The 71220-nt window shown below is 37.4% G+C and overlaps 1 protein-coding gene and 1 long non-coding RNA gene across 2 annotated transcripts; one reads left to right on the top strand and one right to left on the bottom strand.

Moving 5' to 3' along the window:
* Positions 1-23762: 23762 nt before the first annotated feature.
* LOC134653534 (uncharacterized) lies at positions 23763-61992 on the top strand. Its single transcript, XR_010097263.1, has 2 exons — positions 23763-23931; positions 60898-61992. It is a non-coding gene; the product is annotated as an uncharacterized LOC134653534 (long non-coding RNA).
* Positions 61993-65748: 3756 nt separating this feature from the next.
* Positions 65749-67959, bottom strand: LOC134653733 (uncharacterized). Its single transcript, XM_063509128.1, has one exon. The coding sequence runs from the start codon at positions 67957-67959 to the stop codon at positions 65749-65751; it is 2211 nt and encodes a 736-aa protein (XP_063365198.1).
* Positions 67960-71220: the final 3261 nt, after the last annotated feature.

Genomic DNA, 71220 nt, shown 5'->3' with positions numbered 1-71220 from the left:
GAAGCCCTAAATGTTACTATATTTGTGTATGACCCATCTGACAGGCCTTAGACCTGGCTAGGAATCAAAGGTACCTAGCTGAAAACATTAAGTACTCACTAATTCAGTGACAAGTGGTTAAATTTTAACATTGAAACAGCAAGGCAAAGAGAATTAACAAACCTCCATAGGTATTTTACACTATTCTCTTTCTCAAATCTTTTCCAGCGTGTTTTTTACGGAATACTAAATCTTATTCACTGAGAACACGGGTGCTTATTCTATGAAAGGCGTGTGATAGATAAGACATTGACAAAATAATGTGTACCTACCTGTGTATTATACAGTGGCCATCAGATTATAGCGGAGCGACCGAGATGTTCAAAAATATCTGAACACGCACTCTGACGCCTTGACAATACAGGCGTGTTCAGATATTTGTGAGCACCTTGGCCGCTCCGATAGATCTGATGGCGACTGTACTTTCGGGATTTAACATACTATATGTTTCGCTCTTACCGTTTACCGCAGGTCGTTAAAATTCAGAATTCCTCTCTGAATTGCTTCGTTACATGTTTATTTGAGGACGAGGAGAGGGAATATTTAATTAGATTTGTTTAGGTAGAGGTACTACTAAAATATGTTGTTATTGCTTTATCAACTCTGTTATCGTTAAATCCCTCCCAGTTAATCTTTGTAATAAAAATATAGTATTACTTCATCTTATGGGGATGTGACGCTAGAACGCAAATTATTAAACAGTGATTTTATGTAACAATAATTGATTCTATATTAATTCGCAGGGCAGCTTGTGGCGAGCTGTTGGGGAGTAACGACCCCACGGACCCGAGTGCTCCAGAGAGTCCGTCAGGGTCTCCGTCTCTGGCGTGTCTTCGTCGGTTGGAGTGGAACCCCAAGGGGACCCGCAGGACTCTCGGCTCTGGCTTGCCTTAATTGGCCGTCCAGAGAGGAGTCGTTAGAGCTATATGCTCCAGGGGTGGAAGTGAAATTTGCGTAAGCGCGAGTTGGCACAGTGGCTGTTTACAGTCACTGGGTAGAAAGCGGTGTACACCTCTCGACACCCCTGAGCCGCTCACACCGATGTTGCTCCTGGTCGTCTTCGCGACGGCAGTTTCAGGGGCCCATCTAGTGCGCGGCAAGTCACCACCTGCCTCGATAACTTGTGTAAACCTTATTATGGCAGGTGTCCGTACGTCTTTGCAATAGCCCAGTCTCATAGTCCACCCAAACTTCAATCCATAGACCGGTATTCTGTTCACTTTTTTTCTACAATAGTCCCAATGCCTGCTGAGACCGGTTCATGGGTGTCTATTGTTGCACCTGTAAACGGGTCCCAGCAGGCGTTCTACATGACATTAAAGCTCTCCAAAGGGCCTCTACGTGTTGGATCTATATCCCCACGCAAGCCTATCAAAAGACCGGGATTTATAGGCCCGTGATCCCAAAAAAGGAGATACAAATAATAATTGATTCTATTAAATTACTATTCTGATTAATAGGTATAGTAAAAACATACTTTAGAAAGCCGATCTTGTCCACGTTGGGACATATACGGGATCTATTTTTTTTTTAATATAAAAAATTGACGTGTTTTACCTACACAAATAATCGAAGTGTAGAATTTACCTCTGCGTCTTTTAAATAAGTATTCGAAAACGAACACATATTTATATTTTACCGATATGTACGTAGGTACAGTTCTAGAATTGAAGTTCAGTTAATCTCATGTGCTAGTTAGGGCACTCCCTCCCTATAGGCAATTGCGTAAATGTTAAGCAAAGGCCATCTTTTCTGCATCACTTTGAAATCAGGTTAGTTCTGATGAAGCAGTCTGTACTCGTGTGATTTATAAATGCGTTGAAACATTGTAAATAACTCGTCTATTATTTAAGAGGATATAGTAGATGACCTCGTCCAAACAAACAAGTCCATATTTTCCTCCCTGGATAATATTAATGGACATTATGGACATTATAGAATATAGTATATTTACAAAATGTATAATCATTAACCCTTCGTTTGACTTTTGCAATTTCGTGATTGTAATAATCGTTAGAAGCGAAAGACGAATACCTTAGACAATTTTAAAAGCTTATCCACAGAGGGAAATTGGAACTACGTTTGTAGTCACAACAAAAACAGCAACATATTCCAACATATTGTTAAAATCCAAAGTTAATTTCGTTACATCATTCGATACACTTATTTTTCTACTCCCGTACTTTTATTTGTCATTTAAAGGGTCGTGCACACACCTTTAAAACCCTACCTTATAGTTGTCAAGACAAGTCTTTAGTCTAGTAACTTAGGTAGATGTACTATATTAAATACAACCTACATTATGTAGTGAAAATTAATACTTAAATATAATCTTTATACACTGTATAAAATGTGACATGTAATTTATATTATCAATAAATATTATGATGATTATGATTATGGTCTATTCCCCAAAAAATAATTTGTGCATACACGCAGTATCTTTTTGGCGATTATACGATACTTCGTGTAATGACCACTTAAAAAATATTGAATGAAATACAGTGTTGCCAACCTTATTTTAAATGTCATCTCTGACAAATAAGTGAACCATAGACATGGTTTTTTTTTAATTTCATTCATTCATTCATTCTTTTCCCGCCCGTACCCTCCATTTTTGCTACTTCTTGAATTAAAAATATTTGTTAAATTTTCAATTTTATTTCAAAGTAAGTGCTTGGTCGGAGAAAAAGTATTATATGCAACGTTGTTTAACTGAGTCAAAAAATACTGGTGGCGTCTTTATTAACAATTTTCGGCTTCGCCTCAAATTGTTACTCACGCCACTCGCCTTTTTTGACCTCTCTTAAACAACGGTTGCATAAAATACTATTATACAGCAACTGTTATAACTTATAACAGTAGCCATCTCAAACGCACCAGTATAAATAAACTGTGTTCTAATGAGCTGTACATTTCTCAATGCGATTTCTCTGCTGTATCGGTCTATATTCCTAGAGCTATCAGAACACGAGCGAATTGAAAGCAGAGGGCCTACCGCGAACCACATTCGATGTGTTACCTCCCTGTCACACTTACGTACCTACGAATTTACAAGTGCAATAAAGAGGCAACACGTCGAACGTAGTTCGGCCCTCAGATTCAACCAATCGATAATTGATGAGAGATTGACGATGTGGAAATTGAGTAGCGATATCTGTTTAGTTGGCGAGTGTTTTTAATTGGAAAAGTTCACGCCGGCAGTAAAGTGCAGCCGGTGATTAACTGTATGTCTTTTAAATAGAAAAACTAAGATCAAATCGCATAGCGTGGTACGTGCATGTGATGCGTAAGGGATGAAAGAAATGTGACGCATGAACCAAATCGGCCAATCCTGGGTTATACAGATATGTTTATGAGGAAGTTAATTACGGATGATATTTCAGGAAAGAAGCACAAAATGGCCTTGGACACATGGAAGGACGCAGTGCTAAAAGATATGATTGAGTGCAAAGTATCCGAAAGCGACGAAGAGGATAGGGCGAAGTGGAAGCGAAAGACACGGAAAACTGACCCCATAACCATGTGGGATATACTATAGCTTGGAAGAGAAAGAGAGAGAGAGAGATTTTAGGGAAGCAAAATAAACAAAGACAAAGATATCTTTTTTGTAATAAGTACATAGACCTAATAATGGCCTTTTCAGATGCGGGACTCTAAAAATATCCAAAAATAGTGGCACGATTGTGTCAGGTGGTGCATGGGGGTCTTAGTTAAACTAGTCAAGTCAGTATACAACTATACATGGTAGCTTTGGACCGTTCGGTGAATTGTAACTAGTCACGAATGTGCCATATAAGGGCAGTATAACCGCTTGATCGGTTACGTTACTGTAACTATGAGAGCATACAGTTGAAGTTATGCTTGTGATGTGATGCCTGATGGGCGCTGCGATCTTTTCTGTGGCCGTTATTCTAGCCTTTGGCGCCAATTAAAGCAAAATAAGTTTGTCATTTGTCAAAAATTTCATATAGCAGCTAGAGCTTTCATAGAGCTTTTATCTCTGACCGTAATTTTCTTTCAACAGTAAACTAATACGATGGTATTTGGCGATGGCCCACACTATTAACTGTACATCGGTGGACCTAATGCCTTTTGTAATAAGGTCCACCAATGTACAGTTAGTGTTGCTGTTTGTAGATACTCTCTGAAACATGTCTAACAACAACAATGAGGTTTCTTTGTTTTATTATAGAGTTCCTATGGCCACCTGCGGTGTCCATCATCAGATCAGCTCGATGGTACTATAATATTGCATTGTCATCCAACTTACGCAAGTATGTGAAGTTTCAGCTCAATCTAATGGGAAGTGGCTCTAATTTAGCCTGCAAGATTTGATCCGAACAAACAGACATACTTTAGGTACAAACAGTTATCACTAAGTACATAGTAGTATAAAACGAATTCGCTTCCCGCTGTCTGTCTGTCCCTATGTATGCTTAGATCTTTAAAACTACGCAACGGACTTTGATGCGTTTTTTTTAATAGATAGAGTGATTCAAGAGGAAGGTTTATGTATAGTTTGTAAACCCGTGCTAAGCCGGGGCGGGTCGCTAGTTACTTATATAAAAGCTTGTAAGATACGAATTGCATTCGCATTCGACGCTCAGTCAGGTCAACATATGGTCATCTGAAGCGACTACGTCACGACTCCGACATGATCACGACATTCCGTCACGTGTAAACATCACTGCCATCCGTTCCCATACTTTCCTAGTCGTTCGACAACTTTGTTGGCAACTAGTTAGTTGTCGGAAGTCGCTGATTGAGACGAATAATTCACTAATTAATCTCCTTAGTAGTTAGTGAGATCGTAGTCGATTATGATATATATTATTTAGAAATATGGTTTAAATCACCCTGACAAGGTCGCTAGTCGCTACAAGTTCTTTTCAGTGCCATCGCTTATCGGTTCTACTATAGTCTGTTTTTTTTTAATCTATGAAAATTGCATATAAAATGTATGGCATAGTATTTTATAGTTTAAAACCCCTCCTACAGCCACCCTGAAATTAAATGCATTTATTTAAAAAAAACATTCCAAATTCCAAATTCCAAATTATTTATTTGTTAAACATAGGTATGTACAACAGTAGGTCTTACATTATCTACTCTTCTACATTATCTACTCTTTCTCCGATAATCGATCCAAAGGATCTTCAACCTAAAAAACTACAAGGTCATCTCAAAAAGTACAATGAACCTAAACAAGACGAATCATAATCGCCGAACCAGAACGGAGTTAGATTTAAACCCCATCTGAAACACCACTATAATTCATCCAAACGAGGGAACTATTAAGGTAATATTCGTCTTACACTTGATTGTGTTAGTGGGTTAGTCGACGTCGTGACAGAACCAGGTACTGAACCCCGTGATAATAAAATAAAGTAAGAACTAAAGGCGGCCTACCCATGACAATCTTTCGCAGAAAACGAAACGAAACGCTGAGATAATCGTATATTAACCGTAAATGGTATATTACGAGTATACATCATATATTTTATTTATTTATCTACAGTTGGGAAGAACTTAAGTTTTTTGAGTCTAAGTTGGAAGAACTCAACTGCAACAACACCCATAGGTAATACTGAAAACCCGAAATACTGAAAAGCAAAGTTAAGTAAGCCAGGAATAGCTTGTGGTATCCATTAGAGAGCAAATCATAATTCGTAACTTCCGCTGTCTCTCAAATATCAGCTGCCATAGTATTTCATTGTAAAATGTTAAAATAACTCGAGTTTCCACGAAAAAAAAAATCAAATCTCTAGTAACTTTAAAAACTGAAACGAAATCCCAAGAGTTCTTACTAGTTAGTCATGTCACTAATTTTGCTAATCATTGTATTCCGGTTGTTCTGAAGGTTTGACTCAACCAGGTTCGGAAAGAGAACGGCAACTAAGGGCTAGTGTATAATAGGTCAATTACGGGCAGTTTTGTGAATGAACCTGCATCGTGTGGATTATCTGGTTCGTTATTGCCATCGCTTATTAAAGGAAGAGCCAATCTCAGTCCGGCCATAACTCCTAAAAAAAGTCTACGTCCTAAGCGATGCCGTGCAAATTCCGCTATGTGATCTTTCAAAGTTTTCAGGATTTCATTTCGGTTTCCAAAAATCGAGCTCATGTCGGAATTTACGCTACGCTAAGTCTTGCTATATATTAGGGACAGATCGACGGTTTTTGAAATTTGATAATCATCTCCCGTGAGAGAAGAGGTCAGAAGGTCGGAACAATCACCACCAAACAAAGTTACCACTTGGTTTGGAGTGCCTGTGATTTGTGTGATGAGTTTTCGAATATCACTTACAGTTTATACATGAGACAGTTATACATGGGACATTTTCATAGTCATAATACTCATAATTTTATAATGGAGAGAACATTTTAAAAATACTATAAACAAGCCCTAAACCTAACTTCCCTGGCGCCAAAGACCTGTCTCTCTTAATTACTCATTTCAATCTGACTCTTATTAATATAAGGTGAGAGTACAATTTCATTAAATCTCGACTTAATAGCTGCATCCACAATTTAAAGGCGAGCAGTAATTGTGATGTTCACATTAAAAAGTCGTAAGTGCCGTAATATTGTTAAATAAAAGTGCCCTTTTCGCGTGCTGTAATTGTAGGTTAGATTAGTTTTACAACCGCTTCGTTTTAACTACGAGCTTGAACGCGATTTAATTGGTCATTCATTGAATTTGTAGAAATAAACCGGTTGTATGAAGTTAATTGTTTGAGTCGGTTTCTTCCGGTGGGTCGGATTCTAGGTGCTTTTATCGAGATTAGATCGAAAAGCTAAGAATTTAATTAATTTCAGACCCTTTGGGAATAATTTCCTAGAAAATAAGTGCTCGTTGTTACGAAAGCTTACTCCCGGTCGAACCCATCTTAGGCAAGCTATAAATGGCGTATAATGTAAACAAACATATTGTCAGATTCGAGATTATGTTAGCATTTGACTTAGGTATACATAGTAATGTTAATCTAACATTTTTACGAAGGTTGTTGAATGAGACACTGACAATTATACCCAATGTCTATTAACAAAGTTATCCAAAAGCTCATTTGTAAAATTATGAACCTCAAATATATAAGAAAAACCTCCTAAGTAGCCGAAGAGCAAATACCTCATTTCCATTTTAAACGAGGGAAAGGAACACTCAAAAACTCATTTTGCCCTTTGGTAAGGATCTATATAATCTCTAAGGACAGACTTTGAAGGTTACTGCCATTTCAGTTTGTATCACTTTGTAATAAAAACTTTTATAATAGCTTTTATTTAACATACTGTTTGTATAGGAAACTAAAACACTTAGAAAGTATTTTACTACCCATATTGTGCCAACAGAAATTTACATTGCCTACGTTGGGGGTACTTTTTATGTTAGTTATTATACCTACTTATTTTGTTTTAAATGGTTTCCTGATATAACTTCCCGATTAAGATGAATTTTGCATCAATTCGGTGGCAAACAAAAACAGAAAAAAACAATGGGTTGCACTCCGGGAGTGCCGACAGAAGTGAAAACTCAATGACATCTTACGTCTTACGTCTTACGCTCTCGCGAGTTTAACATTTTTTCCCCATCACAAAAAGTGCACAGCGCCGCTAAAGAAGTCTTCACTTCAAAAATTACGAATAGAAATTAAAAACGAATGTCCCAGCAAAATGTCAAAACAGAGATTTGTGCAACTACCCGACGAAAAGTGCATGAAACCCCCAAACTACCCCAAACTTTTTCATTCTGTTTTGACTTTTTGCTGGGACCAGTGAAACCTGTGTCGAAACGTCAGTAAATATAGGTAATAAAACTGGGCCATCCTGTAGACACACTGTGCGATGACAATATCGGATCAACGAACAGCAACGGCCATCGTCATGTTGACACACGTGTCATACGCATTGTTTTAATTTGTATAGGCACCCAGTGGTGCCGATGGCAAAAAGTTTAATGACAATTTCTTTTTCATAAAAATAATGACAAGGGTTTATACTTAAGTCAACAAGCTGTCGAGTCAGCATTAAACAAAATAAACGTTATAATATACAATATCCGTGAATAATGCGTGTAATAAAGATTAATATTATGTAATAATACTTTAAAAAGACTTCTCAATATCTATAATAAATTTAAATAATCATAAACATTTTATTTTCTAATTCACACTATTAAATTATCTAAAAAACTTCAAAAACATTCCTCAAAAAACAGTAAATCATTTTAGAAGCCATAAAGTCAAGTTGATTGCCCTTGAATTAAACAGTATGTCACTATTTATATTCAAGGGTGATTTAAGCATTAGATAAGTTTGGTGTAACGACCGTAGGCTCTTGCCAGCCTAAACACGTACTCGCGCGACTTGACGATCACTTGGGCATAGTTTTATGTGTTATTGGAAGTGTTCAGAAGTAGTCAGATTTGAATTTTTCGGTAGTTTGTGCGATAAAAACCGTTTGTGAACTCGTTTGCATACATTTATTACCCTACCCTACCGACTGAACAAGTATGTTTTACTAATTTATACATTTTTTCTAGGTATACCTATTTTATAATTATGTGGTTTGCGAAGTCATCTGTTTTTGAAGCTCTGTAAGTCCAATGAATTAAAAATTATGTTAAAAGGTGATTGATTCGATGAAACAAAAAAAAAACCCACTAAATTAGACGTATTATAAATGCCATTTGTTAGTATACAACATTTTAAAGTACCTAATAGTTATATATTACATAGTTATAATTATAAACTTTTTCAAACTACCCAATTCCTTCTTCTTCTCAGTCGGATACTCTTGTCAGAGCAGTCGTGGTCATTGGGGTCGTTGTACGGCTTTTTTCGTTATTTCCCGCCATGCTTCTCTATTTTCTGCATTCCGCACGCACAGATTTAAATTCCCAATTCCTTATTACTTCGTTTACGTTCAATTATGAATTAAAGTTCCGTTTTGCTTAGGTTAATGAATGAATGTTATGCGTTCACATATTTAATTTTCATCGACATGGTAATGATGCAATTAAATAGGTATTTAAATTAAAAAAAATTGCGCTTAGGTACATTATAATTAAGCCAATTAGCGGTATCTCAAAAACAAAAATAGTTGAAAATGGAATTATAAGATAAAGAATTTAAAGTACTTGTTTGCATTAAATTTTGATTTGAGATACCGCTAATTGGCTTAAGGCAGCAAAATTTTCCTATAAACTAGTTTAATAAAAATCTAAGTTTAATACGTGGGATTAAAAATAAGTAGATTCTTAGGGCAGATAACGATAAACTTCATTGATATTAGGGATTGCAGAACCGGTACTGTTTAAAAGAACCGGGATTTTCGGTACCGGGCAAAAATGGAACCGGGATTTCCCGGTATTTTCGGTACTTTCGGGACTGCCTTCAAAAATCAGTTTTCACATCAATTTTCAGTAAAAAAAAAAGGGTAAAACGACCACGAATCTTTCTTAAAACAATAAAAAAGTAGCACAGTGAAGGTACACACTTCTTTTGTACCATAATATGTGTCTTTAAGTTACACAATCATTAATATAATTTGTTTTTTTTTTCCTAAACTACATGATATTTTTACTATCTTTGTTGATTGGCAAAAACTGAATTGTGGCTCAGTAATATCATCACTTTTTTAAAATATGTAAGACGTTTTGTGAAAAAGGATAAAAAAAAAGATAATTTTCGCATGCGTTCAAAATGGGATGTGGACCTTCGAACATATAATAACAGAACTACTACTACTACAATACGACAAATCAAGAAATTATTCAGCCAGAATTATTAATTCATTTAAAATATCATTATCATATGTGAGTTTCTTATAAGTACCGTGTTTGAATTTGAATTAAAAGTAGTATTTTATTAATTACAAAATTGTCTCTATTTTTGCTTCTAGTTAGCATACAAATATGAAATAACTAATTGTTCGTATAAAATTATTTATCGTACAAACATTTATGCCCTTAAAGCAGCGGTCGGCAACCCGCGGCCCGTGAACCTGCCACTTGCGGCCCGCGAGCCTCCCTGGCTATTTTGTATGTAATATTGACAAACGACAATGTCAGATAACGTCATAAATATTAACAAGGTGCGGCCCGCGTCAACTTCGTTAACTACTATGTGGCCCTTGGCTGGTAAAAGGTTGCCGACCGCTGCCTTAAAGTATCAAATTATGCAATTTTATATTGTCGGCATTGTCAAACCCATTGACTTTTTTTTAATTTATTTTAATGACCACTACGGTCAGCCGTAAAAGTATTACCATCAGCCTTAGATTGATAAAATATATTTATTTTCTTTATAAAACATGATATTTCACGCTAAGTAACAGAAAGCAGTCAAATATTGTACCGGAAATTTTAGTCCCGAAAATCCCGGGAGTACCGGGATTTTAATTTTGAAATCCCGGTTCTCTGCTTGGCTCTAAATCCCGGGAATTCCCGGTACTTTCGGTACCGGTATTTCCCGGGAGCAAAACCTAATTGATATGTTACCAACAACCAGTCCCAGGAATGCGCAAAGCTACAGATTCCCAGTACCCGCTTATTACATACAAAATAGATTGTAATTCTTAATTCCCTTGAACAATATCTTCGCAATTAGGGCGGAGACCAGACGATTATTTCAGCCACTTGATTTTAAAATTGGTACTACGTCAACTGGGAATCTTGCTGGAGAACTAGTTTGCTATGAACTAGAATAAACTGTTTTGTTTTTATAATTAAATCTTAAGGTAGTCATTATTCAGGGTACGTTTACAAGAAAAACTAGAGTGAAATTGATAGTTATTAGATTTGACTCAGTTTGGATTATAATTATTTTAAGTATCATGATGTCTATTTCTGGAAGTGTTTTAAAGAATGAAGGATCAATCCTGAAATACTTTTTGCAGTCTTACAAGATTTTGTAAGATTGCATTTATTGGCCGAGCGGAGTGAGGTCTTAAAGTCAAATAGAAGTGGACTTACTTTTCGTGTTTTAGACGATATCTCCAATGTTTTTTCTCTCCAATTTGGCAGTAAAGTTGTTCTGATAAATAAACTTATTTACTTGAAATTTATATATGATAAGGAGGATTGAAACCGAAATGTATGTACTTATATATTACAAAGTCTTTGGCGTATGTCTATTTAGGATCTCACAAATTATTAAAAAGCTGTTTAAATATTAATCCCTTTCACTGACGCTTGAAGACTATTTAAATAAGACAGACCAGATACTCACCAGACCCTCCGGAAGCACAAAAACGAAACGCTAGACAAAAACTCATCGCAATCCTTCATATATTATGCGCATGATAACATTCCATATTAAATCTTATCTCATTGAATAAAAGGTTTATTTTGCTACCAAGTCTGTTTAGGTCTTCATCTCCAAACTTCGAAGTTTTTGTATAAATAATTTGCGTGTATGCGTATTTACAATAGAACGATTTCAAAATAGGTCTAAAATTCTAAAGGGGGGCATATTTTTAGACTTTCAAAACAGTTATTTTTATAAGTGTTCACTTTAAGTTGTAGGTATTTAGTTGACCTACGAGTATACAATGATGTGCCACACGTAGATTTTTACTAATATTTATCTATCCGGTGGCGAATGCACTAGTCCCAAAACGCACTATTAGTCAATACACTCTAATTTCGAAAGCCCCTCTTCTCATAAGAAACTAGGCCCAAAATACCATATTTCCAAAAAGGCTCATTCTCGATTTACACGAGAACCATTGAGAACTAGTCCCAAAATACACCTTTCCCAAAATACCCCAAATTGTGTTCACCTGTGCGTGGCGTAATACTTTATTCTCATAATGCGTAGGTCTCAAAACACTCTAGTTCCAAAATACCCTATTTTTTTGGAATGTCTCTTTGTGACTGCTTTCAGCCGTAATCATTACCCGTTTGATGCCTAAAATATTTTTTTCAAAAATAGGATTTACGTATTTAATTATTATTTTGAGCTATACAGGGTGTAATCGTTAAGTGTTGCTCGGCGATAGTTCCGTAAATATAGCAGATATCAGAAAATTTCAAATTGATATCGAAAGTGCATATAGTGAAAGTGAAGGGCAATATACACACGAGTGTTTTAATGCCTGTGTTGATAAAGCAGTGTATGGAACTATCATAATTAGGTGGGCGAGAAACTACCCTCATTTATGGCATTATTTAATTATTTATTTATTATTACGCCACGCACAGGTGAACACAATTTGGGGTATTTTGGGAAAGGTGTATTTTGGGACTAGTTCTCAATGGTTCTCGTGTAAATCGAGAATGAGCCTTTTTGGAAATATGGTATTTTGGGCCTAGTTTCTTATGAGAAGAGGGGCTTTCGAAATTAGAGTGTATTGACTAATAGTGCGTTTTGGGACTAGTGCATTCGCCACCGGATAGATATTTATTTATGTATTTACTTTAAGTTACCTACATGTATGGGGTGCTCCCCTCCCCTTATTTTTTATTTTAACTTCTTATAAAAGTCACAAAATAAACGTTTGTTATATAGTATAGATATATATATAGTAAAATGGTTGCACATGTTTTGGAAACGGAAAACAGACGGACGGACGAACATTACGAAATTATAGGGTTTGTTTTTGCCATGTTGGCTACAAAATCGTAAAGAAAGATAAACTTACCGTTTACTTTTTTTACTCGGATCTATTTAGCACACGATGCCATTTAAAAACAATATTGTTTCCTCTTACGTTTTCGTCTTTCAACTATTTTCGTCAGCACAAACACTTCACACAGTCACAGATCTCACACAAAATCTGCGCATCAATATTACAAACAGTTTTCACCCAAAATTAAATCACAATGTCCACTCGACATAACCAGACGTCATAATTCACAAATAAAAAGGACATCACTAACACTTGACACACAAGAACGTATTGTAGTTGCGCGCGCATTCGACGCGTACGCATCAGTGTGCGAGTCACGCGGCGGCGCGCGCGATTCGAGGAACGCGTGCGGCGTGCGCGCGGCCGAGGAACATTGTGACTTGATTGTGGGGCAAGGACTTTGGGAATCAAAGCCGATCAAAGCGCATCGGGAAAGCTGCGTAAAGCGTTTACAGATGTAAAATATAAGCTTTATACTTATTAGTAACTTATAGATTTTCAGATCCGTGTAAAATTTACACGGATCTAACACTGTAAATTGTACTTTCTAAAATAATGTTCGATAGTATTAATAAAAAATACCGTTTTCATTGAAAGTGTTTGGAAGTGTAGGATTTTTGAGAAACACGTGGGTCATTGTGACCTTTTTGGACGAAGCAAAATTTATAATTTGGTCACGATAAAGTAAATTCATTTTTTTTTGTACACCTATAACCTACACCATCCATTATCCATTATCTTACATACAAAGCGTAGGTATATTATTAACAAATTGAAACTAGAAAATTCCTCAAGGATACGTTATTTATTCACACGAACGAATTTTTATAGGCAATAACACTGTGACCAAAATTTTCACCCAATAACCCAGTGGTTCCAGTCAAGGACAAAAACGAAATAGTATTTTATGAAGGGGATCAAAGGAAATAACCTATAATAGGCAATTTCATGAGATTTATTGTTATTATTCGTTGTCTTATTTATTTTAACTTTGTTTGAATTCAAGGATCGCTGAATTATACCTAAAATGCGGTAAGAAAATAAAATTACCAATAGGATTTGATGACAGATGCGAACGAAATCATTTGATCATGTCCATACATTATTAAAGTTTCGGTTGGCATTATCAATAAACGATTGTCACTTGACTTAGCCCCTGGAGGCGTATTCTGATTGTAATAATAGGTTATAAGTTTGATCTGCATTTGGGATATGATCTGTCATTGTCTAAAGTGACTTTTTGGTTGAAGAGATGTCAATTCACAATAACAGTCTGACAGATCATATCCATAACAAATCCAGATGAAATTAATGACCTACTTATTATTAAAATCAGAATACGCCTCCTGATCTAAAAGCCTTGGAAATTAGTCAGGTCAAGGTCAGTAACAAAACAAATCGCCAACATTTCGTTTCGCTCGAGCTAATAATTCAAATCGATCTCCGCTAAGCGTCCGCGCGGATCTTATTGCTCAGCTAAATAATGTCAGTAAAAGGAGTGTTTGAGGATTTTAACGAAGATTATATGTCAGTTTTCATATATTCTTCATTAAAAACAATTCTCAGTTTGAAAATAAAGAAGGAAAATTTATGGAAAGTGCAAAGCTCATTTATCAAATCGTGAGTAAGACGAATAAGAAGACACAGCTCGTGTCTGTAACTTTCATGAAGTCAAGTAGACATTTTAAGAATATTGTTACTTTTTGCAAGTCTCCTTTGATCCTAAATATTCTACCTGGCTTTCCTGTGGCGAGGATGCGACTTAAGTCATTGCACTCAAACATCTGTCTTACCCATGACTGCCCGAATCATTGCAACGAAACTATGTAGGTACTTAATTATTTTCTTCCTGACTAAAGAAAGAAGGCTGACCATAGGCTGACAAAGAAAGTATGTACAGTCAAGTAACCAAATATGGGTACATACACAATGCTCAAAAATATTTATTTATTTATTTATTTATACAAGGAATTCCAACAGCTACGAATGATACATTATACTTTTTAGGTAGCATTACAGAGCCAATTATAGGAGCTATAGGAATATGTCCTATAGCTCTTATATCAGAGAAATACATACACCTATATTGACTGTACTTACTTAAATTCTGATTCGAACTTCTTACTTGAAGTGTACTCGTGTTCCGGGAATAGCATGACAAACTAAGAAACAACCAAGTAACTACCTTACTAGTTTTTACGCGTATTTACGCAAGGCTTACGGAAATCCGTATAACCTGTTACGCCTTATATTAACAGCAACACCCTTGACTCGAAGTAGTCCTTGTGCCGTTCCAATAAGGAACGAAGACAACAAGTTTGGTGCAACCGACCCTTATAGTATGGCAAGATTATATGGGAAGTGTTATGTGAGACTAATGAGGCTTTTTACGAACGAATACAATATGGCGATGGATTCGATTACATACAGCAAGTAAGTAAATATCACTTCGCTCCCTCAGCTAATAGATATCGATATAGACCGTCTATTTGTTTGAGTCTCAGGGTTTCCTAAAGAATACATATACCGAATCGGACGCCATGTGCCATGCCCCTTACAATTCATTAAGAAAAATATCAACCGTTCTCTTTTGGTCGGCTATGTCATGATTATTGGACAGCAGAGCTGTGACCTAAACTCTCTTTATATTTCTAAATATATCCTTGTGCGATCAATATGGCCACAAGGCATTAGTACATGTCGAGAATGTCTTCCAATTAACTCGGATCACACAGTATGGTACCGTCCGTGTCGGCGTGTGCAATAAACTCATTTACTGGATCTTTTGTTCATATTGGTGATTGCTGACTGCGTGTTGGCACGCGAAGGCAAGGTTGAACTCTTTTGGAGTCTATATTTTCATTGAAAAGGGGCCCGTTTCTCAAAAGCTTGTAACTTGTAATACAAGGGACGTCACTTTTTGACAGCTTTTGTTAAAAAGGGGCCATGATGCATAACAAACTACAACTAATATTACAAGCGGAACTCCTTTTCTAATTTCACTAATTAAAAAAGGAGTTCCGCTTGTAATATTAGTTGTAGTTTGTTATGCAACATGGCCAGGGACTTCCACTTGTCTTACAAGTTACAAGCTTTTGAGAAACAGGCCCCTGGTGTACAATTATTTTCGGAGAGCAAAATAAAGATTTTCACAATTAGAGCAACGCTTTTAGAATTTCTTTGGCGATACGAGAGAAGTCAACAATTGGCGAGAGGTCGCATGGGACTGAGAAAAGTGGCGCTGTCTTGTGTCGGAGGCCAAGTGTCATTTTGGGTCAATGAGCCATCGGAGTGAGTTTGTGTGTGATACGAGAGAAGAGTAAACAAAGTGGCCGGCCACCAAAATTATGGACTGAGCAGCTGGACGACAAAAAAGCTTCTCAAATATTCAATGATATGAAATGTTTAATGATGAAACGTCGTGGGCCGGTATAGAAAATTAGAAATCTATGAAGTGCACACTCGTTCCCGAGAGACGACTACTAACCACGATCACCAGTCATAATGGACCCGCCTAGCAAGAAAGTTTTCATTAACCTTCTAGTCTATAAAACGATGTCCTTACTTTATGATTATCAGTTGTCCAAGAAGTTGTGGAAGAAGGAGGGTCACCTGGCTTGACAACATTAAATAAATTACGAACGTGGATAGCGCAGCCATACTGGCAAGAATGGCTAAGAGCAGGAGAGAGATGGCAAAGGTGGTCGCCGACGTCCGTTAGGGCATGGCACATAAAGAAGAAAGCGAGCTGCTACTTGGACAGCTCTAAAACGGATCTATATCTAAATCCCTAAAGTATTTTCTCCTATCGATGCATTCCCTAATATTGTTTGTCATAATGATCAGTTGTCCTATCACTAAAAACCCTAATTTTGGTTAACCTAATATTGATTACTTATCCTAATGTTATTATGCATATTTTCTTTTTTGCGAGGGTCGCAGCTCTAACCCTAACCACTTTTGTGGCAGCAAGTTCTAAAACCTAACCATTTTTCAGAACCTTACATTATGGAAAATAATCGTTATGACAATTGATCGTTATGGCATGTGCCCATTAGGACAAACCAGTTAGGGCAAGTGACTTTAGGACAAACGTTGTTAGCGATTCAGAATGACACCCCTCTAAAACTTCACTAAATTAAATTCTTCAATAAGTTAAATAAAAGCTGCTTTCCGATATTAAAACACACTTCATTTTAAAATTAGAATCTTCAATTCACAGGTTACTCGTACTTCTCATCAAAATGGAATCGGGGACAAGGATAAGCTCAGGTTATTGGATAAAAATGAATAAAATATTTTCGTATCGCATTTCGTTTACTACGCGCTCGTCTATGTATCGTACAAATATCTGATTGCGATTTTATTACGTTCTCTGAGTGAGTGTTGCCGTCGAAATGGATATTCAATTTTTAATACTAATACTATGAGTTAAGGTAATGGAGGTAGGTATATCATATTTTTATTTATCCGAAGCAAAATTATTTTGAACTTTAAAATAATTCGCTGTATTTTAACTTATTACTTTTATTTAACAGTTTAATATATTAGGGGTTGTACCCAAAAAATAACTCAGAAAATTCCAAAACAACTATACAAACGAGTACCTATAAACACTATAAACACAGCAAAGGACAATCACCGTTCCGAGTGCCCCAAAAACCGGACTTCCCCTAACCATAACACAGAATGAAGCGGAATGATAACGGCAAGAGGGCCTACCGTGAACACCGAACCTCGCCTTAATTGGAGTAAAAGAGAAAGATGCCCGCAATACACGAACTTCAGTGTTCGCGTTAGGCCCTCAGTAATTTACAGCGGTGCCACAAAAACCCGTTGAGATAGTTCCCACGGCTCATTGTTTTACTTGAGAGCTGAATGAATGTTAGGCCAATTCAAACTTATATATTGACATCAATGTGATGTCTAAATGATGTCATTTTGTTCTCACTCGCCCGTGGGTCTCGCTCGCGCCTAAACATGTACGGACAAGTATGAGGGAAATGCGTGAGTGAATGATATTCAGACATCAATAAGATGTCAATTAGGTGTACGTTCGAATTGACCTCTGTGCTGCAAATTACTATACTTCATTTTATGCTAAGAATGTTTATTGGATTATGATAAGTAGTTTGTACAGAGAAAGATGTGATTACTGAGAATCAGTAATTTCTCTTGCTTATAACAATAATGCGCAAATATAACAGCCTCCTAGCCTAGTCGGTAGTGGCCCTGCCTACGAAGCTGGACGTCCCGGGTTCGATCCCGGTAAGGGCATTTATTTGTGTGTAGGTATATCACGAATATTTGTTCCCATTTCCATACATTATTCCAGCTTCGATTGGCATTTTCTGTCAACGATTCTTATCTTTTGTTGGCTATTCCCCCAGGCATTGTGTCCACGTATAACTTGATCTAGATAGTGAAGTGGTCAAAAACAATATTAAAACCTCACAACCGCAATCTGTACTTGTCATAAGAATAATTATATATATACGCCGGACACAGGATATGTACGTGAGATAGGATATGTTAAGAAAGGAAAAAAGTTGGCTTCGCAACGCGTGAACTTCCCTTAATATCCCAACTATGTTTTGCCGTCTTAGAACTAAATGTCATTGGAATTGGAACTTTATAACAACCGTATAAGGACGAAGAATAAGGTATCAAACGGCAGATGCTTGGGTAAAAGTAATGCGAAAGAATTTGAACTTAATTGCAATTTGAAAGGAGCGAAAATCGCATAATGTAATACTTAAGTGTAGTTTCCTTTGCATATGTGTCGAATTACGGTTGCAGTTGTTTTTGGGTTGATTGAAAATGAAGGGCTGGATTTGTTAAGGGGCCCACTGATTATCGGTCCGCCGGACGACATCAGCATATCAGTTAAAACAAAGAGTTGACAGTCCCGAACAACTGACAGGCTGATATCGTCTGGCTGATTGATAATCAGTGAGCCCTTTATTGTTTTAGAGAAGGACGATAATTACTGAAATATTAATACTTAAGTAAATTATGTCTCTATTTGATGAAAATCACAGTGAGGATTTGTTCAAAAAATTAAGACAAGGAAGGAAGTCAAGGAAGGCAAGCAGGTGAGAATCAATTTCGCAGTAGGTACGTGTCTCACTATTACGACGTACCCGAGCACTCTTCCTTGCGAACGACCTGCGATGAACACCCCAGGCCAAAAGTATGGTGTTTCATAATAAAAGCTACTTCCCGGAATTTTATTACATTTTTGTATTTCCGCTTTCTCAATAATTCGATGAGGTGTCGTGTCAAAATTGAATTTGGAATTCGAGCTGGGATGAAAGTCATTACCTACCTTCCTGACCTACTTATGTGAGCTTTTATGTAACTCTTCGCATCGTAACGACACCAAAAGACACGAGCTTTCAAACTTTTTTTTTACTTCTTTTACAAGTATATTAATGTTTTTTTTAGGATTTCGTACCCAAATTACCCTTTGGACCCTATTACTAAGACTCCACTATACTATTACTTATTCTGTGACTCCATGAACCGCTGTATCTCATGAACCGTGATAACTAGGTAAGTAGTAGTTGGAATTTTCACAGATGATGTATTTCTGTTGCCGGTATAACAATAAATACTAAAAACAATAAAATAAACATTTAAGTGGGGTTCCCATTACAACACATGTGATTTTTTTGCGTAATGGTACGGAACCCTTCGTGCGAGAGTCCGACTCGCACATGGCCGGTTTTTGTATTTCAGCACTTATGGAATTGTGCCGTTAAGAGTGCGCTCTTAATTAAGTTGCCATGTCCCGCCTGCGAGCTGCGTGACCAAGTTTCCAAACGACAAAAACTCGTAAGTGGAACTGGAACGTGACGGTACTGACGTAATAGTGGAGCAAATAGTCGTGTGTAGACGCTAACAATAATATTATAATAATATATTAAATTATTAATCCTGTGTTACATACTTTATATTATTACTTATAGCAAAGAGAATAATAGAGTGTACAGAGAGTTACTGTCATGGTAAATTATAATATAATATAATATAAATTATAATATAATTTACCATGACAGTAACTTATAGCCACACAGTAAATTTACTGTCATGCCATCTTTCGAGTTATGGCGCCATCTCTTGAAAATATTGCACCATATCTTTGGCCTACTGTCGGGTAGATGGCGTTAATTTCAATATTTAACCAATTAATACATATCAGTGAAAGAATAAGGGTCAAAGTCAAATGTCGTTCTAAAAGTTTTAATCTGTTGTCGAAAGGTGGCAGTAAATTTACTCTGACTACATAATTTACTTTTACAATCCACCTCTATTTCAAATTATTTTTGATTAGAGGAACAGCATCAGCACTACAATGTAAAGACAAATACCTGAAATACCTCAACAATTATTCACAACATTTTACAGCGGCCATCTTAAAACAATTCCATATCGCGGCATCTTATCTGCGAAGGCGATTTAAATGAGCTTTAAGAGCCAACAGGAGTGGTCATTTCTCCATACAAACGTACTCGACTGTTTCCTCCGTGGGTTTTGAAGCTAGAGCAATGATTTTTTCAACACAGATTAATATTGTCAATATCTGTGTCGGACCGTTTTGCTTTTTTTGATATTTTTGTTTTTTAAGGCGCTAGAGCCCTTCAAAAATGGCCAAAATGGCCTAATTGACTATGCCGCAATGAGAGGCGTGCTATTCAAAACTGACATCAATTAGTCAAAAAAGCAAAACGGTCCGACACAGATAATGTCATAATCATTTAAATTTCCAAATTTGGTTACGATTGGTTAAGTTTTGGAGGAGGAAACAGTCGAGTACGAAACCTCGATTTTTGAGATTTTTACGCAGGATTTTTCGCCTTGTCCTTATCGTACTAGTTTTAGGAGCCGCTTCCGTTAGCGAGACGGGTATATTTACCTAAAATATTTAAATCTTAGCTCCTGTTGGCTCTTAAAACAATATGGCGCTGGCACTTCTGGTACAACCGGTCTGCTTCCGCAAGCGCGGGCGCCGGCAGCTTTCTGCTTTCTGTGGTCTTTGGTACTTTTTAAAGCACTATTAATACGTGAATATTAGTACTAATAATACTTGGTAACTTAGCTTTGCTTAGAACGAAGCTTAGCAGCTACAAAACAGCCAAAAAAGTACTTTGTTAGAACAGTTATAAAAGTTCAAGAAATAATTTCGATTATCTGTCTCACTAATCACACCAGGTGTATGGTAAATGGTAAGTACTACACATATCATGTAGATATACAGGCTGGTCCAAACCTTGACGTTTAGTTTTCGAGTTATTATTTTTTAAACTTTTAACTTTTGTTATGAAATTCCGGGGTTCCCATACAGAGTGGCTAAAAAATAACTGCATTCCCGTTGCCAGGGAGGTTTTGGGATTATACTGAGCAAATTTTACCTACTATGGGACCAACCCCAAAATCGCTAAAAAAAATGATTAAATACATTTTGGCTGTGGTCCATTTTCTATGGAAGGGTAAAATTTTTTTTCGCGATTTCGGGGTTGGTCCCAACTACGAAAAATCGGCTAACATACATGGTGTATATTCTGATAGCCCACGACGTGAGGAATCTAAAAAAAAATTTTGGACGTCAAGGTTTGGACCAGCCTGTAGAAGAATAAGATTTACTCTACTATTTACAAACTTAATTTCATCTTAATATAATATACCTACCTACTCGTTACTCGAAAATTAAGTAAAGCGCCTAGTCACATCTCATTAGCAATGTCGCGTAAAGATAAATTCCAATTAGGTTTTAAACAGGAATAGATAACTGCTTTTCAGGATAATACAACTCGGTTAACATAATAATATTAGGTACATATATACATATTTCATACTCATATAGAATGTTTTTGTGTAGACGTAGATAATTATGCAGATACTTATGTCATAAGAAATCTATTTTTAAATACTAACCTATGAAAAGGTTACTTCTTCAGGTAAAGAAATGTCTGTTTCTTTTAAGTATTTAATCAATGATTATTATCCTATATGCCCCAGGTATTATTAATACGTAAACATTAACTTCAGCCGTAACGTTGATAAAACACGTCGCTATATCCTTAGGGCAATCACTGAATTATTCACGGACTTTCATAAATTTCCTTTGACTTTCCAGCTCCGTAAAAATATCCACAAATACACCGTAGGAAGATTTCTTTAAACAAGAAATTGCATCAAGCTAAGACCACTTAGGGCGCGGGACGTGTTTAGAATAACTTTACCGTCGTCTGACATCTACTGTTATTACTATTTTACAAAACACTTGCTATAGAAAATCTATTTTAAGTTTGAGCTCGATGCTGGTACTGATAACGGGTAATCTGAGCTCAAGCTTATGCTGGTTAGATTGTAAAGAATAATCCGAAGTAATAGGACGAGCATGCAGACTTGATTCAGATTCTGAGCGTTTCGAGCTTTAACTACACTAATATCTTAACGGCTTTGCAAAATAGGACAGCAAAGTTTGCGTTTAGGAAAAGGTTGACCCTCTGAGCCCGTACCATGAGTCACTGACAGTGTCAAAACTGACTGAGACTGGCAAAGTAATTTACGTTCTCTATAGCGTTTATGTCAGTGCCAAACTGATGGTAGCCGTACTGGTCTTTGGCGTTTGAGTTAACCTACGTTTCATGTTCGGTTTGCACGTTTATTTACTTCGATACACGCTAAACGACTTAGTTAGGCGGCAAGCGTGCCGTGTTGTGCGGCCGGTCGTGAAAATTCTAGAATGTTCATTTTCATCATCATCATCTCCTAGCCGTTTTCAACCACAGCAACTGCCTTCAACCGCTGAGAGCGTCACTGGTGCGCTCTCAGGTGACTGACGTAGCCAATCTTTGCAACAAATGTGCGGCCACACTCGATGCACCCCTCCGATGTAATTATATGTGATGGCCACAGGTGGTCTGGCCTTTAGCTCGTCACGCTTAGTTACTAAAAGCTACTCGCTATGTACCTAACTTGCTAGGCTCTAAACGCTAAGCAAGCCGCCTACACCTATCTAGGTGCGTACACCGTATACTAACAGCGACATCAAGAGTCAATATTGGAATAGAAAGAAAGAAAGAGAGAGAGAGAGAGAGAGAGAGAAAGAAAGAAAAAAAAGAAAGAAAGAAAATACATTTATACACGGAGGGATTGCTTACTGAATTTACATGGCGAGAAGCGGGAATTCCCATTTCCGGAGCTGATTTTTTTTAAAAGACCTAGAAAAGATATAGAAAAGCTATGTCAGATTGCGTTGTGGTAAGGTTAAATTTTTCACCATCATTTGTTAGTAAGAAATATTGAACCGCTTGACAGCATGAGAGTTAGTTTGACACCGGCCATAACAGGAGAGGTAGGCCTTCTTTGCCCTTTATGGGCACGATAACTCATAGCGCCTTTCAATTAAATTAGCTATGTACTTACCTAGAGTTAGACCAAGAAAAGTCTGCAACGATTTTGATAGCATACGCAGTGCATATGTTTAATAAGTCATAATTTCATAGAAGTTTGACATTATAACAACACACCTAGGGGTGTGCTAAGTATCAAAATTGTTGCAGACACTTGGTCTAACTCTACCTACTTTTTAAAATCGAATCTCCATTTTCGCAATAGAAAACTAATTAAATTAAGCATGCAAAACGAAAATGAATAATCGTTGTTCGAGTGTCCTCCAAGTTTTATTACATTTCTATTAAACGCCGAAGAAACCTTGGCTTCCTTAATTCTATAATTAAAAGTTAGCATCGGGACTTCGGTCGCCTTATTTCTGTTTGCGTTTATTTTTTTAATTTTGCTTCGACTTTTATGTACTTAATTAGGAGTTAGAAGCAGCGGCATGATAATCTACTACATTCAACTTGGAACACATGGCTGGCTAGGGGCACGTCCCGGCATTTTGATGTTTTTAAGCTGAACTATCAGAGGATAGTCTGATACACAATAACTTAAGTAAATTTGTTCTACTTTAAATGAAATTGGGTGAACGTACGTATAGTTGTGGGCATTATATTTTAGTCATTAAATTTTGAGCAGGCTCGATCAAGAGGTTATTGAGCTAGAAGAGCTTAAAATGCCAAAAAGCTTTTTGTGAGGGGTCTTGCTATTCTGGTCAAGTTAATTGCAAGAAAGTATGGTCGAGTTTGATATCAAATGAAAGTGCTCGGTTTATATATTCATAATATTGTTTTTAATTTAAGATTTTAAAATAATTAGCAAGATAAAAAGAAATAAAATAATCATAATATTAGTATTTGACATTTGACAAGAAAAATTACGGCTTGCCACAGATACAGTTTATTTTAATCTCTATGGTGATTTAAATTTATCAATTAAGGGCTCCACAGACCTTGCAATAAATCGCACGCGGTTTTTGATCCTTTCACGACTAAGTAGCACTAGTAGACTTGATCTTTTTGGCGAAACGCGAGTTCTTAGTTTGGGGCGAACTACTAGTATTATACTAACTTTTGTTTGCTACTGATGCGTCTGCGTGGAATGTGGAATTAATATCAGCAGTTAGAGTAAGTACAGCGCCTGGATAAAATCGAATGGAAATACTCGTAATTTCGAGCCTACTATGATTAATTACTTAAACCAGTTAACAAGCAATTTATAAATTTTCTCATTTCAAGCACCCTTTTCACCCTCTTTAGGGAGGACTTGCGACATAAAAACTATCCTATGTCCTTCCTCGGGACTCATACTATATCTACGCCAAATTTAAACGAAATCCCTTCAGCGGTTTAAGTGTGAACTGTCTGTCTGTCTTGTATGAAATTTTCCTATAATATATATTTATTTCAATTGAGTGTTAGTTTAAAACAAAAGCACAGAAACATTCCAATTCGAGCTTAAAATTCAATCTGTTTCAATGTAACAAAAACAAATGGATATTTTATTCACGGAGTGTTTTCGAATCAATTAAACGTCGGCGTCGGCCAATCGTTTAACTATTCCCGATTGGTAAAAAAAAGAATCTAAAAATCCTACATTTATTTGTTTGTTTCGTTAGTTTTATTTTCTATTACAGTTTGTAAGACACTCGCTGTGGAGATTCTTGAGGGATGCCAATGTCCAGTCTAGTAGCCGTACCACGAGTTGACACTTGACGTTTACGTTAACGACTGCGTAAACTCGATCGCAGACCATCTAGCTCACTCGCTAACGTACCTAAATCTCAAACGCCAACTCGTGGTCACCGTGAAGATCCAGATGAAAAAATGGTAAAAAGGAATTTATAAATGTAGGTACCTCCTTTCAATTTACAATACCACCTACCAAGTCATTGGGTCCTTAACTCTAATGTGTTATATCTTTTTATAGGTATTATAATAATTATACCAAGCCAAGAGTTTAACAAATATACAATATAGGTATACACCATACATAACACTCAACAAGGATAATGTTTTTAAAAGAAACCTAAAAGCTTTTATTAGGTACCGAGAAAGCATACTACTCTATTACAGAAATTTTGACTGATTTGTAAATTAAAATGTATTGACAATAGATCTTGACTGCATGAGATAACCCTGTTTTGACTATTATTGTTTGTCTGTGATATTAAAGTGTGTATTTTTATTGAATTTGTATGCCAATAGGCACGACATAGTGATACTGAAATATTTATTTAAATAACATCTTGTAACTAATGAATAACTGACATTGTAATTGTACCTATCCTGATATCTTAATTAAGTTGATTATTTAATTAATTCGAGTATTATATAACAACGGAACCTAATACCTAAATAAATTGACATGTAATATTTAAAATATTATAAATAAATGACTATGACTATGACTAACATACCTATGTCTGTTCCTATGTTGAACAAATGAAATAAATTTATTATTTTACCACATGCCAAGGAATCAAACTACCATCAAATATAACCTCTATTCTATGACAGGAAACAATTACGACCAAAACCTATATTTGGGTCAAGAAGGTTACTGGGACATAGTTTTACGAACGCATATTATTTAATACACAAGGGACATTTTTTTACGGCACAAATATGACGGGATATAAATTTGCATGTTATATGCCAAAATGTCCCATATCTTCGTGACCGGGTTCAGTAATGCGTCATAAATAGTATTTTATTGGGTTTTTATGTGAAATTTCCTTTTTTAGGTAAAGTGTTTGGTAGGTTTGTATATAAATTCATTATTGTGGATATAGTTTCATGATGATTGGTACTATCTTAAGAAATGCAATTAGCTACTAGCTTAAGTAGTTTTTCCGGAGAAGTCATCGGTTCTCTTCCCGTGAGATATAAATGTTTCTAATGAAAATGAAAATGAAAATATTTATTTCAGACACCAGGTATCCATATTTTTGTCTACAAAACTATATTAGTATCTAACAAAGAAAAATAAAATAAAACTAAAACTATAAACTATAAAAATAAACGTTAATGTTAGTAATATATATATATATAATGCTCATTGGATCTTACATGTATTGAGATCCAGTGAGTTATAAGAGGGCTATCGACCCTTTCCGCAATCACCTTCAGGAGTGTGTTGGTGCTGCCCCGCACGCGTTGCCACAGGGACGCTACCCTCTTACGCAGCACTGCGTGGAAGCCGTCTGTGCCCACTCGGCGAACATTCCTGACGCGCTGCATCGCCAGGACGCGTCGCTAATAAACCTGCTATCTAAAGTTTGCGAATAACTAAAACTAAAATAAAATAAGGTGTTACGCACCGCATACAAAAAGCGCACGGTTGACGCCACGCGGCCAAGCCAAAATGTATGGAAATAATAATAATAATCATCATCATCATCAGCCCTTTATCGCCCACTTCTGAGTATAGGCCTCTCTTCGAGTACACCACTTGTCCCGGTCCTGAGCTAATCTCATCCAGAAGTGACCCGCAATCTTCCGGATGTCGTCCACTACACCCAACGATCCAACGGACGCCAGGCGCTTCTTTCATCCGAAAGCGGCCACCATTCTGTTAACATTTTAGTCCACCTGCCATCACTCTGCCTAGCAACATGTCCCGCCCATGGAAATAATAATGAAAAATAAGTTTTTCGTTTTTTAAAAAAGCGGAAACCGCACACAAGCATATCGGAAATTCCATTAAGCTCCCCATTATCGCCGTCTGTGCTATTTTCCCCGTATTAAATGCCCATTCCGGTCAAATTTGTCCACAGTTCCGTCCCGTGTCCCGTGTCCCACTTTAATACAATAGAGTGCTTTAATGTCACTTTATAGAACGGTTAGCAGATTACACCTTACACCCATTAACCTACCTTTGGTCATTTTGTGCCAGTCATTTTACTTCATTTTATTTTTGTTATCGAGTAGGAGCTAGATTCAGATTTAACAAATTGTTACGGTTTTATTTATTTATTTAGATAGGCCTCGAAGATCGCTGGCGGTAATTGGATTAAAATGAAGTGAAAGTCGTGCCTGAGATGCGCGCCAATCACCAAGGTCGTCAATGTCGTATCGAAACCATAACACAATGTTAAATTAGAATCGACCTCTAGGTAAAGCTGCGTGACCTTCGTCCCCATGTCACAGAAATAGATGCAAGGCTTTTCGGGCGAATGTGTAGATATTTTAGAATCTAGCTGAGATGTGCTTGTGTTATTTTTGGCATTATTTTTATCGTGAAAATATTACGTTACCCCAAAAAAATATACCAAAGAATTTATTGGACTTTCCTTGCAAATATATATTATATGAGATCCGGCATGCTTTTTTTCGGTTTTTATTAATACACTAGCTTTTGCCCGCGACTTCGTCTGCGTGGAGTTAGTAATGTGGGTAGCTTATTTTTACTCAGTCTGCTTTTTATCGATTTCCCATACAAAATTCCACCCCTCTTTTCACCCCCGTAAAGGATTTCTGGGATAAAAACTACCCTATGTCCTTCCCCGGGACTCAAACTATCTCCATACCAAATTATAACTAAATCTGTTCAGCGGTTTAAGCGTGAAGAGGGAACAGACAGACAGACACTTTCGTATTTATAATATTAGTATGGATTTTACAAATTAGTGTTCTGTTAGTTCCTTTAAATCGCCACTTCTTATGTGGTGCTGTTGTATTGCCATTGTATCAAGGGGCGGGACTGATGGCGTGAGTAGAGGCTCGATTTTAGACTTCATTTGGGTAAGGGAACGGCCTTAAAGAAATTTCTCGGTAGGGCCTCTGATAATTTAAGACTTATGAAGGTACAATTGATCCTTGCGCTTAATTGTTGTGATCGAACCTTTTAATTATTAATCAAATCATTTATTTACATACAAGATATACACAGTGGTATTACTAAAAGAAATTAAGAACTAGCTTAAATCAAAAATAGGCCCTTGAGGCACTGTACCAAGGATACTGGCGACATTTCCTCGCTGTATCGCAATGCTGATACGTTGTGCGAGGTAGCTGCCAGCTCTTCGGTCACCAGTTACGTCAACAATAATTTAAGTAACATGAAAAGTTTTAATGACCTCATCGGAAGTAGTCTAAAAGCGGACACCTTTATATTTAGCAAATCCTGCCGTTAAAATAAACGTGTCGCTCCCCGAGAAAAGGAGCCTTAGTAAAACTTGTAATGAAGTTCGATTTTAGACCATTTCCAGTTGTATTAAGGTCTGTTTTGACAAATATATACGCAAATTTCTTAATCGCGCCAATTTTGTGTTAAAGTCGGATTAAATGTTAATTAAACGTCCGCGAAGGCTCCCAATTTGGTAAGGGTTTAGAATACAAACACATATATATTAAGCGAATTTGAAACTTCTTGCCCAAAGATAAAACTCAAAGCGTATTATGTTTATTAAAGCTTTCGCTAGTAAATTTTGGCAAATTGCAATATTATAATCAATTTATTTAGATTCATAACTGGCCAGTACGCGGTTAAAGTGGGCCATGAAACATTGCTGAATATACTTACAAAATAGCAAAATACCTTTGTAAATAAAGGCGAATAAAATATTACACAACGGATAATTGGCTGAACTGACTAGAGTTTTCCACTCATCTACACGAAGATTAGCTGGAACTTGGAAGAGATCCCTTATAGCAGCCACACTCAAAGTGTGTTCCGCGGAACCCTAGGGTTCCGCGACACCCCTGCAGGGGTTCCGCAAGAATTTAGAATTAGGTATGCTTATTAATAAAAAAATACACTTCTAAAAACTATTGTTTTATTGTAGGGTTCCATCAAGTATTTCGCTTTCCAAAAGGGTTCCGTCAAAATAAAAAGATTGAGAACCGCTTCCTTATAGGGATAAGTTCGCCCTTGTACTTCCATCACTGTAATTTATTTTTGTAAACCTGTGTTGTGTACAATACAGTAATTACTACTACTACTACTATTTATTAGATATAATAAAGTTCGGGCACCTAATTTCGTAATTTGCCAACGGTGCGTGCGGCAAAAGAATGCCAAGTTATTTGTTATTTTGAAACTTATTAAATGCCTTTGCACATACCTATATAGTTTTATTTTCATAGCATTTACGAATTAAACGTGTAATTCAATATAAAAAAACTATGATTTTGCGTTAGCCCCCCTCAAATGAATAATGTGTCCCAGTTGCAAGCCACACTCTGTACAGTCACCTGCAAATGTTATTTTTCGAAGGCCGTAAAAATATGTGACACGCTCTTATGGCTCTACAAATAAGATCGTGTCAGATATTTTTGCGGCCTTAGTTGTATAGCATATTATGGCAGGCGACTGTACCCCCAAAACCTTTTTAAATTCCTATTTCTTTCCCCTAACCACTCATAATATCTTTATCGTCCACGGACTTCCTAATGCACATCATCGCATTACGAGAAGGAAATGAAATAAACATCTGTATTGATTCCGCAATTTCCGGGGAATCAAAGTGAGGCGGCGTGAATGAATAAGATAATGTTATACCCTGTCTTTCTGCAGCTAGGTATTGTTTTGTTTTATAAAAGTACTGTGATAATAAATAAAGATGCATTTTTGAGCAACTTGGTTGCTATGGTCACGTTTAAGAGAAACATAGTTTATTTGGCTCAGAGACCGTACGAGGAAAGCCTTCTACGTAAGTATTTATGCATTCGTTCCATTTTTGGTACCATCATTTTATTCATTTTTTTCATCATCATCATCATAATCATCATCATCAATGTCTTTAAATATCTCGAACTGTTTTTCACCTACCCCTACAAGTGTTCCTCATGCCACATAATTTCTCATCTCACCCAGCATTACAGCCTTGTTTATAACAATAAAGAACAACTCGGCCACAAAATTTTAATGTACAAGAATAAAACCTCCAGTGACAGCAAAGAAGCTGCTATACACTATACACCCCTCGGCCCGTTTTTGTTTCATAACATTATTTGCGCAAATCCACCCTGAGGCTTTGCGGAATTTGCCCCTGACATACATTTACAAAGCGGGGGTATTTCAGAAGTAGTCTCATTCAATTTTTACATTCCCTGAGACTCTGTTACAATTTGTTGTAAGTGGCGGACGACTGTTTCTACCTTGGAGGATACAACTAAACGGAGTAGCCATTAACAGGCTTTCCCCTCTGTCGAAAATAGGCGGCCAACGGTCATACACAATGTATGCACTGACGTTTATCTGACATGGCTATTTTTACGTTACGCATACATTTGACGTTCCCCTCCCCCGCAAAAATCGGCAGACTGTTTTGTACAGAAAATTACAGACATGGCGTCTCCGTTTGATTATATCCTCCAAGGTTTCTACATTCAAAGGTGGTCCCCATTTTCCTCCACGGATATTGACATTATGGTAAGTAATTTTACACAATTTAATGTAAATATATTAAGTACCTATAGCTATACGAGTACACCGAATCATCATCATCATATCAGCCCTTTATCGCCCACTGCTCAGCCCGGTCCTGAGCTAATCTCATCCAAAAGTGGCCCGCAATCTTCCGGATGTCGTCCACCCATAATACATATTACATCATACCCTTTCAAGCAAAAAAAAAAAACTGCAAAAAGCATTTATAAAATTGACTCCTTGATGAACTTATTGCGATTTTTCACGGAGACGTCAAACGGGAAAGAAACGTCAAGAAACAAGGTTTACGATCTTGCATTTCACTAATATTGTGTTTTTGAAATCTGAGCCTTTTCACGTTACGTTATAGTTCAATTTTCTAATAAAGGCAAGATATGGGCTTGCGAAGAGTATCTGTAGATAACTAGGTACTTTAGTAGCACAAAAGACGTCATTTATCAAAGTCCGGTATTGGACCCCGTACCGCCTACAGCTCAGGAAGATAAGACATTTAATGGATGTTTCTTGATTTTCAACGTGTTTTTAGACGTTTAGGTGTAACTTTTTATTGTATAATTTAATTTTGTATTCTGAAAAAATCTAAGTAGGTAGGTTTGTGTATTTTTTGGGATATTAAATTTCTCTTTATTTATTTTGACATTCCGACAGTGTTTCCCGTATTTTCGGTAAAGGAAAAGACCTAGCTTTAATGTATGTTAATTATGGGACACTTTGCTCTTGTTTTTATTTATTGAAATGTAAATATTCTAAATCAAAAAGTGTTCAGCATAAGTGCTTTCCCGTTTGCATACCAAAAAAGCCCGAGCAACGCTTACTACGTCTAACAATTTGATGACGGTACTTTTTTAACTGACTTCAAAAATACTTCTACTGCCCTTACCTGCCTTAAACATTTTTCCAAATCCCTTAAAGCTTTCGAACGATATATTATTTATTTCTTGTCCAAATGAGTCCAATCAATAACATTAGCTTTATCAAAGGGGCAAGTCAAGGTACAGAAACCTATGGATTAGGGTAAGACCTTTCTAAATCAAAGGATTTGGGTAGATGCGGGTAAATCGCACAAAGCCCAAGAAAATAATTGTTATAGTATAGACGCTTAGGTATTCTTATTGTAGTCTAGACAACTTAAACCCCAACGGCCTCCTAGCCTAGTCTCTGTCTAGTGTTCCAAAAGGCTCGAGTCCTTAGGAACACTACTAGTGACCCTGCCTACGAAGCTCGAGATCCCGGGTTTGAATCCCGGTAGCATTTATTTGTACTTTTATTTGTTTCTGAGTTAGGTTTTTTTTTTATATCATCGTCTAGTAATACGCACAACACCTTACGCTTAGTGCTTACTGTGGGACTATGTCGATTTGTGTAAGATTGTCCAATATTTATTTATTTACAAGTGACTATCATGTCATAAGGACACTTTATAAAAAGTTTCCGTCGCGTAAAAAAATCCTATCTAAAGTGTCATTCTATGGAACTTGCTATATAAACAAGCCGCCATATTGAAACTGACAAAAAATATGAATTTACTAGTGATTTTTGTTTACATAGTTAGCAAGTTCTATCGAATGACTTGAAATCACTTAGGGATGAGGCGAAATGATATTACATTGCAGTCTAATGTCATTTCGCCTCATCCCTAAGTCATTTAGATAGGAAGTGCAAGCACTTAGTTAAGTGCGTATTAGCTTAGCTCAGCTTAGCTAGTTATAGTTAGCCTTTAGATAATCGCAAGGGCGATGAAAGCCTTTCGAAGGTTGAATATAGATATCTACAAAGGATAGTACAAGTATCATATTGACCTAAGGATTAATGCGTTAGCTGAGAATGCTAAAAAACCTTGGATAAATAAATACTTACATACATAGAAAATGCCCATGACTCAGGAACAAATATTTGTGTTCATCACACAAATAAATGCCCTTACCTGGATTCGAACCCAGGACCATCGGCTTCACAGGCAGGATCACTACCCAATGGCCCAGACCGTACGTCTTGCGAAAAATTGCTTTTATGTAGGTATATGTATGTCATACAATTCATTTTTCAAAATAAAATATGGGGAATGGTAACATTTTCATTTTGAAAATTAAAAAAGTTAGTATACACGCCTGCGGCTCTCGAAGATCACATGCGCGTTGCCGACCCTTTTGAAACCTGGCGACATTTAAAATTCGTATTACTTATAGTGTGTCAAAGGACTGTCTCATTTCAAACATAGACAGAGAGAATCATCTTTGTCTTACACTATTACTAGCACCCAAAAGAAAAGGATGAGTATAGTTTTTTTTGTTCCTATTTACTGACAAATTGGTTTGACCAACTATACTTGCCAGAGCGGCGCTCACGTGCGTAGCTTATACGACCGTTCAAAACGCGCAGTAAAAGTGTATTGACCGCCTAACTATCAATTATTACCGTGTTAGGTGCCTTTTTATTGACACACGTCACGCAAACGCCCGCCTACGTTGTTTATATCGACTTTTCGGCAGCACTTTCACATACATTAATTTTGTATTATGCAGAAAACGTCTGCAAACGAGGACATAACATAGAAATAAATGTAACTCGAAGTCGAACGAAAGAAGAGTCGAACTCGCGACTCGTGATCACTAGCCCATCGCTTTGGCAACTGAGCTACCGAGACTTCACTCGAGGACAGCGAATATTTCCACCATATGCACCTAGCGACATCTACCGGAGTTCTAAGTCACATTGGTCCTAATAATGATTATTATTTGTATCTCCTTTTTTGGAATTCACGGGCCAATAAATCCCGGTATTTTTATAGGCTTGCCTTGGAGCTTTAATGTTTATTATTATTAATGCGATATACATTACATGATGTCATTGATGTCCGAGTGATATCAATAATCGATTTACAAACTTCAAATGCCGCTGATGCCATACAAAATCTCCAAACACATTCGTCGTAAAAGCTACGAGCGTAGATATGAGGGTAATATACAGAATTGCTTGCACCAAGTTCTTGCAACTACATGCATAAATCATCACACCAGTAAACTTGTATGATTTGTGATCCTGCCTGCTACAGATACGTATTACTAGCAATAATAATTTAGACTAGTATGTAGTATACATTCCGAGATAGGTGGGTTCTCAGAATTCGATTGAGTTGCGACGTTGATATTTATTAAGGCGATTAGTTTGACAAAATAAATTGACATCAAATATTAAAACAATTTTTTATACGGTGTATCGCGAATTTATTTTGTTACATTTAGTCTCAATTAATGATTTGACGGAAAAATTATATATCTGGTTGAATTTATAGCCCGTAAGTGGATTTACACACTGTAGATGTTGAATTAATACTTATACTCGTATGGGTACACAAAAGTTTCCTAAGGCTAAATAAATTAAGAATAGCAATTCTATTCAATTCAAAGGGAAACTCCCCCGTTTCAATCGCACTTACCTTATCTTCGTGATTTATGAACTTGAACGTTTTTTCAAGCTTGAAGTCAGTTCTCCAATGAAAATTTGGCGGATTGGTATAAGATTGAATGTGTGTTAGATATTGCGTTTCTGATTTCGCTAAAGAAATTGTTTTTAATGCGTGATACCACCTTAAGGTGACGGTAGAGGTGGGTAAATTTTCAGATTCTGTCAATTTACCCCATTTCACACACAAGCGCACTTCACGCACACTACCTCACTTTACTGGGACAGGTCATTGACCCATCAAGTTTTTTTAAGATAGCGTTTTGAGTTTAGTGTTAACCACTGACCTCTTTTGAGGAACAGAAACTGTAAAAACGTTCCATTGAAAGAAGAAAGAGAAACAATACATTAAATCTTGCTCTCCTTGTCTGTTCATGTCACACGTGACGTATTTAAATTCTAATTTAATTCATTTGATTGTTAACTATTTTCTGCATATTATGGCTTTGTCGAGATACGCGTTTTGTAAAGTTAAACCGAATAAACCCAGATGTCATTAAGTCAGATGTAAAATGTTATTTACTACTCTATACGGTTATTCATAAGGCGAAAAATCAATTCAATTAGAAATTTAAATAAATAAAGTTTCGGCAGGGTGGAAATTTAATTAAGGCCGACAAAATAAAATTTAATAATATATGTCGGCTGATGTACCCCTAAGATCTTTACAGATTTACTTGTACGAGTATCGTATATTCGCTATTTATTTTGCTATTAAATTTATAAAATTAAAATAAATAATTAAATATTATACTGGCATTCCACCGCTATTATTTCAGTGCTGAACTGATTATCTTCGATCGTAGCCTTGATGATGTAGTTGTACTTACACTTACGGCGGTAGGAGCGGCAATGAACCCCGCGCAGCGTAGAACGAGAGGTGCGTTGGGATAAGTGCATATACATATAATTCTTCGTGCGACTGTCTGTCTGTCCGTCCGTCTGTCACAGTCTATTTTCTCCGAAACTACTGGACCAATTCAGTTGAAATTTGGCACACATATGTAAATTTGGCACACAAATGTAAATTTGTGACCCAAAGATGGACGTGTAACGTAAATAAAATGTATTTTAGAGAATTTGAAATACGGTAGCCATTTTTGGGGGGGGGGGTAAATGAAAAAAATAAAACATATGTTTTTTAAACTATATAGTGTTACATATCAAATAAAAGAGCTCATTGTAAGAATCTCAAAGATATTTTTTTTTTATAATTTTAGGATTAATAGTTCAGCAGTTATTCATGAAAATAGGCAAAAAATGATCATTCTCCGCCCACTTTCTCCGAAACAACTGGATCTAAAATTTTGAAAAAAATACACAAAGTAGTTCTTTACCTATATATGTCAGGAAAATCTATAAGAAATGTGCAGTCAAGCGTGAGACGGACTTAATATACGGAACCCTTAGAATGCGAGTCCGACTCGCACTTGTTTTTGTTTAGCTCTTATTAGGTTTAAGGAGTTTTATGAGTGAAAAAAGAAGTTTTTTGTTTTATGTGCCCGCGTTATTGCCGATCGATTGTGTTTTAAACGATAATTAGACAAAAAAACTTGTTTTTCACCCAACGAATGTGATCCCCATGACACATCTTCCAAGTCGCCTTTGGATAGGCTTAATTTTAAAAATAATTGAAATAATGTTCTATATCATTCATACTTGCAAAAAAAGACTAAAAATAATTTACGTGACCAATGCTTATTATTAGTAAATATCTTATAATTTAATATCTGATATATCACACGATACAAAAAAATGGCCGCAAAGTTAAAAGTTTATTTATTTACGTTACTATAGTCCATCTTTGGATCACCGACTCTTTGTCATATGTGAAAAATGTGTACCAAATTTCAATTGAATTAGTCTATTAGGGGCAGACACACGAGTGATCTTAAAAGGGATTTTTTTCTTGAATGATTTGTATGTACTTACCCCAACGCACCTCACGTTCCACGCGGCGCAGCGTAATCAGTAAGTACCTAATAATTAGTGTCCGACCGAAACACAAATTTCTGTATATATAAATATTGTTGTCCTACTTGCTCCCCAACTTTTGGTCTTTGTCACATAGTTTAGTTTCATAATACGAAGTACTATTTCGTATGTTTCGGCCAGGCCGAAAGATTCGGCCGTTTTTTGGCCGAAACCGAAACTACGGCCGAAACATGATTTTATGGCCGAAACTGGCCGAAACCGAAACCGAATCTTCGGTCGGACACTACGAATAACCACAATGGTCTTAAGTACCACAGACCCTACTGTCGCTTAAGTCCTTTATGACAATCTCTGCCTATTAGAACTTATAAAAAAAAAGAAACCGAGTAATTATATCCAACTACCGAACCTGCTTACAAATTTTCTCGAGATATTTGAGAAATGTGATATGCAAAGGAGAACATTCGAACAAACGAAAGTATTTTTGCCCAAGCTGAAACGGAGACCTTCGCCTACGCTCGGTCAGTGATGGTTTAGGTACAGTCAGCTGCAGGTCACCCCTGCATAGAAGATTGTATGCAGGGGTGGTACCTTTTCTCTGCAGCTGACTGTACACCTATAAAAAATAGTTGTACCTGCTGCAATTTTATACCGGTACCGTACTTTATATTTCAACAGGTATAGTACCTTCAAAACGAAGCGGTATTGATAAATAATAACGGTACCGTACCGCCTATAAATAATAATAATAATTCAGCCTATATACAGGGTGGTCCAAACCTTGACGTCCAAAAATTTTTTTTTAGATTCCTCACGTCGTGGGCTATCAGAATATACCCCATGTATGTTAGCCGATTTTTCGTAGTTATCGAGTTATGATTTTTTTTTACTTTTAACTTTTCATATGAAATTCCGGGGTTCCCATACAGAGTGGCTAAAAAATAACTGCATTTCCGTTGCCAGGGAGGTTTTGGGATTATACTGAGCAACTTTTACAATGGGGCCAACCCCGAAACCGCGAAAAAAAATTACCCTTCCATAGAAAATGGACTAGCCAAAATGTATAAAAAGCCAATTTTTTTTTCGCGATTTCGGGGTTGGTCCCATAATAAAAGTTGCTCAGTATAATCCCAACACCTCCCTGGCAACGGAATGCAGTTATTTTTCAGCCACTCTGTATGGGAACCCCGGAATTTCATAGGAAAAGTTAAAAGCTTAAAAAATCATAACTTGAAAACTACGAAAAATCGGCTAACATACATATGGGGTACATTATGATAGCCCACGATTTTTGGACGTCACGGTTTGGACCACCCTGTATGGACAATAATCTCAACGCTAGCCCAATGCGGATTGGGGACTTCACACACAGCTTTGAATTTCTTCGCAAATGTATGCACTACGAGTATGCAGGTTTCCTCACGATGTTTCCTCCTTCACCGAAAAGCTAGTGGTAAATATCAAATGATATTTCGTACAGAAGTTCCGAAAAACTCATTGGTACGAGCCAGGATACCAATGAGTTTTTCCTTACCGCTTATACCGTAAAGAAATAATGCAGTCTCTGCTTTGCACGATTATTGTGTGGACATAATTCTTATAATCACCGAAACATACATACCTCTACGCACAGAATGTCATTGAAATAAAACATTGTTTTTTATAGTAAATTAATATAACATTCGATTTATACACATAACAATAAGCAGGCCAGGCCGCAGCGATATTGGCCTGTAAGCTTCATCTCGGTCTCCAAATCCGCAAAACTCGCTGGTACTAAATGCTGGTCTTGCCGTTATTAATTATCTTGATTCTTGAAGATTATCAGAACAGCACGTTACGTAATCGCATACATAGACGGAACGAACGTCAACAAAGTAGGTGTAGACACTGCAAGTCTTTAGGTATTAAACGAATTACGCTTCGTATTAATAGATGAGTAATATTTAAATGAACATATAATATTCTCTAACATAAATACAAGATTACAATTAATTGACATCAAAAGTCATTGACGTACAGAAGTCATATACATTTTTATAATGACGCAAAATTGATACCAGCATAATGAAAATCAATCCCAATCAGTAAAACGAGTCTTTAAACTTTTTTCATTTTAAGCGGGTTTTGAAGGAACAAGTTACTTAAATTCAATTGTAATCGTATTGTTTTAGGATAATTTACTGCTGTTTTCGACCGTTACGACCCGTAAATAACAACAACTCACATTTAAAATTTGACTGGAGCTCGACGTGATTATATTTATTTACCCTATTTTATGAAATACAATTTATCTACTGGTATACATTTTCGTATGCGTATATGATGAAATGTCTATAATAATGTCAAAAACGAGCTACAACGACGTACACGTCTGCTTCGATGCAAGGCCAACGGCCATCTGACTCGAAGAAGAGTTTTGAGTGATGTCGTCAATGTATGGAAATTATACGAAAGTTTACATTTGGGATTAAATTTCTGTGTTGTATTTGTGAGTAAAAATATAAGTAGATAATAATCTGGTAGTTTAGTTATCTAGCCTTCAAAATCCCACAACAACTCAATTACTGTCAAAGACAAAACTGTAATGCGTCTTGCTCAAACGGAACTCCATATTTTGATTTTTGGACACTTTTAGTGTCGATTTGTAGAGAATTACAGCAAATAAAAAAAAATATGGCGTGAAGAGCCGGTACACGGCTTCTTCGTGAATAGATTTACGTATAATTTAATGCAGTTATTAATCATTCATTGAACAAATTGATTGCACAAAGTGAGGTCTAAATCGAAAACGTCATATACCGTCCCCTTAAACTAAAAGGTCGTGGGTTCAAACCACATGTTTTTTTGGAACTAAGTAATTATGAATGTCACTTGAAATATAACTGAGTTCTGCTTTAAAAATGTTCCAAATGCACAATATTTGTCCGAGCGTTAGCGAAGGTCTCCGTTTCAGCTTGGGCGAAAATGCTTTCGTATGTCCGGGTATTCACCTCTACATGTTGCAATTCTCAAGAGATGCTCGAATAATATTTATCAGCTATAACATCATTAAAATAAGAAGTATTTATGGCAGGACAACCATAAATAAATGATTTAAATGTACGCCAAAGTCGTTTAGGTAGTAGCGCGCCTTAATAGCAATAAAACAGAATTAATTGATATTAGGTTTAAATAAAATTAATACAATCAGAATTACTACACTCTTATCTCGACTCTAATCATTCTAGAAAGTGAAGTGTTTGCTTAAAAACGCTCCGTTACGTTTTTAATTAACCTTTTTACTGGAATTTATTGTCCTGACATGACAATGAACTAAACGTGGGATTTGTTCGTATCTCTGCGAGATACCGATTGTGTTTTTGTGCTTAGCAACAGGAAAGTCAGAGCGATGTACCGTTTATTTCACAGATCTAAAATATAGTCATCTGCAATAATATGTTACTTTTCGAAGGCAGCAAAAATATGTGACACGCTCTTATGGCTCTACAAAATAAGATCGTGTCAGATATTCTTGCAGCCTTCATTGTGTAACATACTATTGCAGGTGACTGTACAAGATTGCTTGTCAACGATCAAAAGCGTGACGAAAATGAGATCGAATTAATATATGGTGTCATTTCACGGATCGGATACTCTCGGACACTCATGAAAACTTTGGCCATTTGAAACCCGTCATAAAAAACCTATCTTTGCTTTTAGGGAACTCATAAATCTTTCAGTTATTGCAATATTATTAGTCTCACAAACATATGTCTGAAGTCAATAATACTGATTCCAAGTACCAGAAGTTTCCTCCAAACTCGATCGTGTTGGTTGTAACTTGTAGATCATTGAGACATGCTCCATAAATAATGTGTTTATGAAGACGAATGTTGCAGCGCAGTCAACATGCGAAAGATGCATGCTCAAGTACAGTGCATAGGGGTGTCTAACTAAACTTCGGTCCGTGAAAACAGATAAATTCTACACAATCTGGCCCGCAAAAAGAAAGTTAATCTCTAGACTTCGGGTTAAAATGTTTGAGAACCCCAGGCACCCTAGTCTAGTTATGCTATTTTTGGTACTATAACTTGTACTTTATAGTACTATATCATTCTATATGCTTGAGGCAATGAGGGTACAAATCTTTTTTTAGCTTTTTGGTACGGAACCCTAAAAAGTACCTATAAGTAAACAAACTGAACGTCAATAATCTAAATATCAAATAAAAATCTCTGCAGACGACATAAGTTCCTAATGTGAGTCAATTTGTGTTTTCGCCACATCACTTTCTATTCTTAATAAGTAAGTTAGGTACGTGTACCTACACAAATAGTGTTGGCGTCGTGCCACATTGTTTGAAATATTCAATCTGTAGGCAGAAGGCATGTGGGGTGGTAAGTGGTTGATGTGGCAGCCATCTTGAACATTTATGAACATTTACCTAGCTTGAACGGAGGCTCCACGAGTATAGACTTAGATGGAAAACGAGAAAATACAAGAACTAGTTCATTTATTATTTAAAAATTAAATGGCTTCAGTTCAGTGGGACTATTTCGCCAGTGTCATTCAAGGTATTAGGAGCTTTAAATACGACTAAATTGTACGGTTAGTACAAGACAGTTTTATTAGCTCTTGTAAAGCGTAAAATATGTTTAAAATCCAATTTCAGTAAAAAGCAAAGTCTAAAAGGGGCCCACTGATTATCAGTCCGCCGGACGATATCAGGCTGTTAGTTGTTCGGAACTATCAACTTTTTGTTGTAACTGACAGGCTCATGTCGTCCGGCGGTTTGAATCATTGTGTTCTAAGCTGGTGTATTAGGTATATCGACAAAATAGAAGTAAAATCAGAATAAATGAAAGACGTTGGTGTCGCTACCGTCGTAGGTAACGGCGTGATGCGAAAATTGTGAGATACTGTCGCTCCAGGGACGTGGAATGAAAGGGCCGGCGTTGGTAGCTAATGTGTAACGTCGTCGAAGATCAAGTGGTGTAAGTGATGGGAAATGTAATTAATTAGGTACGGTCAAGGAATTACATTTCGGTACCATTTCGTGCCTTGTCACAGTGATAGTAGTATGAGGTACGAAATGGTACGGAAATTAAATTCTGTGACTGTACTTATGATGGATTTTCTTATATGGAATCGCTGCTGACACATATAACATTTTGATGCGACGAGATCCATCATCTCTGACGTGAGTTGAAAGTGCCGTTGAAATTATTTAAAAGGATTCCTGCAGAAATACATGTACAATGTGTGTGGTATTCAAAGTCATATATTATGCCGCCTCAACGAAATTCAGCTTGATTAAGGCTCACTTCCTCTACACGGGGTTTACCGGTTAAACCTGGAATTACCATGGTTACCAGTACAATTTGACACTAGGTTAATGGTTTAACCGCTTAACCCCGGGTTAGTGAGTTGGTGCAAGTAGGCCTAAGAGATCCTTCCGGGCAACTATATGTTTATTTTTTGTTTATACGAGTACATACTCGTACTAGCACTTACGGATAAACCTTACGTGCTAATAGTGTTGTTAGTATTATTTTCATGTGAATATACATTCTAATATTATACAATACAACATATTCTCTCTGTGATTATACAATTCTATCAACTGTTTCATTAGGTACTTATACAATATACTTAGCGGTCGGCAGTAGACGTCATATGGTATTATTATGAACACATGAGTGAATGTGATTTTAGTGCACGATATTTAAGATAAAAATACATTGGAAAAACTTTTTGCCAAATCTTGGACTTGCTATCAGTATGAGAAAAGAACACTAAAGTCATTACATAACATAATTTTATATGCGTCTAAAGTGTCATTCAATAGAATTTGCTAACTATGTAAACAAACCGCCATACTAAAATTGACACTGAATGTCAAATTACTAGTAACTTTTGTTTACATAGTTAGCATGTTCTATTGAATGACATTTTATATTATAGTGTCAATATGTACCTACACAATAACATCAGTATTGACGTTTAAATCAACGCAATGTCCATCGCCTCCTCTCCTCTGCTTCGACCCGTGTCAGCCGAAGTGGCGTGACAGTGACAGATAGGGGCTAAACGCCGCTTGAATGTACCCAAATGGGCACAAAGGAATCCCGAGAAGTGGGCTCATTTAGACGATGCGAGAACTCGCATGCGAGTTTCATTACATTGCGAGTTTTGATCGCTCGGTTAAATTGGACGTAACCATAACAGTCCGCAATGTAACTAAAATCGCACGCGAGTTCGCGCGCCGTCTAAATCAGCCCTCAATAAAGTATTTAACCGAAGGTATAAAACTAAGTCTTACAGATGTAGTACTCAATTGTTTTCCATCGTACCTATGTTCTCAGAAACGTTCGTATTTATCATTCTACTTCAGTCAACGTTAGTACTTTTTGTACCGAGACTGAATAAAATAGCAAGACACTACGTTCGTACGTTTCCGTAAAAAACGATGGAAAATTTTATGCAAAATGTGAATTTCATAATAAACTTGTTGGTATGGTGAAAACTTTTCTTTTTCACTCGGTGGCAAAGTTTGTTTAACCCTCGTGCCTTAAAACCCTCGCATTGCTCAATTCACTTTTCGGAGCAGATTTAATTTTGTTATTAGCTTGCTCGGATATTAACTTTAGCACGAGCGCTTAAACAACATTTTTATCCCCTTGTACCTAAATATATAATTATTAAACATACCCTATGAAAATAAAATAGGTAAGTACGGCAGGAAATACCAAAATATTGTCGGCCGTTTATTGTTACCACAAACCATGGAATGTAGGTTAACTCATACTAGTAACTTTACCTACTAGGCCAGCAATTTAACCGCCCAATAAAAACTTTAACGAACGCTTTGTTTGATGCAGTTCTGATTAACTCGGAAGGATCTGGGTATTCTGGGTTATAACCGCGAAAATCGAAGTTCGCAAATTGCGAGCATTTTTCTCTATCACTCTAATTACGCCTTCATTGGAGTAAAAGAGAAAGATCCCCGCAATTTGGGAATGTCGGGTTTCGCGGTAGCCCCTCTGCTGTTTTTATAATAAAGGTGCGGTTTAAGTGACCCGCAAAAATATTTTACGTTTTTTATGAAACAAAGCAAATGTTTTTGATAATAACCAGGAGGCTAATTCAAACTTACATTTTTAAATCAAAATTATGTCATTTTAAGAAGAAGAAGAAGAAGAAATACATTTATTTAGCATCAGGTACAAGTAACACACAATACGAGTAACACAAACAACTATTTTGTTATATTCGCCCGTGCGTCTCCTTGGGTTAATACATGTACAACCATGTACGACCAAAATTCATGCGCGAATGATAACTAAATGACATCATTTAAATTTCAAAATGTACGCTCGTATTAGCCTCCAGTGTAACATGCCGACTTAAAATCATGAAATTGGGTTATTTATGTAAAAGTAGAAAGTCAATTAGATATAGTCGGATACAATTTGAACTGCATGTATTTTGATGTATTTCAAATCCATCCTTTTGAACATCTAGCTCGCTTTGACAATAATGCGAATATTACCATTCTATTTGATTACGAATAAACTAAATATTATTATAAGCCCTTGAAAGGCGTAGAGATAGCTACGTCGTAGCACTAATAGAACCTTCATCGTAGATACCCCATCTACGCTAGCTAAAGCTAGTAACTTCATTTAATTAACCGTATACGGTACATTAATCAAAATCCATTCACAGTTATGGCACCACATTTAGCATAATGTAATGAACAGGCAATCTACATTCTACAGCAATAATATCATTAGAATTTGCTTTCTCTACTCGACTATACTCATAGTTATTATACTAAAAAAAACCGGCCAAGTGCGAGTCGGACTCGCGCACGGAGGGTTCCGCACCATCAACAAAAAATATAGCAAAACAAGCAAAAAAACGGTCACCCATCCAAGTACTGACCCCGCCCGACGTTGCTTAACTTCGGTCAAAAATCACGTTGTTGTATGGGAGCCCCACTGAAATCTTTATTTTATTCTGTTTTTAGTATTTGTTGTTATAGCGGCAATAAGAAATACATCATCTGCGTGAAAATTTCAACTGTCTAGCTATCACGGTTCGTGAGATACAGCCTGGTGACAGACGGACGGACGGACGGACGGACGGACGGATGGACAGCGGAGTCTTAGTAATAGGGTCCCGTTTTTACCCTTTGGGTACGGAACCCTAAAATCACCCACGAGACCCACACATTAAAAATATTTAGGTAAAAGCAGGCGTTGTTACTTCTGAGTAGTTCTGAGTGTGTCTGATTTTGATTTTATTTTGATATAGAGTCGTGTGATATATCCCACCTAAATTACGTGAGTGAACCATTTTTAGGGTTCCGTACCCAAAGGGTAAAAACGGGACCCTATTACTAAAACTCCGCTGTCCATCCGTCCGTCCGTCTGTCACCAGGCTGTATCTCACGAACGGTGATAGCTAGACAGTTGAAATTTTCACAGATGATGTATTTCTGTTGCCGCTATAACAACAAATACTAAAAACAGAATAAAATAAAGATTTAAGTGGGACTCCCATACAACAAACGTGATTTTTGACCGAAGTTAAGCAACGTCGGGCGGGGTCACAGTACTTGGATGGGTGACCGTTTTTTTGCTTGTTTTGCTCTATTTTTAACGGCCTCCGTAGCCTAGTCGGTAGTGACCCTGCCTACGAAGGCTACGAAGCTGGAGGTCCCGGGTTCGAATCCCGGTAAGGGCATTTATTTGTGTGTTCATTACAAATATTTGTTCCTTATTAGTTATGGATGTTTTCTATGTATTTAAGTACTTATATGTATCTATATATTATATATATCGTCGTCTAGTACCCACAACACAAGCCTTATTCAGCTTACCGTGGGACTAGGTCGATTTGTGTAAGATTGTCCCATAATATTTATTTATTTATTTATTTTTTGTTGATGGTTCGGAACCCTCCGTGCGCGAGTCCGACTCGCACTTGGCCGGTTTTTCAAATATTTTTAGACCTGAAAAGTATATTTGGACTACACTCACTCGTGAAATATATGTTCTTATATATGTCACCGTAAAATTGTAAACACTCGTCATATTATAATCTCGCTAGTTACATTATAAACTGACGGCAGGGAGATTATAATCTAACCTAACCTAACCTACGTTAGATTATAAACTAACGGGTTCACAATTTTACGGTGACATATACATACCATAACACATCACGGAGACATCGACCGAGCGAACCGCAATTCTTGCTCTGACAATCGCTACAATTACAAGTAAGAGAACAATTAAGTATATCACAATGGGGAGTAATTTGCCGTTTGCCTTTTGTTTACTGTATTTTGAATTTATAAGATCCTACGAAATGTATAAATTTTATTATGAAATAGACATGAAATTATGGTGTCATTATTCAAATGCCATTCATTTTGCAAAGGGGCAAAGTTGTTGTTTACATAATATTTTATAACCGAGCAAGCGAAAGATTCAATAAATGAACCACAAGCGTACCGAGTGGTTCGAAAAGTGGATTGTTGCGAGAGTTTCAAAGCACGAGGCTGAAACAAAGTTTGCTACCGAGTAAAACACATAGTTTTTCAACACACCAACGCAAGGAAAATACTAACTGTACAATATTCTAAATCAAATCCAAATGGACGCTATTAAATATTTATCATTCAAAGACATTTCAATGTAATTTATACCTGTCAACATGAGGAAACTACTCAAAATTTGTATCAACATACTTGGCCTTTTCAACTGCAATTTTCTCATTCCTTTTGGAAGAATACAGAGAGCCTTTACGTGCTGGTATGGTGAAAAGATTTTTTATGGCTTATTGCATGTAACACTATAATATTCACTGTACCTATATCTTTATAGTATACAACTATAAGTGTATTGAGATGTCAACATTGTCAACTACCATGAAACTGCAATAAAAAGTTAATAAGTTCTAGTTAAAAACCTATTTATATGCGTACTAAGCTCAAATGTGTGATTGTTTTCTAACAATGGATATCTTCCCACGATATAAAATTTATTACCTGAAGACAAAAACTAACAGCAATCTTAGTGAGAAAGCGACGTTTATTATAACTTTGTTGTGTGTTTGTGCTATTGATACTGCTATAAATAACACGGTTTTTCTCATGCCATGGTTATATTTTTACGATCGTTAATTTATAACAACAATATTACGGTAAAAATGTTGCGTCGCGAAACGGGCTTATCCCTAAAAAGCCTAGCTTGTTTGGGTTGGATGATTAGATCAAAATCACATTTACTCGTTTGCTGTCACATAAAAAAAAATCGTGAAGCAACAGTGGCATTTAGACTATCAGGTATCTATCCTGCATTTCGCTCATACTAGTTCGTAGAAGTATTAGTGCGCGCGAAAGCGCACGATGTACCTAACTAAATAACATCATTCAATTATCATTCTAATGTCACACTGTACGTTTGTATTTGTATTTGTATTTATTTATTTGCTGATTATGGGTTCAAAAGGTGTACAATTAAATATTTTAGTTCAACGATACCCTGCATAGTGTAGCATGCAAACTTTGAAGTATAGTCGCACTATAACATACTCGTAAAATTAAGATAAAAATATTAAAGTTACCATGTCAGATGTAATTATCAACATTAGAAAAATCATGCAGCGATTCATTATTTACAATTTTAAAATCCTATACTTATTCCATTCGAATTGACCTGTTGTAGTACGCTACAACAGGACAATTCGAATGGAACCTCATGTACATGCAGCGGGAAAAACGCAAAATGTAGAAAAGGATCAAATGGATGGTCCACATAGTTCTATTTGGATCTTACAATATAGATCTTCGCACGTTATAAAATACAAAATTGAAATCAGAGCGCGGAAATACGCGTTAGACTTAACATTGTCGGCTTGTTGTTTCTTATTGTATTAACATGATATTTCCCATGCCACGGTAATGTTTTAGCGATTGTCAGATGTTAGATAATGTTCTTAAGGTCGTACGCTGACATACTTTCTTTTGTTTCAAATGCGTCGGGTAATTTCTAGCCTGTTTAATAGTTCATTACCGTGGTGGTACCGTATGGGCGAATTATAATTGTGACATAAATATGTGTCCCACCGAGTTTTTTGTCGGTCCCATATTGGGATACCCTCCTCCAATTGGGGATTTAAATCTTCTTGAGACAGAGGTGTTAGGGTTAGAACCGGTGAAGCTTTATTTGACGTTTATAAGCGCATTGTAATAGCCTACTTGAATAATAAACTATCTTTATCTGTGTTATGTAAGTTAGAATTGGCCCCACGATTATTTAAGTGTATCGGGAGTAGGTATTTGGATTATTGCATTATAACAGCTCGTCGGTTTGTATTGCCCTTTCAGTGCGAGTCGTAGGTAAACAGATCAAAACCGACTGATAAGCGTTCGATTGTCGGCTTTCGTGTTAAGTGGCTGATTATAATTTGAGTACCCGTTGATAACCGTCGTTAATGTCTTATTACTGGTATCAACTAGGTACAATAATGCGTAGGTAATTTAGTAGTCAGATAAATAGATAGTGGTAGTCGTACTTTTAATAGATCGTGCAAAAACAAAGTCGTCGTGAAAGCTTCATAGAACATTGTTAATATTGGTATTTTTTCTATGCTTAAGTAATTATGTATTGAACTTGTGGGCCAGTTGCAAATAGGTAGTACATACTTACTGAGGCCCGTTTCTCAAAAGCTTGTAACTTGTAATATTTACAAGCGGATGTCACTTGACAGCTTTTGTTAGAAAGAGACTTCCACTTGTATTACAAGTTACAAGCTTTTGAGAAACGGGCCTCTGGACCATAATTTTGTGGTTTTACGGTAACTAAAATACAGCCTGTACATATACGTACTACTTATTTGTCCCACCACGCGTAAAGGTGGGATCGGACGGTTCACTCGAATGAATGTTCACTTGAGTGAATGTTTCATTTTCGTTTCATTTCACGTTCACACGGCTGCTGGAAAGATTATTCATTTTTAATTTTCTTTCACTATGGCGTCTAATAAAGTTGTGCGTCTTAGTATAGGTAAGTTTAATTTGTGATCATAATTATAATAAAGATTTTAACAAGCATGAAGCAAATAAAGCGTCGACGGCGGTGATGGATCGCTCGAAGAAATTATTGTAGTAGTCTTATTTTGGTCAATTCTGTTGTACATATAGGGTCACAATCGTCTTTATTTTAAGTTTAATATCTTCTTCACTAATCTCTAAGATTAAATCACTAATTACAGAATAAAATTTATAGAATTTGCGCGGATTGTTTTGTCTTTACCTACTTACTCATCAATTTATAAAATGCTCCAATAATAATAGAGTATTTTATTCGTTCCACTTGAACACCATTTTATTGCTTTTACGTAAGTAGTAGTATACCCACAGAATTCGAGAAAATTATGCAAAATCCGAATAAACGTTCACTCTGTGTTCACACTATTCATTTTTTGTTCATTCGGAGTGCGAGTGAAAGATGCCGACTGAAAATATCCAACACTGTTGGATTGTTTCACTAATGAATTCATTTTTCACTTTCGGTTCATTTTGTGTTCAGACGCGTCACTTTGAGTGAAAGATGAATAATGAAACTAGAAAATGAACAAATAATGAACCGTCTGATCCCACCTGACCGTCTTTCCAATATTTGGAGTCTTTGGGAGATCAGTTGGAATTCGGAATTTCCTACACGAGAATAAAGCACACAATTGAATGAGTTTTTGAATGGCTCTTACGCCTGTTATGGAAAGGGTAGACTAGGGACCGGTACCAATCTAGTTTTGTTCCGCAAAGGCATAAATAAGAAATGGGGGAAATATACGAATATACGTACGAAATCGTACGAAAATTAGGATCGGCAGTTGCGGGTTGAGTGATTTATGAGCGGGCCGGATATTTCAGCAGGAGGCCGATTCGAACTTAATTCATGTCAATTTCATCTTATTTTGACATCATTCGCCCTAGCATAGTACCTACTCACAGATCTAGAATGACGCTTACGCTTAAAGGTGACACTCCATTTCCAACCGCAGCTGCACTACTGTTCATTTTACTATGGAAATTGACAGTAACAGCGACGCGTTCAGTACCAGTAGTGCAGCTGCGGTCAGAAATGGAATGTTACCCTTAAGATAATAAAATTGAAGTAGGTATGCGTATGCATGAAAAAAAGTTAGGTACCACTTTTGTGCTTCATAGCGGCCGCTAACGGCCGCAAAATGTATTAAGGTTAGCGGATTGGAAATTACGAAAAACTGTATTCAGGAGACACAGTGGGTGGTTATATCTTGGAATATACTGTTACAAAAGTAAATAATTTACGCAATCACATAATTTACATAAGTAATATATTGTTTCTAAATTCAATTCTTCCAATGGCACTTGACATAACACTCTAATTTTCGTAGCACATTTGACATTGAACAGGCAATCTTGTATGTGTGATATGGCAACCTGTGGTTGTACTTTCATATTTATTCGAGCGAGATGCGCTGCGAGTAACATTATCTACTTATATCAAATTCGAAACAGATTTTTACAGTTCGAATCCCTCTTCAGGTAAAAGAAAGTGCCTTCGAGACCGGGAACTTTTTGTACGGTGGAGTGGTCAGAAATTGATATTTTCGGGAGGTATTCATGTAATATCTTGCTAATCATTACCTACTATTTATTTTTATTTATATGAGCCTAGAGTGTCCCACTGCTGGGCAAAGGTCTCCCTCCTCTCTTTCCACGTATCCCGGTCTTGACCCGTCTCCCACCAGTACGGTTACCATCAGTTTGTCACTGACATAAACGCCGTCGAGAACGTAATTTACTTTCTATACATCTCGCTCGCACTCGCATATTAGTGCAAACGGGATGTATAGAAAGTAAATTACGTTCTCAACGGCATTTATGTCAGTGACAAATGGTAACCGTACAGTTCCTGTCAAAGGCGTCGAGGTCATCTCGCCAACACCGTCGAGGTTTGCCGAGACCTGGAAACAATTAACAATAAGTAAAAAGAGAATGTAAAACATACAAATTATAAAGGAATGAAAGTTAGCAGAAATTATAAAATGATATACATTTTAGAAGTGCATAGATAAGGTAAGTGCTTCTAGTTGCCGCACATTATAAAAATTTTATTCGTAATCACAGACAAAGAAAATAAACTAATAAAAACACTTAAAATAAAACCTTATAAATAAAAAATTTGGCCTAGGTCGTGGTCGCTCGGTAGGGTACCCAGAAGGCTGGCCGCATTGCCCCGCTGGATGGCAATGCTGATCCGCTGGGCAAAATATTGGCCAGCCCTCTGGTCACCAGAAGCCTCTATAAGGCGCTTTGACAGCTCCTTATAGAGGCTACGCGCGCTAGGTCCCCACGGCCCCAGGGTTTCCACTCCAAACGCCGCAAATATGTAGCTACTACATAGTGTCGCATATTTGCGACGTTTGGAATTTTCGGCTGAGGATGCGGCCGCACCAGCGCCAATTTTGGTGCTTGGAATATGGGACGGCGTCAGGGTATCTACGCAGGTAGCGTCCCAGACAAGTGGCCGACCCATACTCCAAGGCACTAGCGTCATTCCGTCAGGCCTCTTGCCATCGGCCCTGGCCAGCCCGTTGGGCTCGAGGACCGACGGTACCTTGGCACTGACAAGGGCCCCATAGATAAGTAAATATTAGAAGTAAAGTACTTATTATTTTTGAATTTAAAAAAAACTTAGCTTTTCTTAATTGCTTCATTGTTAGGTACTTTTAATATGTTTTTGTACAATAAAGAGTTTACTACTACTTCTATTTCTTTTTTGATTGCATTAATATCTGGCGGTCTAGCCAAGGTGACAATCGCTTGCGCTTCGCCATCGAATCGCTTTGTGTCTCTCTATCACTCTTCCGTATTAGTGCGACAGTGACCGTTGCGTTTCGTTCGCTACGGAGCGTTAGCGATTGGCATGTTGTCTATGGGCCCTGAACACCTCACAATAAAATTCAATTACTATTTACGAGTAGAATACCTACATACATTTAAGACATGTAGCGAAATTGTAATTTTCACCCGGCCTACGTTAATCACCTTACACACTACATGCATCGTATACAGCGCTAGAAACTAGTCAGTAATTACTACGTTATTATTTTTGGCAACCAACCGGAGCAGCCCCTGCAGCAATTTACCACTGCTAAGGCACTAGTGGTAAGGCTTAAAAATCTTAAATGTCAGTTGTGAGCAAACAATACGAATTTCGACTTGTAAATTGGCCATATAAAATAAATGACTAAGTCGAGTGGGTAAAGTTAATAGTCTGTTATCTAATTCAAATAATAAATATCGTAAATTTAATTCAATATCGTTACGTCCGTGACGAGCGTTCGCGTTTGCATTAGGTATGTATATTTTTGTATGGGATTTTGAACAGCGCGCCTAGCGGGACGTTTTGGAAACTCAAAATCCCATACAAAATGACACTTAACGCAAACGCGTAAGAACGTGACGTCACGCTATCGAATGAAATGTACACTAGGGGTACAGCTACATTTACCTCATTAAAACTGGATCACGTTACAGACGCGGCTAATCCAACTGTGATATTGAATCTGTGGTAACATAAAGTTTTCAGTGGTTGTTTACACAGAGCAATTAAAGGGGATTGATTGAGCGTGTGTGTGTGCATATACCCTCAGCTGTGAACGGGCCCAAGAGGCCCGAGCAATTGTGAATATTATACATATATGGCAGCATAAATATATACTAAAGTTGATCGAGACTTTCCCACAGCAAATATGAGGCAAATGCTACCAGTTTTAATAATAAGAAATAATTTAATTAGTCTGTGCGAGAGAAGAGTCGTGAAATATAGGGGAGCCCCTATATTCTACGATTTCTACGACTCTTCTCTTTTCGTACAGACCCTATATGTTATCTATCTATGTATCTAATACCTTTAAACGAGCAATTCTTGTTTATTTATATATACTATACGGGGGTTTTCGGGGGCGAAAAAACGATCTAGCTAGGTCTTATCTCTGGGAAAACGTGCATTTTCGAGTTTTTATATGTTTTACGAGCGAAGCTCGGTCACCCACATATATTAATTCAATTGAGAACAGAAAAGAGAATACTAGATCTATATGACTCGGCTACGGATTGTTGACAATCCCATCGAGAGCATTTTTTCCGTTCTCGTCCTATTAGCCGGTAAAATTCACTTTTCATAATTATTATTCTGCCCCGCCATGTATAATAGCCCTAACATATATTATAAAACGCAATCAATTGCATTTGCCTTATTCTGGCTCGATAAAGTCCAAATTCGAACTGATTCCCCAATCGTTGTTAAGGCTGTTATGCTTGATGGGGTATTGCGACGACATGTTGGTGTCAGGTTGACGTAACAACGTTGAGTTTTCAATGATTGATAGCTGTGTAAACTTTGGTTTACTGCAGTGGTGATGGACAGAACCAGACAAGTACAGTCAGCAGCAGAAGTTGCCAAGCAGGCGAGGTGTTCAAAACGATCTTGACGCGACTTTATTGTTAAGAGAATAAGAGCGTCTCAAGGTAATTTTGAACATCTCGCCCGCTTAGCAACTTCTGCTGCTGACTCTACGGTCTATATAAAAACGGTCAAAAACTACAAGCCAGCGTTGTTGTCTATTATTGTGTACCCATTAGAAGCTTGTTATCTTTTTGGAACAATATCTGGGAGACCAAGCTTTACTCGGAAAACATATAAAAACTCAAAAATGCGCATTTTGCCAGAGATAAGACCTAGCTAGATCGATTTTTCGGCCCCGAAACCCCCATATAGCAAATTTCATCGAAATCGTTGGCCGTTTCCGAGATCCCCAAAATATATAGGTATATAAATAAATAAATAAACAAGAATTGCTCATTTAAAGGTTAGATTAGATCGATTGGCTTGTAACAATGTTTGTGTACTCGATTGTACAGATGATTGATCTTGCCGAAAAGTTTTGAAATGGCTACCATGTGCGGAAGAAGCGTGGGTCGGACGGGGCCAGGAAAGGAAGTCCCCACAAAGTAGATCGATGTTCTTAAAGGTTACGAAAGTCCGTTGAATAAATAAAATATTATAGGAGAATCATGCCCAAATTAACGCTGACAAAATAATAAGATTCATACAGCGTGTGTTGTGAAGAAACAAATAAATAAAGATTTGGGTAGAATGTTACACAGATCGACGTAGCCACAAACTAAGCAAAGCTTATACTGTCGATACTAACGGATGATATACATACTTAGATACAAAGATAACATTCATAACTCAGGAACAAATATTTGCGGTAAGGACTCAAATAAATGGCCTTGTCGTGATTCGAACCCAGGACCTTCTCCTGAGTAATATTATGATCTCAGTAATACTGTGCTGTATGTTACTGGTCACTAAATACGATTAAATTGCAAATCAGTTAATAAAAATATTTTTAATGCAGGCTTTAACTTTTTCGAGATAATTCGTATACCAAAACCAACTCATCCGAAAATCCATGAACTTTTACTTGCCGTAAAATAGCCGCTGTATATTTTAAAATACAGGACCTAAATAAACTCAACTTGTTGCTAATAACTTTTGAAAAGCTAAATAATGAGAACCGAGACAATAAGCTTCAATTAATACATTTTAAGGAGGGGTAGAAAATTAGATATTTTATTTCATATTATGTTTGTTATTAATCTTGTATACGAGTAAGTATTACCTACCTAGTTTACCTTACACAAAACATCTTTATTATTGAAATACAATAAAAACACGGGTAGGTACTGGGGCCCATTTCTCGAACGATATTAGTCTAATATCATTAGTGTGTTGTCATGACACCGCGTAGGGCCGAAGGCCCGAAGCGTCCAGGATGCCAGTGCTTAAACACATAACACATACGATTTAACAGGGGCCCATTTCTCGAACGGTATTAGACTAATATTATTAGTCCGCGAGCTGACAAATCGTATGGGTTACCATGGCAACACACTAATAATATTAGGCTAATACCGTTCGAGAAATGGGCCCCAGTTCGTGGACTAATAATATTAGTCTAATATCGTTCTAGAAATGGGTTTTCTAAACTCGGTAAAATTTCTAATTTCTCAGACTTGTTTACGTTGGTTCAGTTGTTTACCTTTGTTTACGAATAACGTTGTTTACGTTCTAACTGACGGCTCCGAGGAAGATGTTAACGTGTCTGCAGCGCACTGACAGACGGGTAAACAGAACAATGTGAGATCATGCTTGCATTTACCCTACTCATGGTGTTGTGTTACTTGTGTTCCTACCGGTGAGTAAGGTTGCCAGAGCTCTACAAGGATGCGCGGTGTTAGGATCGGCAACACGCATGTAACAAACACCTCTGGAGTTGCAGGCGTCCATTAAGCTACGGCGACCGCTTACTATCAGGCGGGCTGTATGCTTGTTTGCCACCAACGTAGTATACAATACAATACAATACAAATACTCTTTATTGCACACCTCATTACAGAAAACAATACAGATAATACAGGAAGAAGAGTATAAAATGCATGCAAGTTAAATAAAAGTTTGTAATATATAAATAGGTATAGTAAAGAATCTGCAGCCTATGCGTTGATAATAGAACGCGTGAAAGTAGGGCGCGCGGAGCGGCGTTACACCATAGAGAAAAAAATACATAGAGTGCTCACTCCATACATCACTTCAGACTATTAATTTCAGTGTCAACATCTAGCATCGAGTAGCGGAACTATCAGTATTGCTACTTGACAATAGATGTAGCACCGACCGGAAAGTCTTATCTCAACAGCATAAGACTTTCCGGTCGGTGGCGACATCTATTGTCAAGTAGCAGTACTGATAGTTCCGCTACTCGATGCTAGATGCTAATAGTCTTTTTGGTACTAAAACTGATGTATGGAGTGAGCACTCTATGTATTTTTTTCTCTATGGTTACACAAAGGGGGCTGAAACCCTTCGTTTATCTCGCGTAAAATGTGGAACAAGTACGAGGTGCTTGAGCGTTGCTTCTCTATTATATATACCCACGGGATGTGGTTTTCTAACGCATACTCTGAAAGGTTAACATTTGGCCTACATGTTCACCTTTTATACCAGAGACTGGGAATTTTATTTCGTCAATTAATAACAATAACGATAACGATATTATCGTTATTGTTTATTTTTTATTTTTTTTAAAGTCATCTTATAGAAATTGTGGTAAATTGTAATTTTCATAAGTCCATTATTATTCCTTATAAAACTCAACTTGATACCTGCGAGATAGTTACTTATATACCTAGCAACAATATGTAAGTATAAAAAGATTTAACTAGGTCTTCCAGTTCAAATATATTAATTTAATTTACAAGTACATATGATGCTACTTTACCGTCCTATATAGTGCGGTAATTACAGTAATACCGTGCTTATGTCCAAAATGTAAAGGTCCATAATGTACTGTAAAACGTTGTACCATACACACCGTGCGAAAAGGTAATTTGCAACTCGTGTCGCGATTTAAAACACGTCGTGTTTCAAATTTATCGCCACTCGTTGCGAACTCCTATTTTTCGCACTTGTATCGTAATGTACTATTGTCATTGTTAGTAAAGACAGCATAGTTTAGTTTTCCATGCTATGAAAACCCCGAAGCCTACATTTTCCCCTCTCAGAGTTTATGTACAGTCGACGTTAAAGATTACATTTTACATTTTACATTTTTTTTTTTACATTTTTTTTTTTCGTGTTTACATTTTTCGCCGTATAACAAAGGAGTAAGGTGCAAATGTGTAAACATAATATCTTTGACGTCGACTGTACCTATAAAAATGTATACGAGACAAACAATAATTTTGGACCGTGCAGAATTTCAATAACATATTTTCAAGAAACAGATTGAAATTCAGGAAAAAATTAAAATAGAAGCTTTTTTCCTTCTAACAAAATATGTTCAGAAATATTAAGTTATTTAATTCTTTTCGTATACATTTTCTATGTTATAAATAATGATTTATAGTTAAAATGCCGACGCGTGTTTCGATTAAAATATACAAATGGGAAATTGGCAACAAATTCCTGAGCACATTCGAACACGTCCCGGAAATGGTACACGATTCGTTCAAAAAACCTTTTATTTGTCCTGCCAGCGAAATGATATTGATATAATCCCATTTTCCGGGACATCGCCCAGACACTCCGAGGTGCGGAGTTCCCTATTTTTTATCCCAGGGAATGTTAAATTGTCCCAGAAAGATTTAAGGGGCCGACCTAAATGAGCATCCAGATTAGCAAGTAAATTAAGAAAACAGAAGTGTTTTGTTTTGGAAATGTGACATTTTTTGATGAGAAAAATTAGCCAATAGTGTGCTTTGGAGGATACAATAGGCTAATTAAAACAAGTCACACAAAGTACTAATCGCAAAAACAGTATCAATATTGAATGAATGAACGAGTGAATGTGACTTAAAAAAAAAAATCTTGAAGAAACTTTTTGGTTCACGTTGCAGTTGGCGGTTCTATCGGTACGAAATAAGAATAGGTAGGTACTAATTTCAAAATCTCGGTGTCATTACATGATTTTGCTGTTGTGTGACTTCAACTCTCGTGCTCATACCTATACGTAAGAACATGTAATGTAGGCACTATAAGTAGGTATTATTAATGCGAAAAATGATAGTGTCAATGACTGCTTTCTACCACCGATCCGCAAAATTAATGTACCGTCTTCCTCAGGCTAAGTATATTTATTGTTCAAATATTCAATTTCACCGTATTCAAAAATTATAACAATACTCTTTGATAAATTTAAGTCGGGAGATTACCCGGGAAATAATATCGAAACTCAACGCTCTAAAGGTGCGGGCTGAACCATCTCGAGCACCTAATAAATAGGGGAAATGAACCTGCGAGACGGTTTTATACAAAATTTAATGCCCCCATTCAACAAACAAGTACCTTTCATACTCCTTTACAAATCATGGATCCCCGCGGCCCACTTCGACATTACTATTTCACAACTCTAAACCTGAAATGAAATAAAATTGAATGAACGAATGAATGAAATTACTTTATTGCCATCAAAAAGTACAAAATGTAAACTAAACTACACACTTGACACTTCAGCTCTGTTTTTCAGCCAGATTTCTACACATCACACGATTCTAATGAATTTGATTCCGATTCTAAATTACAAAATACGTTTGTTAAAGGTATTAACTGTATTTTCGTGCAAAAAGTGACAGGTTGTAATGTGTGGTTGGGCCTCTAGTTTAATTTCATCCTTACATGGCTTTCTTTGGCAACTTTTCTTCTTTCTTTCTTCTTTCTCTCTACAAAGTATTCCGAATAGCAAAAAATAACGCCGATGACTTTACAATTTTTTGCAATACTAACCAATTCTCCGATGATATTGCAACTTTTTGCAAAAGGTTGGTAGGTATTAAATAATCGTGCCATGTCAGAAGTTGTCATTAAAACAAGTCGAATATGCCTGTCTCTGTTTCAAACGTTCCTGGCGTCGCCATTAATATAAGGATTACGAAAATAAACTTTAATCCGTGAAGATCGCAATTCATGAATTTAGGTAGGTACTTATTGTTTTAATAACAATACCTTTTGAAATTTCAGATATTGTGTTTTAAGGGAAAAGATTGTAAGCAATTATTGTTTAATTGTGCTAATGGTGCTATACAAAATAACTTTAAAGTAGTCTTAATATAATCTAAAGTACACTTAAATGTTATTTCACTAAAGGGGCCCACTGATTATCAGTCCGCTGGACGGTATCGGCCTGTCAGTTGTTCGGAACTGTCAACTTTTTGTTCTAACTGACAGACCGACATCTTCCGGCGGACTGTTAATCAGTGGTCCCCTTTATAGGTACGTATACACTTAACTTATTGTAGTTGCGCTCTCTCGGAACGGTTTCCACCGAAGACCAGAGTCGGGGACCTCAAAAGGTTCCTTGACATGAAGCTGAGTGGAGACCATTTCAGTAACGCTTTATAACGAATCTATGTCTTATTAGTTAAGCGTTTTTGAATAAAGCATCTTCTATTCTATAGATTATTAGCACTCTTATTTAAAATACTTATTTATTACCCTTTTGGTAGTGATTCCATCTCAGTAATTCTAAATTAGAAAAGTAGTATATGTAATTACGAAGCAATCTTTTTGCTCATTAAGAAAGCAAATTAGAAAAACAATTTTATATTCTCTTAGCATTAAATCGGATTTTGACTCATTTAATATTATAATGTTTGTGTATTTTCTTGTGTTTATAAAATCTAATTTGTAAGCAAAAGCATCTAACGACGATATGAATCTCATTTTTGGGGTAATGATGAAAAATGTAATGTTGGAGTCACGCCCATATCGCAAGTTACTTTACTCGCTTTCCGAATTTAAACTCTATTTGTATAACAATACAGTTCTATTATGTGGTGCAAGTGAAATGCATTGCGAGTCGTATCAAGGTTTTATCAGGAGCTCGTGTTGGTGGAGCGGAGCAAACTGCTCCTGATGATACTCCTCGGTACGGAGTGAAACATGTCAAGTGATTTTCGATTTAAATTACGTGAGTGACCCGTTTTAATAATATATTTAATAAGACTTAAAAGCATAAAAAAATTGTATGGTAAACTCACATACATGCATACATGCAAACATGAACGCTGAAAACAATACACTCCTTTTTTTTGGGCAGTCGTGAGGGCATATAGTACAGCCGTAGCACAGGCTTAGCTATGGCTAATATACTTAAGTACATCAAATTATGTAAATATATTTTTCAAATGTCAATATTATATCCAGAGAAGAAAATGAGGATGACTTTAAAAATGCAGAAGCCATCGTCACCTTTCCTCTTAACAGTCAATTGGTAAGTCCTAGATCGGTATTTACATAAACCTCATGACCCTTTACACCCATCTCATCGCGATAACGTTGCCATAATACTACATCAACACGCAGATAACTATTCACAATAATACAACAAAGAGCGTCCTTAACATAACAATACTAGAATATTAAGATGGCGGCTAATGAGGGGCTCGACCGTTATATCTATCCTTAACAGTTCCGGTGACGTAGGCAAATTGCGGTGGTCTCCTGGACTATCTGTATGCGTATACCAGTAATGGCCAATTTTATTGTGGTTTCTGTATATGCAGTTGACATGTTCATGCGATAACTTTTGAATTATACAATAAAATTACTAGTTAAATGATTACTTATAAATGATAAATACATGACTAGTATTGTGAAAAAAAAGTATGGTAACTATGACATTTCAAAATTACGGCAACGCGACAACAATTTACACTTTTCCTTTTAAATTATGCTCTTTGACAGATGTACCACGCATGACTGCCCTGTTTATCAAAAGCTTGTAACTTGTAATACAAGTGGAAGTCCCTTTCTAACAAAAGCTGGCAAAAAGTGACATCCGCTTGTATTACTAGTTACAAGCTTTTGAGAAACGGGCCGTGAACGGGCCCCAGTGCCCTCTGTTTATCAAAAGCTTGTAACTTGTAATACAAGTGCAAGTGGTACCTTTGAGAAACGGGCCCCTGCCATTCTGACGAGTAAAGGTGACATTTGGATGTCAACTTGCAGTTGCATTTACTGTTGTGACATTACTGCGACGGCGTTCATGCCGCCGCATTACCTGCCCCGACGTTCAATCCGTCACTCATTTAATTTGAGGCAATCAACAGATACAGCACCCGCGTCATAGCCGCAGCAGTAATGTCGCAACAGTAGTGCAGGTGCAGTTGATATCCGAATGTCACCTTTATACAGCGGACTCGCACCTACGGCTGCTATGAGTACCTACCTAAGTATCTACAGTAGGAACTCTTAAGTAACTTTCTTAAGCTACTTAAGAGTATTTTTATCGACTTCTTTTTTTTTCAATAGATAAAACTGTTGGCATAAATCGCTATCAGTCAATAGGTAACACTTGGTAGTTATCTGCTCAATTCAAAGCACGAATTTGTAATATTTTAACTGAAAACAGTTGAAAGTTAATTTTCCTTTCAGCAGGCAGTTAATATGCCGCACTGCCCCGCACTCATAAGTCATGAACTCATGAACTACCTAGGTATATAAATATTAGATCATCTACCCATTTGTAAATGGGTAGGTACTTACTATAAAATGCACATATTACTCGTTCAGACGAATAAAGTTAGACAAAGAAAAGTCTGCAACCATTTTGATAGCACACGCAGTGCAAGTGTTATTTTAAATTTCAAACTTCTATGAAATTATGTCGTATAAATAACACTTGCACTGCCTGTGCAAAATCGTTGCAGACTTTTCTTGGTCTAATTCTAGGATTATGGCGACATTTTTCACAAAATCTTTTTTTCTGATAGCATAGAATAGAATAGAATAGAAAAACGTTTATTGCAAAAACCATCTACATACAGCACCACACATATACATTTAAGAAAGAAGATCTTATACACTAAACAGTTAAAACTATTAGTAGCTTAAACTAACATGCAATAATAATCGTAGTATTGATGCTGCTATAGAGGCTACAAATGGACACCACTCAGCATATGCTGTAACATAATATATATGCTATAGCGCTGGTCTTCCGTGGAGCCCAGGGCAAGAAGATAGCTCAGAACAGTAAAGGCAGTGTCAAAATGTGATTCAGTACCTAATTAATATTTAACACAAATTACAAACTTATACATGAAGACAAAGAAAAAGAAACAAAGTGAAATTTGATATGGAAGTGAGTGGGTTGGGAATATGTAAATATATATAGTCAGGCAAAGCATGTATTTAGTATAATATTAAATATAGTGGAGCATATATACATAAAAAAGGGAACTCGAATAAATAAAGAATTATAATATAAAATAGGTGAGTTGGTAGTTGTAAATAGGTTTACAGAAAAGGCAACGATTGACGGCTTTAACCAACAAAAGAAAAAAAAAAATCTTTTATGCACCGTATTACGCCGGAAGTAAGTAAAATATACCTACCAATAAATTATATAGCTAAGCTGCATGGAACGCTAAGAACACGGCAGTTGCAAGCTGAAAAGATATTGTTTAAATTTAAGTTTAAAAGTATGTAATGTTTTTAAGTTACGTATTGGAGGGGGTATGTTGTTCCAGCATTTCGTGGCAGAATAGCGAAAACTGCCACGAAACGCTGCGCAACCGCCGCGTCTCGGACAGAGAAGTCGAATGGCATCTCTCATTGGGCGGGAGGAGAACGACAACTTGTTAAAAAGGTATTGGGGCTGTTGGAATTTTACTACACCGAAAAGTAGGGTCGCAAAATGCAACGAACGACGTGCTTCCATTTTCAACATCTTACCACTGTTAAGATAAGGGGTGACATGAGTACGTGGAGGGATGGGGAAACAGAAACGGGCACAAGCATTCTGGATGCGTTGAAGGAGTGCCTTCGAACGCGCCAGTAAGCAACCATTAATCACAGTGTCGACATAGTTGAGTTTGGATAATATTAAAGTGTCGCATAATTTTATTCTAAGGTCGACACTGAGATATTGACGAACCTGATATAGTACTTTCAATCTATAGTAGCAGTTTTTAGCGACATCGAGTACATTTTGTTCAAAACGCAAGCCCTCGTCTAAGAGTAGGCCGAGGTTACGGGCTGCAGAGACTCGTTCGAGGCGTTCCCTCCCGAGCATAACATTAATATCAAACCTGGTGACTTTGTCAACTTGGCCTTTAGTGCCAAGCACTAGAAACTTTGACTTGTTGGGGTTAAGGACTAAGTCACACTGTCCAGACCAAACGTCGATACGATCAAGATCCTGATTCAACAGCTCCACAGCAGTTTGTGTCTCCCGAGGATGGAACGTTTTATAAATTTGTAGGTCATCTGCATACATGTGATAGTGACAGTTCTTTATACAACTAGCAATGTCTGCCACGTACAAAATAAACAAAACGGGACCCAAAATCGACCCCTGAGGGACTCCGCAATTTACAGATACATTTAAAGAGTAATCTGTTAGTCCAGAATAATTACGAAGCCCAACTTTCTGCGAACGGCCAGAGAGATAGCTATCAAACCATTTTATGGTTCCGACGTCGAAACCATAGTAAGCAAGTTTAGACAGCAATAGTGAAATATTTATAGTGTCGAAGGCACGGGAAAAGTCTAGGAGGACTAGGATAGATGCCTCTCCTTTATCCTGCGCTGTTAGTATGTCATCGATCACGTCCAGGAGTGCCGTGGCTGTGCTGCGCCCTTTCCGAAATCCAGACTGCTTATTTGGTAATATGTTATTTGCTTCTAAAAAATCTGTTACTTGCCGACATACCACTTTTTCTAGAATTTTCGACACGAAACACAGAATGCTAATAGGCCTGAGGTCCTTTAAGTCAGTAGGTTGAGGTGTTTTGGGTATAGGCCTAACTATCGCCGATTTCCAGTCATCTGGAAAAACACCAGTGCAGATGGATTGGTTGATGATACTTGTGATGATAATAGTAGCAATCTTTCCATTTAACTTAACACTTTTGTTTATAATAGTTTTATTTCCCGAAAACATTTTTAACCATTCTTCGTATATTTTCCCATTATATTTATTTTTCAATAGCTTATTTTCCTGACGGGTTTTCCAACCCAACTTGTCCGTACGTACAATGCGAGACGCGATACCTAAATAACTGACATTATTCTGATATCGTTTTCATGGAAAGTGTATATTGAATCATATTTATAACCGGATCTATCGCGAATTTATGGTGTTACCTTTATTTAATACAGCAGAATAATCTGACATAATTATCCATTCAAGAGTCTAATTTATATTCCATTGTATTTTAAATGTAAACAATACAGCTAAACCACATTGTGTAACGTGTTCTAATTTTAATAATAAGGATAAATATTTCCCCGTTCCTCGTTTCCTGTACCAGTAATCTAACATTACTGGCCCGATCTGATGTATTGTTTGTTTTAAGCAAAATTACGTTGGGACAGGTGACGCAACAGAAAAATTTTCTTCGACAAAATAATGTTTTTTTGAAGTGAAAACTTCTTTAGCGGCGCTGTGCACATTTTGAGGTGGGAAAAAAAATGTTAAACTCGAGACAGCGTAAGACGATCCTACGGTCACGTGACCTGATCGAAAAACGGTTAGGTACATGTAATATCATTGAGTTTTTCTTTATTGATTTAAATGCCATCTAGTGAGTTTCGCTCTAACTGGTATTAATATAACTCGAGTACTAACAGTGATGTGCTTAGGGGTTTCAAGTAATGCGAAATAACGCTAGATGGCGTTAAACTCAATTATACATAGTGCATTTTGTACTAGTCATTGAGTTTTCACTTCTGCCGGCACTCCCTGAGTGCAACCCGTTGTTTTTTATTTATATAAAAACAACAATAGTAGAAATATGATAGCACGAATTTCACGTGTTAGTACCGTCCCCCTTATGTTATTTATGGTCCCGGCTTCGAATTTGTGTGTTAGTCACAAATTTAATTTAAAATTTAATATTATATTTTATTTGTTCCGAGTTACTAATGTTTCCTGTCCATACCTAATTACCTATATATATATTATCTTTATCTAGTACCCACAACACAAGCCTTTATTGAGCTTACTGTCGAGAAATTTGGTCAATGCATATTCAGTAGAAAATTACCACTACGCCTTCACCAAGTTTATTTTACATGCCCTGATTTTAACCGTTAAAATGTATTCAGCAAGCCATCCCCATTACTCGCATTTTACACAACTGTGAGTGCACTAAAATTCACTTTGCGGCATAGAGTAGACATTATAAAGTCAAAGAGCGAAAATGGTAAAATAACAATGATGGTAAAATAACAACAATGCTCTAAACCTGTTTCCATGGTAACCAGTACAATTTGACAGTGGGTTAGCGGGTTAACCGGTTAACCCCGGGTTAGTGGGATGGAGCAAGTGCCCTTAGGCGGCAGATAATATTCACATTAACACAATGCAAGATTAACCGATTTTTATATAAAATCTAGGTAACCACCTTTTTAATAAGGCAACCTATTAGGTAAAGTTAGTTAATATGTATATAAAATAAGCGTTCATTTGATATAATACCTATCCTATTAAATAACAAAAAAAACTACATTGCAAAAAGTTATAAATACTTATCGGAAGTTGTCAATCCGCCCTTTCAAGTAATTTTCGCAAAACAGCAAATACGAGTACGTTTTTCTAGAAGAACTATCACGAACAATCATTAAGTACAAATAGAATCCTCAAACAACGTATTTATTACTATTTATTATTGGAAGTAGCTCAATAATAAAGGCGTTTTACCTTACAATAAAACGCTTATTAAATACTTACCTTATTCGAAGCCTACAAACATAATGAGAGAAGCATTTCCGTTTCCCAATAGTATCAGACATAATTTGACTACATTTTCCGGTATCCCTACCACCCCCTCCACTGCCAGCCTGGCGAGTCAGCCATCTTGGATGGAGCTGCTCGCCCCTTGCCTCATTGCGGCTCAGTATGCGCCAGGCAGGACTTATTTTGTAGGCTTCGAATAAGGTAAGTATTTAATAAGCGTTTTATTGTAAGGTAAAACGCCTTTATTAAATCCTGTACCTGTATTCGAAGCCTACAAACATAATGAGACGTGTTTGTTATCGCCTGGCAGTGAAGGTAAAACGCTAATGTGATGACAAGTTAGCTAGAAGTACACTGGTTTGCGAAACCCATTACAATTATTATATACCAATGGGTACATAAAATTGTAAGCTCAAGGTAGTGGTAGGGTGAAACTTAAACCATTGTATAATCAATAGGACATTTATTATTATTTAATTATTCTAATTAAATTGACAACAAATTGCTTATCACACATAAACGATTTCCTGGATTTAAATCATAAAGCGTTATGATTATGAACAATTAAACAAATTGCTTAAATTAACAACATTTTTGTCACGTGACGATGATGATTTCATTATCTCTCGACGATAAAACAATCTAAATGTGTCTCCTGAACGCCAATTTCCTTGTTCTAGAATTTTATCTATAGGAAAATTCTCCATCCAATTCTTGGAGGCTACTGCCGCACGAACACTCCCTGGTGTAGCCTTTATGCCGGCGTCACGTAATAAACTCTTTACCCAACCGGCTATTACAGTCCGTGAAGCGGCCTTCGGAGTATTATTTACAGTAAGAAAGAGATTTTGACTCTTACAAGCAAGACGTCTCTGTTGTGACAGTTCTATTAGTCTTTTTATCCAAAAAACTGGGTTGACAGCAGGGCACTGTGTGTTACTAAGAAGCTTCCATCCTGACTGTCTATGATCTGCAGAGTCAGTCTTTGACCCGAACCGAGGCCAGAAGGTGATGCAGTCTTCGGATTCAATCATGTGTTCGGGGTCTATCGATAAGAGTGTAAGGTCATGGACCCTTCTTCCCGAGCACAATAACAACAGAGTGGCCGTCTGTCTAGTCACATCGAAAAAACTATCGGATTTGATATGCCTAGAAGCCATAAAGGACACTAAATTGGAAACATCCCATATGGGTGGTTTTGGATCTTTAGGCTTTTGTAGGGCTATAGCTTTCAGAACTTGCTTAACAAGTTTGTGCGAACTTAGTACTTCCGAGCTATTAACGTTACATAGCGACGACACCACTGACTTATGCACTAAAATTGTACTGTATGCGAGGCCCTCTTTTTGAAACAAGTCCGATAAATAGCGGGCTAGCTGTGACCCAGAAGGTGAGGAATAATCGATATTATTTTCTTGGGCCCAGCGGCACCATCTATTCCAAGCAACTGAATATGTTTTTATAGTTGAAGGACGCCAACCCGACAAAAGTAAAGACTTTTGATCTTTAGACCAGCTTTCTAGGTCCCTCGACCACCCCCACACTTCCAGACCTCCAGGGTCATTTGATCTACTTTCGGCGGAGGAAGACCGGTGGCGACATCGACTAGCACGTTCTTCAGATTCCATATCGTATGTGGGGGGCCCATGGCCCGAGCCTTCAGATCCGCGCGCCAATACACTCTCTCCCATCTGGGGACTACCATTAAGAACACTCCTTTGGCTTGGTTTAGGTGGTGTAGGATTTTGGGTATCAAACATGGGGGTGGAAAGACCCATGCTAGTTTGAAGCTCCACGTCAGGCTCAGAGCATCGCAAAATAGCGCCCGATTGTCGGTCTGATCCAGTGAACAGTACGCCGCTACAACATGCGCCGTCCGCGACGCAAACAGGTCGACTTGAGGCGTTCCCCACTTGCGGAAGATTGGTGACGTGGCTTCTGGTAGCAGATGCCACTCGGGGAGCACCTTCAGCCTTGAAAGGTGGTCGGCCTCGACATTGTATATTCCTGGAAGATGGTAGATACGTAACTGAATCCGAAACATATCCAGAAACTGGTATATCCTGTAGGTTAAGGTCATAAGCATGTCCGACCGAGTGCCGCCTTCGTTTCTCAGATATGCTACCACAGTCCGGTTGTCGCTCTGAATTAATAGTGAAGCGTCGTACAGATCTTGACACTGATTTAGATGCAGAATTTTGAGAATAGTCAGTAGCTCTTTTTGGTTGCAGTGTAATTTCTTCTCGGATGCAGTCCAAAGACCCGAGAAGTGCGCATTGTTCAATTTTCCTCCCCATGCGACCTCCGATGCGTCGGTTGTCAAATAATGTGTTGGTGGAGGGATCTGCATAGGTGATGTGTTCCGACAATTGGCCTTCCACCAATCCATTTCTGACAATATTCCGCTGGGGAGCAAAAACAGCTTCTTCGGGTTTTGACACAGAAGCTGGTTGACTCTCTTTTGTAGAAGTCGAAAGTTTAGGCGACCTCTGGTTACTACGAAGCTTGCAAAGTTCAGCATCCCCGCTAAAGATTGCAATTCTTTGAGATTCGCAGCCTGTTGGTGAACAAGCTTTGATATGAAACTCAAGATTTTGAGTACTTTCTTTTCGGGGAGACTCTTCTCGTCTGTCCACGGGTCCCATATTATACCCAAGTACTCTAGGCGTGTCCTGGGACTTAAGATGGATTTTTGCCAATTGATCTGCCATCCTAGCTCTTGTAGCAATTGCGTCGCCATGTTTATGTGGATCTCGAGAGTATGTGGATCCTGGTGAGCTATTAAAAAATCGTCCAAATAAACCAGGATTCTCAATCCACGCTCTCTCAGTACTTGAGCGATCCAATTTGTTACTGAAGCGAAAACTTTTGGTGCCGAACTCAAGCCAAACGCGAGACACGTCATCTGCAGCAGCTGGTTCTGGTAAACAAGTCGCAAGAACCTCCGATGACTCTTCACAATCGGGATATGAAAATATGCTTGAGACAGGTCTATCTTTGCAAGCCAGTCCCTGCTCTGTACAAAATCCTGTATTTTGACCACATTTATCAGGCGGAACGATTCGGTTCGGACGTAGAAATTCAGGGCCCGAAGGTTGAAAATGGGCCTCTTGGAGCCATCCCCCTTTTCCACCAGAAACATTGTGGATAAAAAGCTTGGACTCGTGGTGGCTGCCTCCAAGGCGCCCTGATCTTTCAGTTCCTGAATCACCGCAGTCATTTCCGGCGATGCCTGTGTTGCATAGTTCTCGTTTTGCAGCGGTGCTATGAGAGGCGGTTTTGATAAAAAGGGTATGCGATAACCCTGAATTATTTTTAAAATGAATAGCGGTGCTTGTAGATTTTTCCAATTTTTGTAATAACGTTGTAGCTGTCCTGCTTGGAAGGGCCTCGAGTCAAAAGCGCCTTCGCTTATTAGATTTATCCCTGTAAGCAGGGGATCCGCTCCGCTTATTGCCACGGGCCTCGCGGCCATTCCTGTTAGGTCGCCAGTTTCGGGGTCGATAAGTGGTGTTATCGCGGCGTTGATTTGCCCTCTGATCCCCACCATTGTTTGTTCCTTGCGCAGGACAATGTTGGCAGTTGCTGGGACCTGGTCCCTGCGAGGGATAATGATTGCACATACCCTGCGCGGGTGTGTATTGAGGAGGGCCACGCCTCTTACTCTGATATTGATAGCCTTGCGCAGGCATATTAGTAGCAAAGGACCCCTGCGCGGGGCGTTGCACATTTCCACTGCAATTACCTGCTTGCGCAGCAGGGGCACTGGCGGATGACTTTGGTTTAGGCCAGAAAACCTTACGAACGCCTCCAGCCTTCTCAAGTACAGCTGCGAAAGGTTGCGGATCAAACAGGTTGGTAGTAGTGGGTGGAATTTTCCGTAAATTGGACTTGTCGAGCGGGTCCCGAACTGCCCGCAATATCATATCCCTTCTCTGTTCAACTATATCAGCTCGGTGACCGCACACAAGTTGTAAGGCATCAACGGACACCTTATGAAACTCGCCTGTATCGAAAAGTCCTTCTAGTTTTTCTTTGATCGATGCAAACGTCAATTCACTATAGCCCTGTGCCCAGTCAAGGAATTCACGAATATTGTTCTCAATCGTTTCTTTTTGCTTTAACAACGCAAAAGTAAGCGCAGCGTACGATCGCTCTGTATGTGACAGTGATTTAGATGTATCATAAGCTAGCACTTCCTCATTGGTTTCTAACTCCACAAAACCGGGGGAATGCGTATACAGTTTTTGAACATCCAGATAACGCACATCAGTCCACGTTTTGTTAGTAAATCGATTTAATTTTTGCAAGGCTTCGAGATAACTATCTGGCGTTTTTGGAATCGCGGGTGCTTTTACGCTAGTTTCTAAATTTATAGAAAACTTTGACTGGGCAGGGGCGACCCCAGCAACTTGCTGATCGATAACGACATCATTACCAACATTAGCATCGGCCAACACGTCGTCATACAGATCGCCACTAACATCATGATCGATAAAATTTAAATTATCGGCTGGCGGGTAGTTTGGAGTGCTGCTAACAGGACGGCAAAACAATTTACGTAACTCGCTTACCTCCTTTGCCAGTTTTTTCACCTCATGATTACGCCTTTTATGACGACGCCTTTTCTTTGCAGACGAATCACTGCTCGAACTTGATGACGAACTCGAGCTTTCCGAATCATTCCTTTGTCTTGATCGATGTCTCTCGGGGTCCTTACCTTGACCACTCATTGTCGCTGCAAGCAAATCACGTTAAAATAAAAAGCACAATGTTAAAATTTCGTAAGACCGGAAATGTAACCGTTAAAATTTTACTTTTAAATATCGAACGGCAATAACCGTTATTCAGCCAAAAATGCTCTTTTTTTTTTTTTTTTTTTAAACAGAACTAAAGATTAAATTAAGAAATTTAAAGATACTATACGTTATGAACGGTTTAAATTCAAAAAGACTTTGTTCTCTGGGACAAGACGGCCACGTCTTGGACCATGACCGTTCACGTCGGGAAACAAAACGCTAATGAGGCAAGGGGCGAGCAGCTCCATCCAAGATGGCTGACTCGCCAGGCTGGCAGTGGAGGGGGTGGTAGGGATACCGGAAAATGTAGTCAAATTATGTCTGATACTATTGGGAAACGGAAATGCTTCTCTCATTATGTTTGTAGGCTTCGAATACAGGTACAGGATTTAATTACGGCATTTTCTATGCTCATCATTCCATTTCCACCACTCGATCAATCAAAGAAAAAATCAGGCTGTCACTGTCACTTCTTCAACAGATGAAAGGGACAGGCTTTGCGCCTGTCAACTTTGTTGCAACAACATAGGAAACAGGTGCCTTGAGTATTCCGTACATATATACGTCATTGGTTTGAGCGTGAGCGTGAAAGAGACGGGTGCGGTGAGTGAGCGGGGGAGAAAGGGATGGGAGTTAAAGCCTTGACATAGATTAAGGGTGTGCAGAGTGTGCAGGTGAGATAAGAATGTTTTTCAGTTGTGAAGGCGTGTTCAAAGAAGTTGAGGTAAAATTCACTACACCTTATAAAACAAAGTCCCCGCTGCGTCTATCTGTTTGTGTGTATGTATGTTCGCGATAAACTCGAAAACTTTTGAACGGATTTTCATGCGGTTTTCAGTTATAACTAGACACCCGATAACTATTTAACATGATTCAAATATCATTCTGATGTCAGTGTGCGATCGAATTGACTTGTGAGTTGTTAGATATTCCTAAATACGAATGATTTTCTAAAACAATAAAATTGCTAGACAAACTGATAACAAGGTATTGTACAGCACATGGATTAAATTCTTGTGACGGATATTTAAATTGTGAATATACCTATGTTGTTTGTGATGACTCTGATGACCAATAACTTTTCATGGAGAATTGATCTACTATGGCACAATTTCAAGGTAGTTAATGCAAAAAACGAACACATGCCATGTAAATTAGTCACCGGGAATTAAAGCTTAACTTCTCATTAAAACACTGGTAGAGTCTGTGCGGAAAGAGAAGAGTCGTGGAATGTATGGGGCGAAATTGGGGCCCAATACAAGCCACGACTCTTCTCTTTCCGCACAGACTCTACGAGTAAATAGCATCGCGTCTGCGAATTTCCCGCCTGCCTACTCTTTGCAGTTATCATCGGGGCGGCCCAGTCTGCCTCGCTCGCCCGCTCGACGCGCGCGGACCTGCTAACGTAACGCAAACCTAACGGTATAACGCAAACCTAACGCGAGTGCCTGCGTTTTAGTGACTTGGATTGTATCATTACGGTAAGAGGACCTGCTATGTTGATGTACATTAAAAAAATATTAGATGCTCTATTGAAGTTAAGGTTCCGTAAGCTCTAATGAGTACGCCTGTCTATCGGAACTTTTCAGGGCTGAATTTTTGAACCGTAATACGTAGGATTTGGAATTTTCATAAAACAATATAAATTTCAGAAATCTGATTTTTTTTAACAGGCAAGTTGATTAAACATTGTAAAAGATAATTGGTCCGTGCGGATTTGAATGGGAAACTTTGAGCTTTACAAGGATTTTATACGTTTTGAACTTTTGATAAAAAAAATTAAGCAAACATTTCTGCTTAACATTAAATTAGGTAGATACAGTTATCTGGTAGATTAATTTTCCTTTGGGTATCAGAAAATATTAAGACGAAAGTAGAGGACCCGCGCGAAATCGCCTCTTCATACAAACGTAGTCCTCATTTTCCTCTCAGGATATTAACATTATTGGAAATATTATGACACAATTCCTTGCATATCAACTACAGCTATGCTCCTACGTTTGATTTTTTTCGAATTCCTAATTATTATAAGAGTTAGGAGCATTTAAATATTTGTGTGAAATCTGTTTTTCGTTCCTAATTTTTACCATAATCAAAAAATCTAAAAAAGTCAAACGTACGGACATAGCTATGGTTAATATACTTCGAATTATGTAAACATATTTTCCATAATATCAATATCCAGAGAGGAA

This window comes from Cydia amplana, chromosome 13 (assembly GCF_948474715.1).
Source record: "Cydia amplana chromosome 13, ilCydAmpl1.1, whole genome shotgun sequence".
Taxonomy (NCBI): Eukaryota; Metazoa; Arthropoda; class Insecta; order Lepidoptera; family Tortricidae; genus Cydia; species Cydia amplana.
The sequence above is the reverse complement of the archived record's forward strand: the minus strand, read 5'-3'. Positions and strand labels throughout refer to the sequence as shown.

Coding starts and splice junctions, on each gene's coding strand:
- LOC134653733 (XM_063509128.1), bottom strand. CDS start 67,959: ATGTGCAACGCCCCGCGCAGGGGTCCTTTGCTACTAATATGCCTGCGC.